This window comes from Centropristis striata, chromosome 18 (genome assembly GCF_030273125.1).
Source record: "Centropristis striata isolate RG_2023a ecotype Rhode Island chromosome 18, C.striata_1.0, whole genome shotgun sequence".
In the NCBI taxonomy this organism is placed as follows: domain Eukaryota; kingdom Metazoa; phylum Chordata; class Actinopteri; order Perciformes; family Serranidae; genus Centropristis; species Centropristis striata.
The window spans coordinates 32,874,053-32,946,141 of NC_081534.1; the positions used below are offsets into that span (position 1 = coordinate 32,874,053).

A 72,089-nucleotide genomic window follows, 5' to 3' on the forward strand; every position below is an offset into this window, starting at 1 on the left:
TGTATTTCTTTTATTGTGAAGCCTTAGCTTCGGCGGTTGGTCGGTGCTCCCGGTAAACTTTCCCCTTAATTATTATTATTATCATCATCATTGTTATTATTATTATAACAAGTATTATAAATATAATTGTTGTTATTATTATTTAAAATACTATTGTTTTTATAAATATTATCATTATGATTATTATCATTATGTTCATGTTTTCTTGAATTTTCTTGAATATTAAAGAGAAAAGCTGCATTTAACTATTATTATTATTTATAAATTCATTTAAAGTTTCCCTTTATTTCTATGACTTAATTTTTCTAAATTATCTCCAATAAAAAAAACATAAATACATAAATAAAAACCTTTTTTTTTTTTGTATGTACGGTATGTATTTCTTTTATTGTGAAGCCTTAGCTTCGGCGGTTGGTCGGTGCTCCCGGTAAACTTTCCCCTTAATTATTATTATTATCATCATCATTGTTATTATTATTATAATCAGTATTATTAATATAATAGTTGTTATTATTATTTAAAATATTATTGTTATTATAAATATTATGATTATTATCATTATGTTCATGTTTTCTTGAATGTTCTTTAATATTAAAGAGAAAAGCTGCATTTAACTATTATTATTATTATTTATAAATTCATTTAAAGTTTCCCTTTATTTCTATGACTTCATTTTTCTAAATTATCTTCAATGAAAAAAAATCTAAATACATAAATAAAAAGCTTTTTTTTTTGGTTGATTTCTTTTATTGTGAAGCTGTGGGACTGCTCCCGGTAAACTTTCCCCTTAATTATTATTATTATTATTATTATTATTATCATCATCATCATCATCATCATCATCATTAGTAGTATGGTTATTATTATTATAATGTTCTAATTTTCTTTAATATTAAAGAGAAAAGCCGCATTTAACTATTATTATTATTGTTATTATTATTTTTATTATTGGCATTATTATTATTATTTATAAATTAACTCTATTTCTATGACTTCATTTTTCTAAATTATCTCCAAAAAAAACCCATAAATACATAAATAAAAACCTTTTTTTTTTTTGTATGTACGGTATGTATTTGTTTTATTGTGAAGCCTGAGCTGTGGGACTTCCGGCCGTTGGTCGGTGCTCCCGCTAATCCTTCCCCTCCTGTTGGACCGGATCAGTCCGCTCCGTAGAGCCGCTCCGCTGCTGCTGGTCCCCGCTGAGCTCCCGACCGCCTCCCGGAGGATCATGGAGTAAAATGGCCCACAACCACCGCAGCTTGTTCTTTGAAGGTAAGCCGTGACAGGCCGCCGCTCCTCCGGCTGCCATCTTACCCGCTCACGGTGCTCCGGGTCCCCGGCAGGTTTTCGGCCCCTCCTCGGGCCTTGTAGCGGGTCAGACGGACCCTGGTGTCCCGGTCCGGTCCGGAGCTCCATAAACCGGATCTGGGGGATTTTTTTTTTTTTTTTTTTAAAGCTGAGTGTGCAGGGTGAGGGCTGGATGTAGCGGGCCTTCAGCCTCTGCTAGGCTGTTAGCCTCCACACAACCTTTATACAGCACAACAACATGCACGAGCGCTTTAATAACAAACATTAGAACACTACAGAGGAACCCAAAGGTTCTCTAAACCAGCATGGTAGCCTGTTAGCTCCAGATGTTAGCATGCTAACATGAGAAGATGAATTGTAAACACAAGTGTGTGTGTGTCATTACTCATGGTGCAGACAACTTTACAGGCTGGAGCCTTTTAAACCAAATATATACAATTAATAACCTTTTATTAAGGCCCACAGACAGAAAAAGAGCTCAATAACTGGGTTAAAATGTCATTAGTGTCTGATAAACCTAAGAAAACAGTGAGAAATAACAACTATACTGTCCCAGACTTAAACTAAACCTAAAGTTTTGTATGTTATACAATATGTCCATATTTTGGACAACGATACCACAATAAAAACAGCATTAAAAACGTTTTATTAAGGCCCACAGACAGAAAAAGAGCTCAATAACTGGGTTAAAATGTCATTAGTGTCTGATAAACCTAAGAAAACCATGAGAAAAAACAATTATACTGTCCCAGGCTTAAACTAAACCTAAAGTTTTGTATGTTATACAATTTATCCATATTTTGGACAACGATACGATAATTAAAAGAACATTCAAAATGTTTTATTAAGGTCCACAGATAGAAAAAGAGCTCAATAACTGGGTTAAAATGTCATTAGTGTCTGATAAACATTAGAAAATAGTGAGAAAAAACACTTATACTGCCCCAGACTTAAACTAAACCTAAAGTTTTGTATGTATAAATTGTATGTACAATTTATCCATATTTTGGACAACTATACCACAATTAAAACAGCATTAAAAACGTTTTATTGAGGCCCACAGACAGGAGGTAAAGATGTTAAAATATGCTTTAATATTTAACTTTTGCATAAGGAATCAAAACAATCAGGTGTCGGGCTGCAACCAAGTTAACTATTATATCATGTTCCTTCTAGAATATTCTAATTTGGTCTGCTAAACATCAGAAAACCATGAGAAAAAACACTTATACTGTCCCAGACTTAAACTAAACCTAAAGTTTTGTATGTTATACCATATATCCATATTTTGGACAACGATAAAACAATTAAAACAGCATTAAAATGTTTTATTAAGGTCCACAGACAGAAAAAGAGCTCAATAACTGGGTTAAAATGTCATTAGTGTCTGATAAACATAAGAAAACTGTAAGAAAATAACCACTACACTGTCCCAGACTTTAACTAAACCTAAAGTTTTGTATGTTATACCATATATCCATATTTTGGACAACGATAAAACAATTAAAACAGCATTAAAAATGTTTTATTAAGGTCCACAGACAGAAGAAGAGCTCAATAACTGGGTTAAAATGTCATTAGTGTCTGATAAACATTAGAAAATAGTGAGAAAAAACACTTATACTGCCCCAGACTTAAACTAAACCTAAAGTTTTGTATGTATAAATTGTATGTACAATTTATCCATATTTTGGACAACTATACCACAATTAAAACAGCATTAAAAACGTTTTATTGAGGCCCACAGACAGGAGGTAAAGATGTTAAAATATGCTTTAATATTTAACTTTTGCATAAGGAATCAAAACAATCAGGTGTCGGGCTGCAACCAAGTTAACTATTATATCATGTTCCTTCTAGAATATTCTAATTTGGTCTGCTAAACATCAGAAAACGATGAGAGGCTGGAGCCTTTTAAACTAAATATATACAATTAATAACGTTTTATTAAGGCCCACAGACAGAAAAAGAGCTCAATAACTGGGTTAAAATGTCATTAGTGTCTGATAAACATAAGAAAACTGTAAGAAATAACAACTACACTGCCCTAGACTTAAACTAAACCTAAAGTTTTGTATGTTATACAATTTATCCATATTTTGGACAATGATACGACAATTAAAACAGCATTAAAAACGTTTTATTAAGGCCAATAAACAGGAGGTTAAGATGTAAAAATATGCTTTAATATTTAACTTTTGCATAAGGAATCAAAACAATCAGGTGTCGGGCTGCAACTAACTATCATGTTCCTTCTAGAATATTCTAATTTGGTCTGCTAAACATCAGAAAACCATGAGTAAAAACACTTATACTGTCCCCGACTTAAACTAAACCTAAAGTTTTGTATGTTATACCATTTATCCATATTTTGGACAACGATACAACAGTTAAAACAACATTAAAAAAGTTTTATTAAGGCCCACAGACAGGAGGTAAATATGTAACAATATGCTTTAATATTTAACTTTTACTGAAGTTATTAAACAAACAGGTGTCGGGCTGCAACCAACTATCATGTTTCTTTTAGATTAATGTAATTTGGTTTTGCTAAACTTTAGAAATCAGTGAGTTTAATTCAAAATTAAGCTCAAATCAACTAAGTTAACTACTATATCATTTTCCTTCTAGATTAATCTATTTTCTTCCTGCTTAAACATAAGAAAACAGTGAGAAAAAACAAATACAGTGTCCTAGACCTTTCTCCACATCCAGCAGTTGTAGGGGTCTAAATCAAAAGCTTAATTCCTATATGATATATCCATATTTTGGACAACGATACGACAATTAAAACAGCATTAAAAACGTTTTATTAAGGCCCACAGACAGGAGGTAAAGATGTAACAATATGCTTTAATATTTAACTTTTGCATATGGAATTAAAACAATCAGGTGTTGGGCTGCAACTATGTTAACTTTTATATCATGTTGCTTCTAATTTGGTCTGCTAAATGTAAGAAAACAGTGAGAAAATACATTTGTAGTGTCCTAGACTTTTCTCAACATCCAGCAGTTGTAGGCGTCTAAGTTAAAAGTTGAATTCTCTGTACGATATGTTCATATTTTATACGATACAACAATTAAAACAGCATTAAAAACGTTTTATTGAGGCCCAAACACAGAAGAAGAGCTCAATACCTGGTTAACATGTCATTAGTGTGTTCAGCTGCAGAGGACAGCAGGTAAAGATGTAACAATATGACTTAATATTTAAATTTTGCATAAGGAATGAAAACAATCAGGTGTTGGGCTGAAACTAAGCTAACTATTATATCATCTTGCTTCTATATTAACCTAATTTGGTCTGCTAAATGTAAGAAAACAGTGTGGAAATAAAACAAATACAGTGCCCTAGACTTTTCTCCACATCCAGCAGTTCTGGCGTCTAAATCGAAAGTTTTATTCACTATATGGTTTATCCATATTTTGGACAATGATGCAACATTTTTCTGATATGATGGTGTCTGCCACGATGTGATTTCAATTCAATTCAATCTCAGTATCGTCTCATATCGTATCAGATTTCTCACACTGTCTGTTACTTTTAAATCAACTCACAAAAGGCAACTACAATCTGATTTGACTATTTTAAAACTGTGTTTTTCTGACATTTGAACAAAAAAACAATCTATTCTTTTTAACTAGAGTATAAAAGTGTAAAAGAGAATAATTATAAAGTGGGAGTTTCAATCTGGAGGCGTATCATAAAAGATAAAGATCTGTATCGAGGACTTTGCATCGAGCAGATTGGATTATTTGTCACTGAACTGACAGCAGAACTGATTTGACTCCTCACAGGTTAAAGACTTGTGCATCAACAACATTTTTGCTATTACTTGGTGCATTGGTGTAAATATAAATGATGATAAAACCTTTATTTTCCTGTAGTATTCTGTGGTAATAGTGTAGATTGATCGGAAATAAATAAACAATAAACAATATTATCGTCATTTTAAGACCGCACTATGCCATCGAAATACCCTTTCAAAGTGAACTTCTCATTCTTAATATACAGACTTTGGTATTGAAATATGAAAACAACATCCTAAAATAAGAAAACAAACAAAATCGGTAAATAAAATTGACTCTGTAACAAAAAAAATGCACTTTAATCATAAAAATAAGGGCAGAAGTCTTAACAGCCATTATACAGGTGCATCTCAATAAATTAGAATATGATAGAAAAGTTTATTCATGTCAGTAATTCAATTCAAAAAGGTGAAATAACACATTATATATGGATCCATTACACACAGAATGAAACATTTCATGTCTTCATTTATTTAATTTCTTCTAATTATAATGATTTTAGCTTACATTTAGACCTAGAAATTCAGTGTCTCAAAACATTTGAATATCACAAAAGACCAATTTTAAAAAGTATGTTTAATATGTAAACTGAAATGTGTCCAAATTACAAAAAATGTAGGAAAAAATTGGCCAAAAGAAGAAATTTTTTTAAAGTTTCTGTGGGAACGGCATACAGTTTATAACAACATACATTTAATTAATTTTAAAAAGTCTGTTTAATATGTAAATGTCCTCTGAAAAGTCTGTTTGACTTCTGGAAATTTACTTTTATATCATATTCTAATTTATTGAGATTCATCTGTACATTTTAGCATATTTTTAGTCTTTGATCAGATTTTTATTAGTCATTTAAAAGCACAACAACTCCAAATATCCTCCTGTTATAAATCCCAGAGGATATTCAGATAATAAAACCACTTGTTTCCAAAGTGGTCCTTGTAGTTCATTTCCCTGAGCTTCCTGTCTGCTCTGCTGTTTATTTCTGCCTTCTCTGTGGTTAAACATTGGTCTAAATGTAAATGTGTCTGTAAACACCACAGAGACACGACCTTCATATTGTTGTTGTTGTGACAGGTTGAGTCTTATCTCACAATGTCAACAACACACAGAAATACTGTGTGTTTCCACGGCGATAATCAGATCGGCTCCAAAATTCACTGGTTTCTTCTCAGCCTGTCACCTAAAAAACACATTTTATAGGACGATATATTCTCCCAGAAACTATCACGATAAACGATAGTTGTTTTAACTTTATAACCATATTAGAGCATAATAAGTTCATCCTTTTCCACAGCAATGAGTTTTTAAATCTCCAGAATATTTAACATTGGAATTGAAATGTGTTTTTGTGTCTTTTTTAGTAATTTTGTGTCTTTTTTTTGGGTCATTTTGTGTCTTTTTTTAAAGTAATTTAGTGTTTTTTCAGTAATTTTGTGTCTTTTTTTTTTAGTAATTTTGTGTCTTTTTTGGTCATTTTGTGTCTTTTTAAGTAATTTAGTGTTTTTTCAAAAATTTTAACAACAAGCACCGGACACTAAAAACTGTTCCTACTGTTTGTTTAAAAGTAGTGCAGTAAAAATACAGATGTTTTCCCTGATTATCATTTTGGCCATAACTGTGCAGCTCTAGCTCCTTGTAGAGGAAATCACGTGTTTGATTAACTCAGCTATTCTCAACCTTGGGGTCGGGACCCCAATTGGGGTCTTGAGATGATTTCTGGGGGTCGCCAAATAATTTTGGAAGTCAGCTCTGTCTCCACTGTGTTAAAGTGTTCGTGTGTTTTAGTCTTTATGGTCATTTTGTGTCTTTTTAGGTCATTTTGTTTCCTTTTGTTGGTCATTTTGTGTTTTTTCTGGTCATTTTGTGTCTTTTTTTGTCATTTTGTGTCTTTTTTTGGTCATTTTGTGTCTTTTTTAGTCATTTTGTGTTTTTTCTGGTCATTTTGTGTCTTTTTTTTAGTCATTTTGTGTCTTTTATGGTCTTTTTGTGTCTTTTTTGGTCAATTTGTGTCTTTTTTGGTCAATTTGTTTCCTTTTTTGGTCATTTTGTTTCCTTTTTTGGTCATTTTGTGTATTTTTTTGGTCATTTTGTGTCTTTTTTTGGTCATTTTGTTTCGTTTTTTGGTCATTTTGTGTCTTTTCTGGTCAATTTGTGTCTTTTTTGGTCAATTTGTGTCTTTCCTGGTCATTTTGTGTCTTTTTTGGTCATTTTGTGTCTTTTCTGGTCATTTTGTGTTTTTTCTGGTCATTTTGTGTCTTTTTTTGGGTCATTTTGTTTCTTTTTTGGGTGATCTGAATTGAGATTGTGTTCAGTGAGCGGGGGTCGCAGACAACATGCATGTTAAATTGGGGGCCGTGACTCAAAAAGGTTGAGAACTACTGGATTAACTGCATGTTTCTGACTCCCTGACTGAAGGTTCAGAGCTGCTAGGTGACGTCACGTTAGAGTCAAAGTTCTCTCTCCTCTCGTCTGGGTTCAGTCTGTTTGGATAAATCTAGTGTGTATCATCAGATCCTCCATCATTGATTTCATCCTGCAGGAGAATCTCCTGTTGGTACTATAAATGAGTAGCTGCAGCTCAGCAGGGATCTAAACGTCCCCTCACTAACAGTCTGTTGTGATTTATGGAAGCTGGAAAGTGGAGCATGAATCTTCAGCAGACTTTGACTGTGTGTGTGTGTGTGTGTGTGTGTGTGTGTGTGTGTGTGTGTGTGTGTGTGTGTGTGTGTGTGTGTGTGTGTGTGTGTGTGTGTGTGTGTGTGTGTGTGTGTGTGTGTGTGTGTGTGTGTGTGTGTGAGCTGCAGGAGATTAGAAGCAGCTTTATTTGGCTGGTGCAGGATTGAACGGGGCAGAAAATCGCTCTGGGATCATAATCTGATGTTTGATTCTCAAACTTCTGAAGATTAGTCGTCTCGTCGTTTAAAAAGCCCTTTAAAGGATCATTTTCTAAAAACAGGCAGCAGGTTTTTTTCTTTATTTATAGTCTCATCTCTTCAGTTTTTCTGCTAATCCTCTAAACCAGCTATTCTCAACCTTGGGGTCGGGACCCCAATTGGGGTCACGAGATGATTTCTGGGGGTCGCCAAATCATTTTGGAAGTCAGCTCTGTCTCCACTGTGTTAAAGTGTTCATGTGTTCATGTGTTTTAGTCACTTAAAGTCTTTTTTTGGTCATTTTGTGTGTGTTTTTTGTCATTTCGTGTTTTTTTGATCATTGTGTGGTCAATTTGTGTCTTTTTTTTTGCCATTTTGTGTCTTTTTTTGGTCATTTTGTGTCTTTTATGGGCATTTTTTGTCTTTTTTGGTCATTTTGTGTCTTTTTTTTTGCCATTTTGTGTCTTTTTTTGTCATTTTGTGTCTTTTTTTGGTCATTTTGTGTCTTTTTGGTCATTTTGTGTCTTTTATGGGCATTTTTTGTCTTTTGGTAATTTTGTGTCTTTTTGATCTGAACTGCGTGTGAGATTGTGTTCAGTGAGCGGGGGTCGCGGTCAACATGCATGTTAAATTGGGGGTCGCGACTCAAAAAGGTTGAGAACTACTGGGCTAAACTATGTCTGTGAAGATTATAAGGACATACTTTATTAAACTACATATATTTCACTTTTATATGAATGAACAATATAGCCATAATGAGGCACAATTCATTGTTTTGTGTTAAAATTATATTTTTAAACATATTTTTGATTCACAAACTCATCACCGTAATGCGTCCAGATAAAAAAATGTCATGGTTTCCCTACACTTGTATACATTAAATATTGAATAACCTTAATAAAAATAAATACACATTTGTTTAAAAATGTATAATTTAACAGAACATAATGGTTTTTAACCCTTTATTGGACGTAAAATTACCAAAAAAAGATACAAAATTACCAAAAAAAAAGACGTAAAAATGACCAAAAATATGTAAAATTACCAAAAAAAAGGTGTAAAAATTACCCAAAAAAGACGTAAAAATTACTTAAAAAAGACGTAAAAATAACCAAAAAAAGACGTTAAATTACCAAAAAAAGACATAAAAATTACCACAAAAAGATACAAAATTACCCAAAAAAGACGCAGAATTACCAAAAACACGTTAAATTACCAAAAAAAGACGTAAAATTACCAAAAAAAGATATAAAATTTTCATAAAAAGACGTAAAATTACCAAAAAAGATACAAAATTAGAAAAAAGAAACAAAATAACCATAAAAAGATGTAAAATTACCATAAAAAGATGTAAAATTACCCAAAAAATATACAAAATTACCCGAAAAAGACGTAAAATTACCAAAAAATACAGCTGCAGTGCTTGCCAAGGAAAAAAACAACAAAAAAAGTTTTTATTTTTTATATAAAAATGTGTTACGGTAATGAATTTTGCTCACAGTGTCTCTAAAAATGTCAGAAAAAATGTAAATAGATTATACATTCATATTAAACGGTGACTTTAGATTGTATATGTTATAAAGGGTCAAAGAAAATATGTATTCAGTGCTCTTGGATGTTTGCTCTGAGCTGCACCATGTTGATGAGAATCAGCAGGAGAGACAGAAACGTTGAAATGTGAATCAGGCTTGTAGAGCAGAAAGAGCTGCAGCTTTAAGGCCTGTACGTTCCCCTCGTGTCTGTGAGAAATGACTGTTGGAGATGTTTACCTGCTGGGCTGGCAGCCAGATGGATAACAAGCATTAGCATGATGATGCAGCTGGAGTTTGTGAGGTCACTGGGTTTACAGCAGCAGAATATAAACCAGAATAGACCCAGTTACTGACTCTGTGGAGGAAGTTTCACTTTTCAGATGTGCCACATGTCAATTTATAAAAGCTAAACAATTACATTCATAGAAGAACTAATTAAATAGAAAAAAAACTAACAAAAATAAGCCTTTTAAATAGTTCTGTAAGACAAAACTGCATTCTAGTGTTGAATTTAAACACTTTTGACTCTTTGCATTGTTTGTAGTATTAAATATACAAATTTAATAAACTTTCAGTAGGAAACGATAACTGGATATTTAACTCTACTGCTCCTCCGCTGGTAGAAATGTGTTGTTAGTCTGATTCAGTCTCTTTAAACGCTCCTGCAGTCTGAACTGAGGGTTTGTTTACACTGCACGGGGGCGGAGCCTCATCAGCTGGGGGAGAGATGGACTTTATTCCTGCACTGTGATTGGCTGTTTTGTACCACTGAACATAGAAAGTCTTGGTGTATTTCTGCTTCAGACTTCCCTGCAGAATGAAGGAGGTTATTATTATTATTATTATTATTATTATTATTATTATTATTATTATTATTATTATTATTCAGCAGATTACAGATGTTTTATCATCAGTCGTTACTCCAAAACTGCTGCACATGAACGCACCGTCAGGCTTCAGTCAGTCCACATGTCAACTCTACACACTCCTTAGAGCAGGGGTCTCAAACTCGTGGCCCGCGGGCCAATTGTGGCCCTCGTGATGATATTTTGTGGCCCCCACCTTGATATGAAAGTTTAATGTGAGTTTTATATGAATGGCACTTTACTGTGTTGTGTGAGGAAGGTCCCTTTAATTACTTTTTTTGGTCATTTTGTGTCTTTTTCAAGTAATTTTGTGTCTCTTTTTGGTCATTTTGTGTATTTCTTTGATCATTTTGTGTCTTTTTTTGGTCATTTTGTGTCTTTTTTTAGTCATTTTGTGTATTTTTTTGGTCATTTTGTGTCTTTGTTTTAAGTAATTTAGTTTTTTTCTGTCATTTTGTGTCTTTTTTGGTCATTTTGTGTCTTTTTTGGTCATTTTGTGTCATTTTTTAGTGATTTTGTTTTTTTTTTGGTCATTTTGTGTTTTTTTTAAAGTGATTTAGTTTTTTTTTTGGTCATTTTTATTCTGCCTCCAGCGGCCCCCAGGTAATTAGAGTTTGAGAGCCCTGCCTTGGAGGAATAAATGAACACATGAATTAAAAAGTCTTATTGTAAAGCAGCTCTGGATGCTCTGGAATCCAACTTCTGCTCTTATAAATGTCGGTTGTGAGTCTGCTGAGCAGCGTGTCCTGCATGCTGCTGAACAGATGAAAACAGGTAAACAGAGAGTTCCTCTGTGACCCTGAACACTTTTAGCTCCAGAGGCTGTCGGGGGTTTGACCTTTGACCCTCCATGTTTCTGTTTGTACTGGCTGGCTGTTGGTTCCAGCCCACAGAGGCGTTTTCTGTCTCCTCTCCAGTCTGAACTCACAGTAGACGCTGGTTAAAGTGTCTGACATGCTGTCCTCTAATCAGCAGCGCTGAAGTCCAGTCACACTCTACCAGGTCTGTGTTTTGTTATTTCTAGTCTCCAAACTGTGTTTTTGAGATGAAAACATACGTGAGAAGTAAGACAAGCAGGAAACAAACGCTCCAAGTGTTTTTTTGTGCTGATTTGCAGCAATAAAACAAAGAATAAAAGTAAAATAAGGGTTGGAGGTGCTGTCGTTTCCACACATCTTGACTTTTTAGATGGTGCAACAACAGCTTTGGTGCTATAGAAAATGCAACTCAAACAGTAAAGTTCTTATAAGTTCCCGACTCCTGAACAATGTGGCATTTTTGAGACGGATAATGATTATAGAAGGAAATTATTTTTGAGCTGGAAACGTTAAAAAAACGTATTTTGCACCGATATGACAATGCAGAGCTACTCAGAATGATGCTTTCGTAAACAAATACTGTACTTCTTAAGGAATATTTAACATAATTATTATTATTATACATTGTACTTACATTGACATTCAGTCACCACATATATAATCATACGTTTAGTAGAAACAGTTTTCATATATGTGCAAATCAGACAAACGTATATACTGATACAGATAGTTACCAACCTTTCTATAGACCCTTTCATGGTGCCGTTTCATGCCGGGACATAACAAAACAAGCCACATGCTAACTGTCCACATGGTGTCCGCCGCTGATCGTAAACAAACCGGCATCACTTACTGTGCCAAGTGTCCGGTGCTTGTTGTGAACAAATCGATTAGTTGTTTGGTCAATAAAATGTATAAAAATATCAATGAGTGTTTCCCAAACCACAAGATGACGTCCTCAAATCTCTTGTTTTGTCCACAAACCAAAGAGATATTCAGTTTATTGTCATAAAGGAACAAAGAAACCAGAAATATTCACAGTGAAGAAGCTGAAATCAGAGAATTTAGACTTATTGTCTTAAAAAAAAACAACTGCTCAAACCAATTATTTGATTATCAAAATAGTCGACGATTAATATAATAATTGATTATTGTTCGATTAATCAAATAATTTTTGCAGCTCTAACATACACACTGTACTGGCTAACTGTTAGCCTATTAGCACTGAGCTACTGCGCAGTTCAAGTTTTCGGACAACATAAATACTGATACTGATAAATATCAATATGTCTCTAATGGGACACTTTCAGCTGATAATATATTCCTCTTCCTCTAGTCTCTTGTTCCATCTAGGGATGCAACAATATATCAATCAGTGATCCACAATCTAATATTATCCATGCAAAGTAAACATATCCACGCCCTTATTTTGAAATTCCCACTATATATACAGTTCTGTGCAAAAGTCTCATGCAGGTGTGAAAAAGTCTCTGGAAGAATTGATGCTGTAATGAAAGAAACAAGTTTTATTAAACCCAGCAGGGATTTTTCTATGGTTTGGACCATTTTAATCATTTCTAAAACAATCAAAATGTTAATATTAAGCAGCAGATCTGTGTAATAACACATGGTAGTAATTGTTTTCGATCAATTTATTATGCACAATTCCCAAAGTAGTAAAACTGTCCATAATAACCGATGAGTCCTATGCATTACTTTAGAAATAAATCCTATTTTATAACAATCTAATATTATCGATGCAAAGTAAACATATCCACGCTCTTATTTTGAAATTCCCACTTTATATACAGTACTGTGCAAAAGTCTCAGGCAGGTGTGAAAACGTGTCCAGAAGAATTGATGCTGCTTTGATTTGATTTAGATTTTTATTCTGTTCACTCACTTTGCATTTTGTTAATTGAAATAAAAATAAAAATAAACTTAACAGTTGTATTTTTGAACAATAACTCTTATTTTACAGCTTTTCACAGCTGCCTAAGACTTTTTCACAGTGCTGTATTAATTGTTTTTATTGAACAGGGACTTTATTTAAACCTTGCATTAGTTCAGGAGCTCATTAGTGGATGATGATTTGCAGCATTCATACAAAAATACTTTTTTTGGATTGTTTTAATGAGCAAAAAGATCCATAAAGGTCCATTTTTCATTGATGCACAGTGGATTTTTTCACTTTTTTGACATATTTAGACACTGATGGGAGACTAACACTCACCTTTAACCCCAAAATAATAGAGAAGGTGTTTGTGTTTGTGGGAGAAATTGTCACCAGTGATCTGTTTTTCATGCAGGACTCTTAAAGTTTGGTGAATTCTGTATTCTCACAGAGACTTAATGCCGTTTTTTAACACCCTGAAGTTCAGATTTAATTGTGAAAACATCTTTATTCTTACTCTCATGTCACAAAGCATAGCACAAATCACTGGTGCTGTAATAATAATCTGTATATCTACAGAGTGATATCTGTATTATCTAACTGAGCTATTCTCAACCTTGGGGTCGGGACCCCAATTGGGGTCACGAGATGATTTCTGGGGGTCGCTAAATTATTTTGGAAGTCAGCTCTGTCTCCACTGTGTTAAAGTGTTCATGTGTTTGTCTTTTTGGTCACTTAATGTCTTTTTTTGGTCATTTTGTGTGTTTTTTAGTCAATTTGTGTGTTTTTTGGTCCTTTTGTGTCTTTTTTTGATCATTTTGTGGTCAAGTTGTGTCTTTTTTGGTCATTTTGTTTCCTTTCTTTAGTCATTTTGTGTCTTTTTTTTAGTCATTTTGTGTCGTTTTTTGGTGATTTTGTTTCTTTTTTGGGTAATTTTGTGTCTTTTTTAGTAATTTTGTGTCTTTTTGCTGATTTTGTTTCTTTTTTGGGTAATTTTGTGTCTTTTTTGGTAATTTTGAGTCTTTTTGGTCATTTTGTTTCCTTTTTTTGGTCATTTTGTTTCTTTTTTGGGTAATTTTGTGTCTTTTTGCTGATTTTGTTTCTTTTTTGGGTAATTTTGTGTCTTTTTTGGTAATTTTGAGTCTTTTTGGTCATTTTGTTTCCTTTTTTTGGTCATTTTGTTTCTTTTTTGGGTAATTTTGTGTCTTTTTGTTGATTTTGTTTCTTTTTTGGGTAATTTTGTTTCTTTTTTGGGTGATCTGAACTGTGCGTGTGAGATTGTGTTCAGTGAGCAGGGGTCGCGGACAACATGCATGTTAAATTTGGGGTCACGACTCAAAAAGGTTGAGAACTACTGGTCTAACTGACATCATGCAAACTGACTAAAAGAATCCGTTAAATAACTCTGCAATCAGACACTTCCCTGCAGTGACATGAGAGTACGGTGTCGTTAATAGAAAGATGCTTTATGCAGATGAATATTTTCAGAACCAGCAGGAAGGTAGAGTTCTCCTGCTGGTTTTTCTGCCCGTGTGCTGTGTGTTGACGGTGTTTTATCCGCTGCAGCCCTGGATAGATCAGACACCAGGCCAGATGGAGGCTACAAGCACAACTGGAGCTTTTCTCTGTCTGGTGACAGTGAAGAGGAGAGGAGTCATGAGTAAGCACTTCAGAGCTGCACTGCATCACCACACACACACACACACACACACACACACACACACACACACACACACACACACACACACACACACACACACACACACACACACACACAGGAAAACACCTCAGAGCAGCTGCTCCCGTCTGGTTAAATACGCTCCGGCCCTTTAAGAGCAGCAGGACAATAAATCACCTCCGTTAGTTAGTTTACCTGGATTATAGAAATCCATCATCAGGACAGAAAACAGACAGAAACATGCAGGGGAATTACTTTTGATGCACCTTTTTTGAAGTGTTTCAATGCTTTTTTGCACATTTAATCAACTTTTTCATATAGTAAGCCTGCAATTGATTATTATTCTCTTTTATTTATCTGTTTTCAATCACTTTTTTAGTATATACAATTTAGAAAACTGTCAAAAAGTCCATAATAACCTAAAAAAAAGTCCATAATAACATTCGTATTGTCTATTTATAGACAATATGAATGCCAGAGTTTTTATTTCTTTGCACTTTTCAAATGATTTAAAATGCTTTTTTTACACATTTAATCTAAGTTTTAATATATTAAAGCTGCAACTTACGAATATTCTCTTTTATTATTCTTTTTTTCAATCATTTTTTTTGGATATAGTAATTTAGAAAACAGTAATAATGTCCGTAATAACTGGCGGGTGCTATGGATAATCATCTAATCATCTTTATCATCTTAAATCAATTATATGTTGTATATATTATTTAAAAAAGTGTTATTTTCAGAGAATATTCTAATGGAAAAAGAAGTTTAATGTCCAAAACCCCAGAAAAACATCCAGAAACATGCAGGGAAATTAGTTTTGATGCACCTTTTTTACGTGTTTAAATGCTTTTCTGCACATTTAATCTAAGTTTTAATATAGTCAATCTGCAATTAATGATTATTCTCTTTGTTAATCTATTTTCAATCATTTTTTTTATTATATACAATTTAGAAAACTGTCAAAAATGTCCATTATAACCAGCGGGTGCTGTGGATAATCATCTGTTTATAGACAATATGAATCTTTGCATCCGTAAACCAATTATATGTTGTGTCTTATGCATGTCTTATAAGGAAGTATTATGTTTAAAAAAAGTTTGGTTTTTTTCAAAGAAAATTGGAATGAAAAATGTTATTCTCCTTATATTGATCTGTTTTCAATAATTTGTTTTCAAGGAAGTTTCTCATGCAAAAGAGTTTAAATGTCTTGTTTTCTTTGATCAATATTCCAAAACCCCAAAATATTCAGTTTATAATGATATCAAACTGAAAAGCAGCAATCTTTTATTTGTTAGTTTCTCCTGATAAATTAATAAAACAAGTAATTTCTGACCACAATCTGTGTTCATATAACTTCATTGCGGGCATCTTCGTTTCTTTGCACTTTAAAAAAAAAATGAAGTTTTTTTTTTACAGATTTAATCTAAATTTAAAATAGCAGGACTAATTCAACTAATGATTATTATTATTTTATTAATATTCACAAACATGAGTGTGACCATAATGTGTGTGTGTGTTTCAGTGCGAGCGTGGTGAGCGTGGAGGAGATGGAGCGCCAGCAGAACTCCTCCCCGGAGGACAAGAAGGTACAACTCTCTCTCTCTCTCTTTATTCTCTCTCTCTCTCTCTCTCTCTCTCTCTCTCTCTCTCTCTCTCTCTCTCTCTCTCTCTCTCTCTCTCTCTCTCTCTCTTTATTCTCTCTCTCTCTCTCTCTTTATTCTCTCTCTCTCTCTCTCTCTCTCTCTCTCTCTCTCTCTCTCTCTCTCTCTCTCTTTATTCTCTCTCTCTCTCTCTCTCTCTCTCTTTATTCTCTCTCTCTCTCTCTCTCTCTCTCTCTCTCTGTTGTCTCCCAGTGGGCCCTCGGGGCCCCTGGCGGCCCTCAGACAGCTCTGGGGTCTGGGTGGCGCCTGAGGAGCTGGAGGCTGCAGACTGACTGTCTGGAACCGGCTGCAGGGAGTTCTAGTTCAAAGATGAAGCTTCATAAGAAGCTTTAACACAGGAAGCTATTATCTCATCATATCTTCTTACTAAAGGGTGAAAAAAGCTCCAAAATCAGGCTGAATTATGACATCTTCACAGGGCTCACTTGATCTGTGACCTCTAGATATCTGAATGAAAATGCTCACAATCCTGTCGTTAAAATTGTATAATTATTATTATTATCATTATTAGGGCCTCGGGGCAATTGCACCGAGCACTGGTCCCATACAGCAATATCTGTAGGGACCAGTGCTGCACTACTGTTATACTGTGGATTTCTTCTTCTTCCTCTTGCGGACGCAATTTCGTCCTGCTACTAGTCCTACAACTTGAAGAGTTGCAGGACAAATTATACATCAGAACGTGCGGTTTGATCAGGATCGGTGTGCTATTACTTTTCTCTACAGAATACGAATTTTTCGCGACGTAAATCCCTGTTCAATGACCATGATCATTTTTGGAGAAATTCTGAGATTATAATGGGTGTGTATTGCACGGAATGTTGGTGTCACAGTGTGTGACATCATCACCAGAGTGTAGAGGGAGAGAAAAAACTGTCAAAAAATAAGTTTGAAAACTGCGCTCCAGGCCGCAAATTCCACTCTACAGAAATAATTTATACATAGAAACGTAGGAAAATTAGTCTTCTCACTCACAATCCAAGGAATCTTCTGATTAAAAAGAGATTAAATGTCTTGTTTTCTCTGATCAACAGTCCAAAAATATTCAGTTTATGAAATAGAACAGAAAAAAAGCAGTAGCTCACTTTTTATTTGGCAGTTTTTCTTGATGAATCAATTAATGAAACAAGTTTTATTAAATCCAGCAGGGATTTTTGTATTGTGATCTTCAATGTCTTACTGTGATATTTTTGAGAGATTTCTGACCATTTTTTATCAATTCTAACGTGGTAAAAATGTTCAAATTAAGCACCAAATCTGTGTAATAAATGGTAGCAGTCGTTGTTTTTAATCAGTCTATTATTATTATTATTATTATTATACACAATTTCCAAAATAGTAAAAAAAAATTCCAAGGAATTTTCTTGTGAAAAAGAGACTAAATGTCTTGTTTTCTTTGACCAACAGTCCAAAAATATTTAATTTCCAATTATATAAAACAGAGGAAAGCTGCAAGACCTCACTTTTTATTTGGTCATTTTTTCTGATAAATAAATAAAACAAGTTTTATTAAATCCAGCATGGATTTTTCTATGGGTTTGACCATTTTTATCAATTTCAAAATTGTCAAAATGATTAAATTAAGCTCTTAATCTGTGTAAAAAATGGCAGCAATTGTTTTAATCAATTTATTATTAGACACTATTTCTCTTGGGCTTTTTTTTTTTGGCAATTTTCTTGCAAAAAAATAGTTTAAATGTCTATTTTCTTTGATCAGCAGTCCAAAAATATTTGGTGTATAATGATAGAAAACAGAGAAAAACAGCAAGAACTCACTATTTATTTGGTCGTTTTTCCTGATAAATGTATAAAACGTTTTTAAAAAGTTTTTGAAACAAATCACAGCACAGATTGTTCTGTTGGTGTCTTAATGTGGTATTTTGGAAGGATTTGCACCATTTTTATAATTTCCAAAATAGTATAAATAAGCACCAAATCTGTGTTAAAAAAAAGAAATAAAAAAAAAAAAGAATCGTAGCAATTGAAAAAATTCTGCAGCAACTCATAAGACATCATTAAGCATAGGGGATTAGGGACTTAATATAGTCATATCATAATGTTTTAAGGGTTTGTAACTCTAAATTTTTTAAAATGTGAAGCAAAACACAGTGTTTATTACAGATTTATGAGCAGAACAACTGGAGCTGTGTCTCTGAAATCAACAGTTTAACATTCCCCAATAATAAAATCTCCTGTAATAGATGATGTGAAGCGTTTGATCTTGTCCTGATGATCTGATGATGATATTTATTATTAATATTGTGTGTTTTGTCTCCAGTCTCCAACTCTTCGACACTTCACCTCCTCCGACCCTTTGAGAACGTATGAAAACCGGCCAAATAATCACATGAGGCCTCTCAACAAGCTGGCCCCCAAAAGGCTCACGTACGTTTCTCTCTCTTATATTTATATTTATATTTATATTTATATTTATATTTATATTTATATTTATATGAGTTCTGCTGCTGCAGACGTCTGGATGTGACAATGTTCAGGTGGTTTGGAAACATAAACAGACGAGATTTCAGTCAGAAATGTGGAAAAAGTGTTTCAGGCCAAAACCTTCTGTCCTGTTAGAGGTGATTTCATGTCTCTATAAGGACATTCATCCTTAATATATCATAATAAAACGTGTTCTCTGGTAACTAATATAACCACATAAACAATTTAAAAAACCTAAACAGAGCCTCTTTGGTTTGATCCAAAGTGTAAATGTTATAAAAACACAGTTCAGCTGCTGCTTTTTACACGTTTCAACAGAAGGGATATTAAAAATGATTGATATGATGTATGTTTTTATATTGTTTTGATGACATCATGTTATCACCCAGCCTTACTGCAAGTAATTTATTAGCTCACAAATTTATTTTTTTGTGAGAATATACATTTTCTCACATTCTCTTTTATACATTTATAAAAAAATGGAAATTGATTTTTTAAAAATAGTTGGTTTTTTTTCACACAATATTTAAGCAATTTTTATTTGTTCATCATGTAGCTCCGTTTGAATCCAGTGATGGGAATATTTATAGAAACAGACACATAAATAACAACAATAATACCTTTATTTATAGAACACTTGATTGAAAAAAAAAACCCCACTTCAACTAGCTTTACAGGCAGTTCTAAGTCTTATAAAGTCCACAAATAAATGAAGCACTTGCTTAACAAAGTGGAAAATGAAGATAAATAAATGAATAAATAATAATAAATAAAATAAAATAATAACCAGACTTAATAAAACGGCAGCAACATTTTTAATTTGAAGGTAAAATATTTTAGATATTGTTCTGGATGCCTCACTCAGAGATTATTTGAGCACTTTAAGTTAGATATAGATAATGTTTGACTACCCTGTTAAGTGTTCTTTACTGTGATTAATTATAATAACACTGTAACCTGACAGTGTCTGTGTTTCTGACTGTTTTCTCTGTGTTTGTGGTGCAGCGAGGTCCCTCTCACAGTAGCAACGTCCTCCCCGATCCCCAACAGAACCAACTATTTCATCATCAGTCCGGCTCCTTCGCAAGGAATCGTCTTACAGGGACGACACTTCCAGCACGCACAGATGCCCTCCGCAATAAGGAAACCAGTCCAAAGGTACAGGGGACACAGTCTGGTCTGGGCTCTCTCACCTCTCATCTTTACTATGCATCAGGATACATGTGGGAATGTCGCAATGCATCATGGGACTTTTCCAGAACTTTGAAATCATCACCAAAAAAAAAGACACAAAATGACAAAAAAAAAGACACAAAATGACAAAAAAAAAGACACAAAATTACTAAAAATGACCAAAAAAAGACACAAAATGACCAAAAAAAGACACAAAATGACCAAAAAAAGACACTAAATGACTTAAAAAAGAAACAAAATGACCAAAAAAGACAGAAAATGACCAAAAATGATTAAAAAGACACAAAATGACTAAAAATTACAAAAAAAAGACACTAAATGACTAAAAAAAGACACAAAATGACCAAAAAAGACACAAAATGACCAAAAATGATTAAAAAGACACAAAATGACCCAAAAAAAGACACGAAATGACTAAAAAAAATGACCAAAAAAAGACACAAAACGACTAAAAAAAGACACAAAATGACTAAAAAAAGACAAAAAATGACCAAAAATGATTATAAAGACACAAAATGACCAAAAAAAAAGACACAAAATGACTAAAAAATGACCAAAAAAGACACAAAATGGTCAAAAAAAGACACAATATTTGAATTTCATTTCTATCTGCTACAGAGGCTGAAAAATCAATTACAGAAAAACTTATTTTAAAATCACCAATCAGAGGTTTTTCCCGCCGTTTTAGTCCTAAATGGGTTAAAGGAGCGAGACGGAGTTCATCACCTGGACTTGGATCAGACTCAGCTTGTATTAGATGCACAGCAGATATTCTTTAGTGCAGATAAAAGACATTTAAACCTGGAGATAAACTCTGCCTCATTACATTCATCCTCCTGAAAGATGAAAAAAACCTTTAATTGAAGTTCAGGCTGTAAAAAACCCTGAATTCCTTAGTTCCTTAGTGAGACGTTTCTCTCTCTTGGTTTTTATCTCCCAGCAGCCTTGATTTGAAGGAAAGGTAAGAATCACAGTGGATCTCATTTCTCATTTCATGCTTCTTGTCCCATCAGCAGCGTCTCTTGTTGTGTCACTGTGGGTTTCCTTTCTGCTCATAAATATGTTGTTTGTTGTGTAAAATGCAGCTGGTGCGTGACAGAAAGCGTCTGCGTGAGGAACAGTGATGCTGATTAAATGCTCCATGAACAGTAGAAGCAGGTGTTTCTCTTCTCTAAATCACACGTTGAGACTTTAACTCCCCGTGGACTCAGGATCAACACACCGTCACTGTTTGTGCAGCAACAACAGCTGGAATTAGGCTCTGCTGAGATGCAATTTTTCATACTTTCCTGATGTTTCATCAGATAATACAGCAAATGACACTTTACACCACCTAAATACAATATACAGAGGCAAGAAAAAGCATGTAAACCAGAGGTCTCAAATTACCTGGGGGCTGCTGGAGGCAGTATCAAAATGACCAAAAAAAAACACAAAATGACTTAAAAAAAAGACACAAAATGACAGAAAAAAGACTAAATTACTTAAAAAAGACACAAAATGACAAAAAAAAGACACAAAATTACTAAAAAAGACACAAAATGACCAAAAAAAGACACAAAATCACTGAAAAAAACCACTAAATTACGTATAAAAGTCACAAAATGACCAAAAAAAGACACAATTACTAAAAAAGACACAAACTGACAGAAAAAAAACACAGAATGACCAAAAAAGACACAAAATTACCAAAAAAAGACACAAAATGACCAAAAAAGACACAAAATTACCAAAAAAAGACACAAAATGACTGAAAAAAACACTAAATTACGTATAAAAGTCACAAAAATGACCAAAAAAAGACACAATTACTAAAAAAGACACAAAATTATTAGAAAAAGATACAAAATGACCAAAAAAAGACACAAAATGACAAAAAAAGACACAAAATGACAGAAAAAAACTAAATTACTTAAAAAAGACACAATAACCAAAAAGACACAAAATTACCCCAAAAAAAGATACAAAATGACCCAAAAAAATACACAAAATTACTAAAAAAAAGACAGAAAATTACTATAAAAAGACAGAAAATTACTATAAAAAAGGACACAAAATTGTTTTAAAAAAAGACACAAATGACAAATGAATGCAGAAAACTAGGAAATCACTTGTGTTTAACGAGGCCCTAAAGTTTTATCTCCAACCCCAAAAGAAGAATCCACCTTTATTTCACTGAAGTTAAACTCCAGTTGTTCTTTAGTCCAGCAGAGTTTCTGCCTGCAGCCACTAATGTGAGATCATTTCTTTCTTGCAACATTATCCCCAAGACAAATCAACTTTTGTTCCACATATTTTCATTATTGTCTTTGCAACTTCTAGCCAAAAAAAAGTGCCAATAATTCCGGTCCGAGGCCAGAGAATAGTCAGCCAGACGGTGTTTTTATACCTCCAGCCTGGTCGGTTGTGTCCCGGAGAATACTTACTGTAATATTTGTATTAAGTTCTTCCAACCAGAAGTCTTTCCAGGACCTCCGGAGATGATGATTCAGCATTAAAAGCGCTCCAGCAGCTCATAACTGATTCATATCTCAGTGGAGCTGCAGCTAGCCGTCACTTCTAATCATTAAAGATCCATTCAGAGGTTTATTTCCTCAGACGAAATGTTGCACCGGACAATTAGATTCTAGTCTGCTGTCGTCTTTAATCGTCATCAGGAGGAAAATACTTTTAAATGTGAGTAAAAGAATCCAAGGCGTGTTTATATTTAACTTGTCTCTGGCTGATTATTAGCTTCTCTGTTGCCGTGGTGAAATATCTGTTATCTCCACTGACCTTTGACCCCCATCTGTTCAGCATGTTTACACTAAAACCCCAAACTTATTTCTCTCCGTGCCACAGAGCTAAATTGTTGTCCGAACTATTACTTAACGAGAAATACATAACTGATATTTCATATCAGTATATGACATCATACTGATACCAAATACAGTATACAGTGGCAAGAAAAAGCATGTAAACACTTTGAAATCTCCTTTTTTTTTTTGCATTAATTTGTCATTAAATCTGATCTGATCAATAAAAAGACACAAAATTACAAAAAAAAGACACAAAATGACTGAAAAAACACTAAATTACTTTAAAAAAGCAAAAAATTACCTAAAAAGACACAAAATTATTAGAAAAAGACACAAAATTACCAAAAAAAGACACAAAATTATTAGAAAAAAGACACAAAATTATTAGAAAAAGACACAAAATTACCAAAAAAAGACACAAAATTATTAGAAAAAGACACAAAATTACTAAAAAAAACACAAAATTATTAGAAAAAGACACAAAATTACCAAAAAAAGACACAAAATGACAAGAAAGGCACAAAATGGCTGAAAAAACACTGAATTACTTTAAAAAGACACAAAATGACCAAAAAAATACACAAAATTACTAAAAAAAGACACAAAATTACTTAAAAAAGACACAAAATGACCAAAAAATATATGTATATATACATCGTCTAAATACAATATTCAGTGGCAAGTAAAAGCATGTAAACCCTTTGAAATCTCCTTGTTTTCTGCATTAATTTGTCATTAAAGGTTCAGGTTATTGCTGCCAAACCAGTTATTAAATTCAAGGGTTCCCTTACTTTTTCCAGAGGCTTTGAGTTAAACTTAATCATTAGAAAAACGTCTCATTGAAGCCTTGAAAGTCAATAAAAGGTTCTTGAAGTTCCACTTTTATCAGCAAAAACCTTCCTCCTCATCTGCTGTGTGATGCATGTTTAATAATAATTTCACTGACTACATTGTTGTTGTTCTTTCTGCAGAAACGACTTCTCCACCACGCAGCAAGCTGTAGAAGTGGACAGCATCGTCCTCACCTGTCCAGAGATCTCAGGTGGAGTCTCCAAACACACTCAAACACATTCAGGGTGTTTTCTTTAAAGCAGTAGTTGACAAATAATGAAGCAGACAACAACTAAAACATCTCTCTGTCTGTGCATTTATATATATTTTTATATTTTATTGTTACTTTTAATCTAAGTCCTTTGCTATCAGTTTAAAGGTCCATTCTGACCTCCTGAGTGTGTAACAGTCAGCTTCAAGCCAGAGACTCCTTGGAAAGTAACAACTTGATACTTTGGGATTTGTCAGAAAAGACACAAAAAAATTACACAAAAAATAATCAAATTGACCACAAAATGACAAAAAATTACCACAAAAAGACACAAATTGACCACAAAATAATAAAAAAGACACAAAATTACCAGAAAAGACACAAAATGACCAAAAAGACACAACATGACCAAAACAAGACACAAAATGACCAAAAAAGGAAACAAAATGATCAAAAAAAGACACAAAATGACCAAAAAAGACACAAATTGACCACAAAATGGCCCAAAAAAGACACAAATTGACCACAAAATGGCCCAAAATGACCAGAAAAGACACTAAATGACCAGAAAAGACACAAAATGACCAAAAAGACACAAAATGACCAAAACAAGACACAAAATGACAAGTAAAGACACAAATTGACCACAAAATGGCCCAAAAAAGACACAAAATGACCAGAAAAGACACAAAATGACCAAAAAAAGACACAAAATGACCAGAAAAGACACTAAATGACCAAAAAAGACACAAAATGACCAGAAAAGACACAAAATTACCAAAAAAGACACAAAATGACCAAAAAAGGACACAAAATGACTTACAAAGGCTGCAGCTACACAGTGAGGAACACTGATGAAACAACTCCACCAAACGGTTTTGGCAACACAAAAAGAAAAAAAGAAAAGAAAAGGAAAATGTGGGTGACCTTGAAGGCAAACGGTTCCCAAAATATTTTTATTTAATCATCAGCTGTTTATTTTTTATGTGGGAATGTACAAAATGTGAGTAAAAGGAGTCTCAGAGAGAGTTTTGGACAAAGAGTGGCCTTGTGCTGAGCTAACAGAGCGTTTTATTTCACTTTTAGTTTGATGTGCTCACTAAAATCAGTCCAATCCTCTCAGAGTCCAGCTGTTAGATAGATGAGAGAGAATCTGAAGAAATATTGACAAAGTCTTGGGATTCAGTTATCAGCGTGCACCTGTCAGGTGACGTTTGCTTCACTTCAGCCGTGGCACAGATCTGCAGCAGTCTGCAGCAGGTTGGAGCCAGTGTAAACCTTTTCAAGATTCAAGAGTTTTTATTGTCATTATACAAGATAACGACAACGATAATGTTATGGGAATAGGATTTTCGCCAGCATGTATGACAAGACAACACATGTGTGCATGCTCTGCATGCTCCGCCCCCACGCTGGAGTATGACCCCGGATCAAAAACATCCAAGAAAGCCGCTTGTGCATTAGCCGCTGGCGCATTAGCCGCTCGTACATTAGCCGCTCGTACATTAGCCGCTAGTACATTAGCCACTCGCATTAGCCGGTCCCATTAGCCGCTCGCATATTTGCCGGTCACATTAGCCGGTTGCATATTAGCCAGTCACATTAGCCGGTCGCATATTAGCCGGTCGCATTAGGCGGTCACATTAACCGGTCGCACTAGCCACTCGCACATTAGCTGATCGCACATTAGCCACTCGCATTAGCCGCTCGCATATTAGCCAGTCACATTAACCGGTCGCACATTAGGCGGTCACATTAGACGGTCGCATTAGCCACTCGCACATTAGCTGATCGCACATTAGCCGCTCGCATATTTGCCGGTCACATTAGCCGGTCGCATATTAGCCGGTCGCATATTAGCCGGTCGCATTAGCCGGTCACATTAACCGGTCGCACATTAGACGGTCGCATTAGCCACTCGCACATTAGCCGATCGCACATTAGCCACTCGCATATTTGCCGGTCACATTAGCGGTTGCATATTAGCCGGTTGCATTAGCCAGTCACATTAGGCGGTCACATTAGCCGGTCGCATATTAGGCGGTCACATTAGGCGGTCGCATTAGGCGGTCGCATTAGCCGGTCGCACATTAGCCAGTCGCATTAGCCGGTTGCATATTAGGCGGTCGCATCAGCCGGTGGCACATTAGCCGCTCGCATTAAACTGCATGTAAACGCACTGAGTGGTACAAACAGTCTGTTTCCAATCTGGTTTGAAATTAAGCCAAATATAGGACACGTTTACCAGGTTTTACTTTGAGGTGTCACACTTGAAAACCAGAAAATTTACACAACTTAAGCCTGGGACACACGACACAGATTTCAAAAAGACTTTGAGTTCACACTACATGAAGGTTTCAGCAGATTTTTGTATGATGACAGTTTAAAACAGGCATCACCAAATGGCGAAACTCGGTCCGGACCCGGACCAATCTTTGATAAAATCATGAACGTAGATGATTTTCATGGAGCATATTTTCTGATGGTGCAGCTATAACTGGGGGCGCTGCTCCTCCAGTTGATACAACAATAAATCACTCAGTTCAGCCAATCAAACTTGTCTTGACCGTGTTGTTGTTGTTGTTGTTTCACCTTTCAGAAGAGGAAAACTTGAACATAAAGCGCCGCGCCCAGCCGAAGAGGAAACTGCTGGAGGGATGCTGCTCTTTCCCCACGCAGGTCAAAGCAGCCGAGGTAAGAACAGACACAGCAGCAGCACAGAGGACAGGACTACATTACCCAGAATGCACCTGTCCCTCCTCTCAGTCTGAGCTTGAAGCACTTTTGTTGCAACTGATGATGTAAATGTTTGGTGCAGCCGGGCTGCTGTGATCCCTCATCAGTCTACACACACACACACACACACACACACACACACACACACACACACACACACACACACAGACACCATAGTGCAGACAGTAATGTTTCATATTCAGCTGTTCTCTGGGACAGAACGTGCTGTGACCTTTACAGACACACAGTCTGAGTGGTTTTATCACTGTTAGGGACAGAAATAAAGTCCTGTGTGTCATCAAAAGGCAGATTACAAACCAGCTTTTCAATCTGAAAGCGTCCATCATCAGTAACATTTTAGCCTTTTAATTTTCCAATCATTTGGTGTAAATTTCAACCTCAGCTCCTATAATAAGCCCTTAATAAACTTTGAAACTTAAAGGGTTAACTCAGTGAGAGTGGATATCACTATTAATATATATAGTGTTTTTATAGCAGTTTGAGGAAGGACTAAAAGGCTAAAATGCAGAAAATAAAAAGTTTTTCCACCGTCTAACAGAGCAAAAACATAAAAACGGAAGCAGTTGATATGTTAAATTTAATAATATCTGTTTTTATAAGGATGGATTTAAATAGGTGGTTCCTCTTTTATTGTGAAATGTGTCTCTAGTTGTGAGCATCAAATTCAAACGGTTGTATTGGACCGACCATAACACCAAAACATTAATTTACAATATATTCAGAACATTGTCACAGGAAAGACAAAGAGATAAAAAGAAGATATTTTTGTGTGTAATAATAATAATAATAATAATAATAATAATAATAATAATAATAATCAAAAGAAGACAAAATTATAAAAAAACGACACAAAATGACAGAAAAAACACTTAATTACTTAAAAAAAGTCACAAAATTACTAAAAAAGACACAAAATGACCAAAAAAAGACACAAAATGACCAAAAAAAGACACAAAATTACTAAAAAAAGACACAAAATGACAGAAAAAAACTTAAATTACTTTAAAAAAAAAAAAAAGACACAAAATGACCAAAAAAAGACACAAAATTACTAAAAAAAGACACAAAATGACAGAAAAAAACTTAAATTACTTTAAAAAAAAAAAAGACACAAAATGACCAAAAAAAGACACAAAATTACTAAAAAAAGACACAAAATGAAAGAAAAAAACTTAAATTACTTAAAAAAAAAAAAAAAAAAAGACGCAAAATGACCAAAAAAAGACACAAAATTACATAAAAAAGACACAAAAAGAGGGGAAAAAATGTTTATTTTGTGTGTGCATTTTGTGTGTGCAAATAATGATATGAATGATATGGATAGAAGCAATAAACATATTTATGTTTTTCCCCTCTCAGCCCCTGCGGCCGGCCGTCTACCAGCCTGTGTGTGTGAAGTGCAGCCAGCCTTGTGAGGACGGCAGCAGGTGTGTGAGCTGTGGCTCGGGCCCCGTGCTGCTGCCCTGCCAGCAGGCCACGCTGTCGTCCCCGACCCCCCGGCCCCCCATCCGCTCCCAGCCCTCCCCCGGACCAAACGGCCCCCAGCAGAGCTTCTACAAACCGGCCACCACCATGAGGGGGCCCCGCGGGGAGACCCTGCCCATCAGGATCACCACCACCACCACCAGGACCACTCTGGTCCCTCTGAGCAACGGCCGGGCCCCGCTGCTAGCCGGCACCTCGGCCGGCTGCTGCGGGGCCCGAAACCCCCCCAAAGGGAAGAGGACGGCAGCACAGCACGAGCTCAACGACCCCAGTGAGTAAAAACTGAGGCTGAATGATTTGGGAAAACAATCTAATTGCGATTTTTCTTTTCATCAATATCGCGATTGCGATTTAATCTGCGCTTATTTTTAAAAAATTCCTAATCTTCTTTTCCGTTCATAAGCAATAAATCCTTCTATAGTTTAACCCAGTAGTTCTCAACCTTTTTGAGTCGCGACCCCCAATTTAACATGCATGTTGTCCGCGACCCCCGCTAACTGAACACAATCTCACACGCACAGTTCAGATCACCCAAAAAAGAAACAAAATGACCAAAAAAAGGAAAGAAAATGACCAAAAAAGACACGAATGGACCACAAAATGATCAAAAAAGACACAAAATGATCAAAAAAGACACAAAATGATCAGAAAAGACACAAAATGACCAAAGAAAAGACACAAAATGACCAAAGAAAAGACACAAAATGACCAAAAAAGACAAAATGACTAAAAAAGACACAAATTGACCACAAAATGATCAAAAAAAGACACAAAATGTCCAAAAAAAGAAACAAAATGACCAAAAAAAGGAAAGAAAATGACCAAAAAAGACACGAATGGACCACAAAATGATAAAAAAAGACACAAAATGACCAGAAAAGACACAAAATGACCAAAGACAAGATACAAAATGACCAAAGGAAAGACACAAATTGACCAAAAAAGACACAAATTGACCAAAAAAGACACAAAATGACTAAAAAAGACACAAATTGACCACAAAATGATCAAAAAAAGACACAAAATGTCCAAAAAAAGACACAAATTGACCACAAAATGATCAAAAAAAGACACAAAATGACCTAAAAAAAAACCAGAATGACCAAAAAAAGAAACAAGATGACCAAAAAGACTAAAACACATGAACACATGAACACTTTAACACAGTGGAGACAGAGCTGACTTCCAAAATGATTTGGCGACCCCCAGAAATCATCTCGAGACCCCAATTGGGGTCCCGACCCCAAGGTTGAGAATAGCTGGTTTAACCAACACAACACTATAGACCCAACATATAAACTCTTATTTATAGTCTATAGGTTATAATGAAATGAGATAAACATACATGAATTTATATGCCATCTTTATTTAACTACTTTACAGTACTGACTAATTTGACTTCCAGCCTTGTAAGTGTCTAATAATTACATGACAAATGCTGCACAATAGGCCTATTCAGTGTAAACAATATGGGAATCTTACTGATTTCATCTTTAATTGGCAACAAATCACACAAAATGAAGTGCAAAAATATAAAAAATAACAAATCTGTGTCTCAACCACTAAAAAATATTTAGAAAACGTTATCGTAATGAACATGAGAGTTGCACTTTAACACTGTCTGTGAATTTTAATAGACTTGGTTTTACTTTTTGCTGCTGTTGAAACACAGTAATTTCCCATTTTGGGACCAATGGAGTATTTCTATATATCTATGGATACATATATATATATATATATATATATATATATATATATATATATATATATAGGGATCTGATCACTGACTACAGCCTCTCTACACCTCCACCTGACTGACTCATGTTAGCATCAACTGGGATGTTAGTTTTGGCAAAAAACAAAAACAAAATGTTGGTTACTGACCTCAGAAAACTGAGCAGCGACTCCTTGGAGTGTCTGTTAGTCCAACCAAACACTGAACAAGACATTTAATGAACAAAACGTTCAAATAAACTGTCATTAAGTTAAAATACAGTGAAAGGGTCAAAGTTATGAGACCAAACCGCTAAACATCCTTTTTTATATCTATATGACATTATATATAACTTTATTGAGGCGTTGCCATGGATACGCACTGTTCTGCTTCTCTCCTGGTGACAGCTCTCCTTGTTAGTGACCTGTCAATCAAAGGTAGCCCCGCCCCCAAATCATACAATTCTTTATCTTCTATTTTCTTCTAAATGGGGCCATTATTTACTCTATTAACATCAGATTGTCTTGAGGAAGATTTTTTAATAGCGATTGAGACCATAGTGTTGTCCTACAAACATTTCTGAGGTAATAAATCAAGTGGAGGAGTTTTCTCATTTTGCATTGAAATGAATGGACCCAAATGCTTCTGCAGCCAAACTTAGTGCCTCCTGCTGGAATTTTCAGTAGAATGCAGCTTAAGGCACCTCCTGGTTTGCCTCCCTGCTCAGACCAGGAGGTTGCCGCCTGGTTGAATAACGCCATCTACTGTCCCACTGCTCTGCTCCCGCTCACATTTGCGATTAGGAAATCGTGTTCTATCACATTGCGATATAATTGCAAATGCAATTAATCGTTCAGCCCTAGTAAATACACAGGAAGCAGGAGCTAAATAAATAAAGTCGTATGTTGTATGTGATGTCAAATTTTTTTCTTAATCGTATCGTAAGTGTTTGTATATGTATTTTGTATATTGTACGTATTTTTATTTTTTGTTTGTTTTTGTTTTTTGTTTGTTCGTTTTTTGTTTCGTTTTTTTCGTAATTCTCTGCTTTTTTACATCATGGCCAGGGACTACAGATGAAAACTAGCCTTCTGGCTAACTCTGGCTTTTTTAACCATGTATAATCATGTGTTTTATGAAATTGCACTGTCCCCTTTTAAATAAACTAATAAAAAATAAATAAATAAATAAATAAATAAAGTCCCGGGGACGTCAGACCCCCCAGATTAACCCGCTCTGTCTGTCTGTTCGTCCTCAGTCGTCCTGTCCAGTGACGACGAGGAGGACGCCGACAACGCCAGCACAGGAAGCGTCAACAGGCTGGACAGCGTCTCCCCCCGGCCCGCTGACTCCGCCCACTCCTCGCCGGCGCCCTCCGGAGGCCGGGTGGAGGCGGCGGTGAAGAGCGCCGGGGAGCAGGAGGAGCCCAACACCGACTTCTTCGACGACGTCAACATGAAGATCACGATACCGAGGAGAGCCCGGATGAAGGATCAGGTCAGACTCTACTGCAACACTTCCTAAAGATGTTTCACAATAAAAGCCTTTCACAACCTGTCAGAGGGCTTTTAAACCTCTGAACTCCAACAAGCTGAATCAGTAATCGCATAAAGTTACCTGTCTGTCTGTCTGTCTGTCTGTCTGTCTGTCTGTCTGTCTGTCTGTCTGTCTGTCTGTGTGTCTGTCTGTCTGTCTGGTTCTTTCTTTCTGTGAGAGATGGATGAAAGGATCAAAGGCTTTGGGGTCGGCCAACAAGAACTCAGAAAATTATTTTTTAAAAATAAATAAATTAAAAACTCAGAAAATTATTTAAAAAATAATAAATTAAGAACTCAGAAAATTATTTAAAAAATTATAAATTAAAAACTCAGAAAATTATTTAAAAAATTATAAATTAAGAACTCAGAAAATGATTTAAAAAATATTAAAATAAGAACTCAGAAATTATTTTAAAAAATAAATAAATGAAGAACTCCAACAAGCTGTTTCAGGGTGGGTTTTTTGCTCCAGTGGCTTTTAAGTACCGTCACAAATCTGGTTAAAATCTAAATCTGGTCCCTAAATATTTGGTGAAATGTTACATTAGATATAGAATAAAGCGATTATGAGGAAATATCACTATTTCAACCTGAGGTTTGACTATTTTTCAGATGGAAACAACACATTTTTCATTCAAGAACTGTTACAAATTGGAAAAATCTGCCAATAATTTTTATTTTTACAGTTTCTGGTGATGATAAAAGGTGTAATTTTTATTAATAAAACATGCCTTTTTCAACCTGTTGGGATTCAGAGAGTTGATGTGAAACTGATTTTGAAGTTTTTAACTTGACAGCAAACAAAGAGTAAACTTTCAAATATAAACTCAACAGCTGCTGGGCTTTTATCTGGTTGGCTTCAAACTGTCTGATCAGTCTGAGAAACATGTGGTGTTATGAATAAGTTATAATAAGAATTTATTTGCAGACATAGCTGCTCTTCTTCTAACTGACTCTGTGGTTTGGACTTTAGTTCCTCTTTCAGATATCGGCTCCATTTCTCTCTTTACTGATCTTTAAGTCTATCTGAGCCGTTTAATTATTGTTGCTGCTATTTTCAGTGTATAAATCTAAAAGTAACTGCACATAATACATTAAGAACTTCGAAATTAGAAAAAAATATCAAGTTAAGAACTCTTTAAACTCGCAAAAAACAAATTGAGAACTCAAAAAATTATAAGAAAAATAAATAAATTAAGAACTCAGAAAAAAAACAAAAAACGATAAATTAAGAACTCAGAAAATTATTAGAAAAATAAATCAATTAAGAACTCAGAAAAAAATCTAAAACAGTCTTTTTTGCTAATTTTGTGGATTTTTTGTGTCATTTGTTGATTATTTTGTCTTTTTTTTTTGTTATTTTGTGTCTTTTTGGGTAACTTTGTGTCGTTTTTGGCGATTTTGTGTCTTTTTGGGTCATTTCTTTGTTTTTTTATATAACATTTTTAACAGTTGTGGGCACATGGAAAAGTGTTTTCATATCAATTCTATTTTATTTAATTTTTTAAAAATATATCAGAAACAAGAAGTGATCCGAGGCTTTTATTTTTATCCAGAGTTCCTCCAGCTTTTAGTGAAACTCAGACTCACTCATCCATCATTAACGTCTGTTTTCTGACCCTCCAGTTTGGGAACCAGCCCCCCGAGCAGTTCTCCCCCAGGACCAAGAAGCCCAAGTTCATGTCTGGTAAATGTGACAGCATCATCCTGGAGTGTCGGAGCGTCCGGGTGGGAACGCTGCGCAGGATGGTCACCAAGCCCGTCGTGGTGAGAGCTGCAGGCTGTCAATCAGCCTTTTTAAATCTGAGTCTGCAGAGTTTATTTCTGCAGGAGCTGCATGAAAACAATAACACACAACTCAGTCCTGCAGACAAGTTACCGCTTCTAAAACATTGCAAAGTGTGGAGAAAAGTATGAAAAATGTTGTGCACAAATGCAATTGTTTACCACGTGTTCTCTGATATATTTCAGTGCTTTAATGATCACTAAGTCTGAAATATCACCTGTTTGATCATAATAATGGCTGTTTTGGTAACTTCAGCATAATATACAGTCACAAATATAAAGACAACAACAAAAATAGCTGATAAGAGTTTAGTTTAGGAGCTGATATCTAGACATTTAACATGGTTTTATTGATAATGATTTTGGTTATTATGAAGAAAACCATGGAAAATGGAAAAACAAAATATTTAAAATCCAGCTGAGTGAATAGTGAAGTGAGAAAACAGTCATTCTGAAAATATGAAAGGAAATAATGATTGCATTTCTTTGTTCTTTGTGTTTTCAGTTTTCCATCGACCACATCCAGCTGGAGACTGAAGGTAAGAAGGACTTCTGTCAGGAAAACACACCAGCTGCAGAGATTCAGAGCTGCAGAGATTCAGAGCTGCAGAGATTCAGAGCTACATAGCTGCAGAGATTCAGAGCTACATAGCTGCAGAGATTCAGAGCTACATAGCTGCAGAGATTCAGAGCTACATAGCTGCAGAGATACAGAGCTGCATCTAGTCAGCACAGATCAGTTCAGACTCACCTGAAGCAGCTGCATGACTTTAATATGTGCAAAAACACCAGAAAGAAATATGAATCACTGGAAGCAGCAACATGTGACTCCTAATCTCTCATTTTAAACCTAATTTTATTAATTTATTACAGCCAAAATTACATTTTTGTGGTGTTTTTTCTGACTGGAACATAAAATTGTGCATCACAAATATGCTCAGGATGATAAAACTTCATGTTGAGGCTACATCATGTTTTTAGTCTTTGTGTCGTGTTTAATGTTAATATGCGTCCGTAATGTTAATGTGTAATGACCTGGTTGTGTGTGTGCGTGTGTGTGTGTTTAATGACGTGTGTGTGTGTGTGTGTGTGTGTGTGTGTGTGTTTAATGACCTGGTTGTGTGTGTGTGTGTGTGTGTGTGTGTGTGTGTGTGTGTGTGTGTGTGTGTGTGTGTGTGTGTGTAGGGGCGGAGGTGAACACGGTGGAGAAGGTGTGTCTGCAGGCCTCGGGGCTGCTGGGCTGTGAGTGGTGCAGCGTCAGGAAGCTTCCCGTCTTGTTCTTCCAGACGACTCCGGAGGAATGTGTCCGTCTGAGGACGCAGCTCAACATGTCCAAGGAGGACGGGGCGCAGTGGTACGACTGCACCGGGGACCGTGAGTACACCACCATATTAATACTATAATAATAATAATAATAAAACTAATAATATTAATGCACCTCTGTCCCTCTGGGGCCTGCAGACACAGAGTGTTTTTATTTCTCTTAATAAATGCAAAGAAACACTTTTACACCATGTGAACAACAGACAGGAGTTTATTTTTTCTTCTGTTAAGAAAACAGGAATTCAACTTAGAATTTTTAACATGCAAACTTTGATTCAGTGTTCATTCAATAATTCAATAATATATATCTTAATAATCTTAGAAAACCTGAGTGGGGAAAAAATGGATCAAAGAACTACATATGATAACAAAGGCAAAATAAATAAAAAAGATAAAATAATGATTAGGAAAAAAAAGGATGCAAAAGCTATGATAACAATTAAACAATTAAAAATATTTAGATAAATGCTAGACTAAAAACTAGACTGAATAGATTAAAAATGCAAAATAATAATAATGTTAAAAAAGATTTAAAAGGTATAATAATAATTATAATACTTAACCAAAAATGCAAGACTAAGAATAAGATTAAATAGATTCAAAATGCTAAGAAAAGTATAAATATATATATATTTTTTAATTATGTCATTAAAGTAGAGAGAGGCTGTTTACACAGAGCTGAGAGGAGAGGACAGGAGAGGCTGGAAACAATATGGCCAATATGTGGACAAAAGCTGTTTTTATCGTCAGTTTTTGTCTTTTTTTGTGTCTTTTTCTGGTTATTTTGTCATTTTTTGGGTTCTTTTGTGTCTTTTTGTTGGAACTTTTCTCTTTTTTGTGTGATTTTGTGTCTTTTTTGCTAATTTTGTGGAGTTTTTTTGTCATTTGTTGATTATTTTGTCTATTTTTTTGGTAACTTTGTGTTGTTTTTGGTGATTTTGTGTCTTTGGGTAATTTCTTTTTTTTCTTTTTCTTTTTAACACTCGTGGGCACTTGGGAAAAGTGTTTTTATATAAATTATATTTTATTTACATTTTTAAAATATAACATATTAGATAAAATCTACTCACAATATATTATTTTTGTCTGATTTCTATCATTCTAACTGTTGTTGTGATTGAGCTGCAGGACTTATAGATTGATAGAGGGTTTATTATATTCCAGAGATGGATGAGAAGTTCATCGTGCTGATCTTTGAGAACGGCCTGGCGATGAAGGAGCAGATGATCCTGGAGGACATCCTGGGAGAGATCGGACGCACCAACAACCTCAGCAACTTCCCCGCCAAGCTGACCTTCGAGGAGGCCAACATCCGCCTGGTCAACTACAACAAGGCCTCCAAGCAGAAGGAGGAGAAGGTGGGAGGAGGAGCATAAAAATAAAAAGATAAAATAAAGAGCATTAGAATCATCTATTCATCTAAATATGATGTTACAGCACCTTTTTTTACTCTAAAATGTCTTGTTTTGTTGACCAACAGTCCAAAACCAGAACATGGTGCTTTTATATTATTTATATTATATGAAACAGAAAAATATTAAAATACTGATACTGGAAAAATGATAAAATCCAGACAATTATTATTTTCTTTAAATAGAAATATATATATATATATTAATAATAATAATAATAATAATAATAATAATAATGATGTAAAATATTAAAAATTAACAAAACTCCAAATAAAAACTAGCATAAGAGACAGAAAGAAGATCAAAAAAAGATGAAAAGAAAGAAAGAAATAATAGAAAAAAATAAGAAAGATGATAGAAAAATAAAGAGAGAAAAAAGATTGACTGGAAGACTGGAAATTATTTTAAAAAATTAATGAAAATAAAATAGAAACAGGATCAAAAAGGAGATGGAAGTAATGAAGGAAAACAACAACAGTAATATAATAATATCATAATAATAATTTGATGGTAATTAATCATGCAAGTCAGTTATTAAGCAGAAAACATTTTTCAGATGATTATTGTTTACAAATTAATATTCTGCCTCTCTTGAAAACAGATTTTTGCTTTGAATTTTTTTGTTCTTTTACAATAAAAAAATGATTATATTTAAAAAACAATATAAAACTAATGTTGTATTTATTTAAAAACTTAAAGTGTAAAGAGTTTAAGGATTTCTCTTTAATGTTTATAATTTAAGTTAAACATTTCCAGTTTCACTGTGCAGCTCTGAACCAGACTCCAGTCAAAAAATAATTGTTTTTACGTTTAACTGTAACTTTTGTTGTTTAAATTGTTGTCAGAACAGAAAGTTATTTTGCCGAAGCTACAACAAAGTTTGTTTATGAACATTCTGGAATGTTTTAATCTGAATTTATTTACTTTTAAATCCAAACCTGCTGATTAATCAGATCTGCAGGAATTTGTAAAGAAAGCTAAAACGAAGATGAAACGTGTTTCTCCTGGTGTCTCCCTGCAGGAGAAGCCGGTCCAGACTCCTCCCAGACTGGCCTCCACGGTTACCAGGGTTACCCCGATGACGCCGGTTACCCCGGTGACGCCCGGCGCCGTCCCCGCCCGCACACGGATGGCGACGCGCCAACACACCAGCACCGCCTACTTCGAAGAGGACGACGAGGACATGACGGACCTGCAGCCCACCTTCTCCGGACCAATCGTCAAGTCAGTCGCTCTCTTTCTCCTGGTCAAACGTTTTATATGTTTCCATGTTGGTGCTGATAATGAACCAGAGCTTCAAAGTGTTTCTACCTTATTATATTTTTAGGTATTTTTTAGGCGAAGTAACTCAGTCCAGCGTATCACATTGGTCATTTTAAGTGTATTTTGCAGTTTACACATGTTATTTAGCAGTTTGCATGTGTAATTTTGCAGTTTACGCGTGTTATTTTGCAGTTTACGCGTGTTATTTTGCAGTTTACATGTGTCATTTTGCAGTTTACGCGTGTTATTTTGCAGTTTACAGGTGTTATTTTGCAGTTTACGCGTGTTATTTTGCAGTTTGCGCGTGTTATTTTGCAGTTTGCGCGTGTTATTTTGCAGTTTGCGCGTGTTATTTTGCAGTTTGCGCGTGTTATTTTGCAGTTTGCACGTGTTATTTTGCAGTTTCTGCGTGTTATTTTGCAGTTTGTGCGTGTTATTTTGCAGTTTGCACGTGTTATTTTGCAGTTTACGCGTTATTTTGCAGTTTATGCGTGTTATTTAGCAGTTTACAGGTGTTATTTAGCAGTTTACAGGTGTTATTTTGCAGTTTGCACGTGTTATTTTGCAGTTTACAGGTGTTATTTTGCAGTTTGCACATGTTATTTTGCAGTTTATGCGTGTTATTTTGCAGTTTACAGGTGTTATTTTGCAGTTTGCAGAGGACAGGAGAGGCTGTAAACATGGCAATATTTCAACATGTCCAATATGTCGACAAAAGCTGTTTTTATCGTCAGTTTGTCTTTTTTGTGTCTTTTTTGTCTTTTTCTGGTTATTTTGTCATTTTTGTTCATTTTTTGTGTCTGTTTGTTGGAACTTTGTGTCTTTTTTGCTAATTTTGTGGAGTTTTTTGTGTCATTTGTTGATTATTTTGTCTATTTTTTTGACACATACTCTGATTGTCTCCAGTAGGAAACAGTGACACCTGGTGGACATCAGCAGTAATGCAGCTGTTGTTGTGTTTTAGGTTTATTTATTTGGAGAGTTATAATAATATAAAATGAGAAAGATAACAAATAATGTAAAGTGCAGGAAGAGGCAGAAAACCCAGATGGGATTATTTAAATCATATTATCAAATATCTGAAGGTCCAGATGAGGCTCCCATCCTAACAAAACATGTTGTTGTTGTTGTGTTGTGTTGTTTGTGTTGTTCCAGACTGATGGTGTACCCTCCTCCTCCAGCCAAAGGAGGGATCTCGGTGACTAATGAAGACCTCCACTGCCTTAACGATGGAGAGTTCCTCAACGACGTTATCATAGACTTCTATTTAAAGTCAGTCTTCCCTCACACACCCTCCACAAAATACACATTATTAATGCTTTATATGTTGTAACGAGCTCCTCCTGTGTCTCTGTGTGTGTCAGATATTTAGTATTAGAGAAATTAAAAAAAGAAGATGCACAAAGAATCCACGTGTTCAGCTCCTTCTTCTACAAGAGGCTGAACCAGAGAGAGAGGAGGAACGCCCCCGACACCACCAACCTGCCGTCAGTCAACACCACTATACACTATATTATATTATATACATATAGTATAACACTATAATACACTATATTATATATATATATAGTATAACACTATAATACACTATATTATATATACATATATATATAGTATGACACTATAATACACTATATTATATATACATATATATAGTATGACACTATAATACACTATATTATATATATATATATAGTATAACACTATAATACACTATATTATATATACATATAGTATAACACTATAATACTATAAGAACATCTCACTTTACTGGAGTATTGGGACTTTTAGCTTTAACAGATTATGTTTGATTTACTCAGAAAAAATCACCGAAACGAAGCTGAATTTAGTGATGTTTCTGTCAGAATTTATTTATCCTGCAGTGGAGGAATTTAGTCGTTACAGCAGCTCAAAATACAGACACAGAGATATAAAAAAAACCCAGAATAAATAACATTTAAAAAATAAGACGTATACTGTAAATACATTCTATACACCATATATGTGTGTATATATTTAGATAATTGATGAATAAATTAATAATGCAATAAAAATATAAATAAGGTAAAAAAAATTGAAATGAAATAAATAATGAATAAATGAATAAAATAATAAATAAACTTAAATATAAATTAGTCTTTAAATAGGTTTTTATTTTACCCGATGGCATTTACATAAATATTTTAATTAAATGGCTTTTTTGTGTGTAAGAAATTCCATTTAAGTCAAAAATAAATAAATTGATCAATATATTTTTTAATTGGCTTCGAAATACTTAAATATGGATATATATATATATATATATATATATATATATATATATATATATATATATATATATATATATATATATATTTGTGTTTGTTTTCATTTTACAGATACTGCACATTAGAGAAAATATATTTTAGCATGTTAAATAGGTTAAATAGGTTGTTGCATGTAGTGGTATGAAAGTATAAAGTAAAGTATAAGCTGTATAAGACACACACATATATATATATATATATATATATATATATATATATATATATATATATTTTTGTTTTTTTGTTTTTTTTGTTTTGGTTTGTTTTGTTAGTATCATTACAATTGTGTAAGTATGATAATATTACAGTATAAAAATTAAAAATACAGTATAATATAATACAAATAATAATAATACTATATCACTGAAGATACATTCAGGGGTTTTTTCCTGCTGTAAACTTGAACTTTGTGTATTTTTTTCCTCCAGAATCCAGAAGCGGAAGCACAACAGAGTGAAGACGTGGACTCGGCACGTGGACTTGTTCCAGAAGGATTTCATCTTCGTCCCCATCAACGAGTCGTGAGTCTCTAAAGTCAGATCAAAGAATCAACGACGTGTTTCTGTCTCTTCTCGTCTCTTCTGACCTTTGACCTCTCGGTCCTCAGAGCTCACTGGTACCTGGCCGTCATCTGTTTCCCGGGTCTGAGCGGTCCGCTCTTCGAGCCCAACCCGCTCTACCAGAGCCAGCTGTCGGGCCCCGAGCCGTCGGAGGAGGGGCCCCCGGACCACTGCCGGCCCCTGTCCCCCGACAGAGACGGGCTGGACGACAGCACGCCGTCCCCTGGGGGCCTGGAGGCGTCCGGGGGGGGACAGACGGACGGCGAGCTGCTGAAGGAGAGCGGGACCCTCACAGAGGGACCCGAGTCCTCCAAGACCCCCGCAGCCTCGGGAACAGGGGACCCGGAGCAGCAGTACACCAGTGAGGCCCCCAGTCCACTTTAGGACCCTTAATGACAACAATTTAGTCCTGAAAGAGAAATATCAGAACCTATTTTAACCCTCTGGACTCCACAAACTGCCAGACGCGTTTTATTTTGAAAAATTTACAGGAAATACACCCTTGATAAGCCAAATATGGTACAATTAGAAGGGAAAAAACATACAAAAATGTGTTATTATTTATGAACCCCAGAACCTGCTGGTGGGTTTGAAAAGTGTGTTTTATTTTAAAAAATTGCCAGAAAATGACATCATTAATCACAGCCAGAAACTGTAGAAACAGAAATTATCGTCAGATTTTCAACCTTCTTGTGACGCTTGAACGAATCGTTTCACAAAAGTTTCAATCAGGAAAAAATAAACATCTATATGTGTATAAAAGACGTGTTTTATTTTGAAAAATTGCCAGAAAATACACCATTTATGCCAGCCAGAAACTGTAAAAATGGAAATTATCGTCACATTTTAAACCTTCTTGTGACGCTATAACGAATCATTTCACAAAAGTTTCCATCAGAAAAAATTAGATAAATATATTTTTATCAAAATCACTCTGTTCTACATGTCTCATTTAAAATGTCTAAACAAATACAAAGATGAAGTATAACTTAATATATATAATTAATTTAATATGTAAATTGAAAATATATTTAAAATATAAAGTAATTAAATATATAATCAAAATCAAGCAGCTGAGAGAGAAATCTCAATACTTATTTTAACCCCAAAACCTGCTGATGGGTTAGTAAGTTTGTTTTTTAAGAAGAAAAATTAACAAAAATACAGTTTATTATAGAAATAATTTTTTTTAATAAAGTCATTATTGTGACTTTGAACTTGAATGCATCATGTGTGATTTCCTCAGAAAAAAAATGAACCTAAAATGTTGATATTTCTGTCAGAAATCCAACAATGATTTCTGTTTTTACAGTTTCTGGCTGAGATAAATGGTGTTATTTTAATGTTTTTTCTCTATAATATTCACTATTTCATGACTCAGACTTGCTGGTGGGTTGTTGAGATTCAGAGAGTTCAAAGGTTTTTATTTCATGCATCAGAATAATGTTTTCCTCTGTTTGTTATTTTCAGGCGAGCTGCACAGAATCAGTGTTTGTTACGGTTCGGGGAAAGGAGAAGACGACACGTTCACCTTCTCTGACGACCAGAGCTCCTGTCAGGTACCCACACGTCTACACTTCCTGTTTCCTGTCTGTCAGAGAAGGAGGGAGGATTCTTTAACTTGTTGTTGTTGTTGTTGTTGTTGTTTGTGTGCAGGACGAGTGCAGTGAGGACGGGACTCTGGCTGAAGACACTCTGAGCTCTGACGCTGCTGCTCTCGCCTCCAAACTCAACATCTGCAGACAGTGAGTTGGTGCACTTCTGCTGTTGCTCCTGCAGGAGGCGCAGCTGGAGCACACAGTGAAGAGATGATGAATATGATGATGAAGATGATGATGAAGATGAGATGTGTAGTAACTTTAACTTTGTATCTTCCTCCTTCAGGCCTTGTATCCTGATCATGGACTCACTGAGAGGACCGGCCCGCTCCACCGTCGTAAAAACCCTCAGAGAGTCAGTGTCTCAATTGCCTATTATTATTATTATTATTATTATTATTATTATTATTATTTCTTTATTATTATTCCTTTATTATTATTATTTACAAATTTTATTTTAGAGATTTGTATTTATTATTATTATTATTATTATTATTTTTTTTTTTAAATTAGATTTATATTTTTTTAAATTATTAATATTGTTGTTATTATTTACAAATGTTATTTTTGAGATTTTTTAAATTATTATTTACAAATGTTATTTTTGAGATTTTTTAAATTATTATTTACAAATGTTATTTTTGAGATTTTTTATTTATTATTATTATTTAAAATATATATTTTAGAGATTTTTTAAATTATTATTATTATTATTATTATTATTTACAAATTATATTTTAGAGATTTTTTAAATATTATAATTATTATCATTATTTACAAACTAGAGTTTATATTTTATTATTATTTTTTATGTTATGTCTGATATATATGAAATGCCATTTGTGTCCATATTAAGATATTAATTTAATAATTTGATACATAAAAAATTATTGTAAAATAAAAAATATGAAATAAAAAATAAAAATAAATAAGACGATAAAAATATAAATGAACATATATAAATAATTCTTTAAATAGGTTTTCCTTTTTTCCGATGGCATTTTCATAAATATTTTAATTCATAGATATTTTTTCTGTGAAAGAAACTCTATTTAAGTAAGTAAGTAAATAAATAAATAGATACAATTATTTTTTCCATTCCCTTTGAAATAAAAAATATATGGCTAGTTCCTGGGGAAAAAAAAAAATATTTATATATATATATATATATATATATATATATATATAGATATATAAAAATATATATATATATATAATTTTTACTTATTTCATACTTTTTTTTTTTTTTTTACTAAATCGCATATTAAAGCATTAACCAATGAGTGATAATAGAACAGAAAGCCCACCGTGCTGCTGCTGACTAATGTGTGTGTGTGTGTGTGTGTGTGTGTGTCCCTGTGTGTGTGTGTGTGTGTGTGTGTGTGTGTGTGTGTGTGTGTGTCCCTGTGTGTGTCCCTGTGTGTGTCCGTGTGTGTGTGTGTGTGTGTGTGTGTGTGTGTGTGTGTGTGTGTGTGTGTGTGTGTGTGTGTGTGTGTGTGTGTGTGTGTGTAGGTACCTGGAGGTGGAGTGGGAGGTGCGTAAAGGGAGCGTGAGGAGCTTTGGGAAGGATGTGATGAAGGGCTCCAGCCCCCGAGTGCCTCAGCAGGACAACTTCAGCGACTGTGGAGTTTACGTCCTGCAGTACGTCGAGAGCTTCTTCGAGGTAAACAACAACAACAACAACAACAACAACAACACAGTTTTCTCTTGTTGAAGTCTGGGTTCTTGTTTCTCAGCTCAGTTCGCTGCTTTAGTCATCAGGGTCCGTCTTAATTATGGGAATAAAACTAATTCTGGGACGTTTTAACCCTCTGAGCCCCGAAGACGTTGGTCTCAGCAGAATCAATCATGTCTTCAGTGTCTCTGAGGAGCAGAATTTAATGTTTTTAACATGGTTTTATTGATAAAAACCAAAATCATTATCAATAAAACCATGTTAAATGTCTAGATATCAGCTCTTAAATTAAACTCTTATCAGCTATTATTGTTATTATTATATTTGTCCGAACAAATGAACCTTTAGTTGTAGCAGACATTAAAATGTAAATTATTTCCACAACTGTAAATATACTTTTCTATGATATTCAAATTTATTGAGATACACCTGGAGTTCAATAAATGTTTTTTACGTTTTTCCTCTTTGATACAAACACTAGTTGTTCCTACTGTGGGTAGGTATTGTTCTATAGGTTTTGGTCTTTGTTTAGAATAATAAATATATCTTAGGATCTTAGATTTATCCTTTAATCGGAGTTATTTGGTCTCAGCAGAATCAATCATGTCTTCAGTGTCTCTGAGGAGAATTTAATGTTTTTAACAGGATCTGGTTAATTTTAAATGACACATGAGAATAAAGACATTCTGACACTAATATCAACATTTAACACAAGTTTTGGTCACTTTTTATAACATAATTTATGATCAAACTTCAAATGTTGACAATGATGCCTGTTTTTGTAGGTTCTTTCTACACATAATAGATTAATTTACGGTTAAAAAACATTTTTGGGCAAATTAATTCTTAATATTTAGACTTTTTGCCTCCTGTTTGCTTTGATTTTCCTTGAGTTATTTCTATAATATCTCAACATTTTAAGTTTTGGTTATTTTTTATGACAAAATCTTTCGTCACACACAATCCGTTCACGTTAAAACTCACAATAATGCCTGTTTTTATAGTTTGTTTTTATGACTCTTTTAGGAAGAAAAAAATGTCAAAAATACACTGTTTATCATAGAAAGAAACTATTTTTAACACAGAGCTGAGAGGAGAGGACAGGAGAGGCTGTTTACACAGAGCTGAGAGGAGAGGACAGGAGAGGCTGAAACATGACAATACTGAGAATATGTGGAGAAAACTGTTTTTATCGTCATTTTGTGTCTTATTTTAGAAATTTTGTGTATTTTTTTGGTCATTTTGTTTCTTTTTTGTGTCTTTTTAATAATTTTGTGTCTTTTTTAGTAATTGTATGTATTTTTTTAGTCATTTTGTGTCTTTTTTGGTAAATTTGCGTCTCTTTTTGTAAATTTGTGTCTTTCTAGCATTTCTGTTTACACAGAGCAGAGAGGAGAGGACACTTTTTGAATTGAGTTACTGACTAAACTAAACTTTTCTATAATATTCTAATTTATGCACCTGTAGTTCAATAAATGTTTAAAATTTTTTTAGGTATTCTATAAGTTTTGGTCTTTGTTTAGAATAATAAATACATCTTACGACCAAATTTATCCTTTAATTTGAGTTATTTGTTCTTCTGTGCCCAATCTTAGTTTGATAAATAAAACCCAGAAATCCTCCTAAAACCCTCATTTTCCTTGCGTTCCTCCCCAGAATCCGATCCCCAGCTTCCACCTGCCGGTCAACCTGTCCGAGTGGTTTCCTCAGCCGCGGATGAAGACGAAGCGCGAGGAGATCAAGGAGCTGATCCTCAAGCTGCAGGAGCTCCAAGAACTGGACCGCAAGGAGGCGGAGCAGGCGGAGGCCCCGCCCCCCGCCTCCCCCGGCGGGGAGCCCGAGATCGAAGAGACTTCTGGGTCCACGGGCCCCCCGCCAAACCTCCCCATCGGCCCCTGAGCCTCCTCCTCCTCCTCCTCCTCCTCCTCCTGACGTTACGCTGCTGGTGTCTGAAACGATCCTTAACTCCCTCCATTCAAACACACACACACACACACACACACACACACACACACACACCTTTAAATTTGTATTAAATAAAAACATGAAGTGTAAATACGTTGGAGTTTTTCCGCTGCCTTTGTAATTTACTGTTTTCTGACTCCTGAGTCATGAAGCCCATTGTTATTATTATTAAGTTATGTTTTCATAGATGTTCTTCTCTCCGGGAGGATCTGTGCAGAAGATACTGTTGCTGGTCTCTTGCATCGTTATTTTTTATGCTTTTTAGTTGTGTAGAAGAAGAAAAAAGAGAAAGAGAGAAGAAGAAGAAGTGGTGGAGGAAGTTGCTGTTGTTTGTGTGAGTGAACAATCCAGAAGCTGACGAGTCACATACGTAGTTCTGTGCTTGTTGTGTCTCTTCATGTCGACTGGATGAATTTTCAGCATTAAAAGCAACTCTGGATGCAAGAGCACGTCCTCTCTGCAGCTGTGTCTTATTAACACAACACGATTATTATTTCTGTGTGTGTGTGTTGGTTCTTCATCACAAATCTGCAAAAGTCTGAAAAATGCATTTAAAAGAGTTCATGCAAAGTGTTAATTTTAACTGTTTCTACCTTCTGTTAGCTTTCTGTTACGTTCTTTTGTTAGCAGGTCGGTTTTGACCCTTAAATGATCCATAAAATACCCTTAAAATAATTATTTATCATCCAATTTGTTTCTCGGTAGGCTTCCTTATAGGGCTGCACGATTATGGCAAAAAAAATGATAATCACGATTATTTTTATCAATATTGTAATCCAATCCACTTTATTTATACAGCACAATTTTAGCAAACAAGGTTTCCAAAGTGCTGCACAACAATAAATAGATAACACAATGCAAAGAGATGTAGAAAACAATAGAACAGTAAAATACAATAAGGAAATTAAAAATAGAATAAAATGTAAAATGTACTGCCCGCACAAATAAAATACGGATGTATACAAAAAAAACAGAATCAACACTTTTATCATCACGATTATTAATCAGGATTATTCATCATGTTTGGGGAAACATCTGTATTTTTATTGCACTACTTTTAAACAAACAATAGCAACAGTTTTTAGTGTCTGTTGCTTGTTGTAAACAAACAGAGATCGCTAAGTGAACACCTCCTGCAGCAGCAGCACATACACACTGTACTGCTACAGAGCTAACTGTTAGCCTGTTAGCACATACACACTGTACTGCTACAGAGCTAACTGTTAGCCTGTTAGCACATACACACTGTACTGCTACAGAGCTAACTGTTAGCCTGTTAGCACATACACACTGTACTGCTACAGAGCTAACTGTTAGCCTGTTAGCACATACACACTGTACTGCTACAGAGCTAGCTGTTAGCCTGTTAGCACATACACACTGTACTGCTACAGAGCTAGCTGTTAGCCTGTTAGCACATACACACTGTACTGCTACAGAGCTAACTGTTAGCCTGTTAGCACATACACACTGTACTGCTACAGAGCTAACTGTTAGCACATACACACGGCACTGCTACAGAGCTAACTGTTAGCCTGTTAGCACATACACACGGCACTGCTACAGAGCTAACTGTTAGCCTGTTAGCACATACACACTGTACTGCTACAGAGCTAACTGTTAGCCTGTTAGCACATACACACTGTACTGCTACAGAGCTAGCTGTTAGCCTGTTAGCACATACACACTGTACTGCTACAGAGCTAACTGTTAGCCTGTTAGCACATGCACACTGTACTGCTACAGAGCTAACTGTTAGCCTGTTAGCACATACACACTGTACTGCTACAGAGCTAGCTGTTAGCCTGTTAGCACATACACACTGTACTGCTACAGAGCTAACTGTTAGCCTGTTAGCACATACAAACTGTACTGCTGCAGAGCTAACTGTTAGCCTGTTAGCACATACACACTGTACTGCTGCAGAGCTAACTGATAGCCTGTTAGCACATACACACTGTACTGCTACAGAGCTAGCTGTTCGCCTGTTAGCACATACACACTGTGCTGCTGCAGAGTTAACTGTTAGCCTGTTAGCACATACACACTGTACTGCTGCAGAGCTAACTGATAGCCTGTTAGCACATACACACTACTGCTGCAGAGCTAACTGTTAGCCTTATATATATATATATATATATATATATATATATATATATATTATAAAAGCAGTTTTAGGTATTAAAACAATCCAATGAAATATGCAGTTCACTCAGTATGTCCTCAATTTCTCCTCAGCTGTTTTTGTTCTAGCTTTAAAAACTATAATGAGTCAGAATGTGAAGGCAGAGAGCTGCAGACAGGTTCTGCAGGTGCTTTTATTGTGAAAAGCGTCTCTCAGTTTGGCCGTGCTGTGAGCGACCTGGTGTTTTGTTTCAGCACACTGAAATATTCATGACTCTTTAATCGTGTTTTGTCGTCCCACTTATGAGCTCATTCAGTGGATCCTTTTTATTATTAATATATAAAATATAAATGAAGTGCTCGGGGTGTTTATGGAAACATGTTGCTGCTCTCAGTGAGACTGAGACGACACTGATTCTCTGTTTAACCTCTGAGAGACGTTTTCTACACAAACATTTCATAACTTTTCAACTGTTTATGCTGGAGACGAGCTTTAAAGTGTCTCTGAACTGTCAGATTCTCTGTTTTAACTCTCTGGAGTCCACGAAAGCGCCGGAGCACGACACCTCATGACGTTGCAACGTAGAAACGAAGCAGCATGTTTCCTGCTGTCAGCTGAACTCTAAAGTTTTGGCTTTTCCACAAGTTTCCATGTCCAATTAAACACATCAACTCTTTCAGCAAAGGTAAAAACCACCTCGACCAAGTGTAACATGATATTACTGAAGTTTTTGCAGAGCTTTTATTGAATTTTGCAGTATGCATGTTTTGTGTATTTTTTGTGTTTTTTATGTATGTTTTTTGTGTTTTATGTTTTTTTGTGTGTGGTTTTTGTATGTTTTGTGTGGTTTTTTTTCTGTGCCATTTTTTGTGTTCTTAGTGTGTTTTGTGTATTTTTTGTGTTTTATGGTTTTTTGTGTTTGTGTGTTCAAAATGTTGATCCACAAAATAATAATCAGGTGAGGTTGTGTTGAAAAAAATGATACCAACATTTTTTAAAGTCGTTTATACAGGCAGAATGAAAAATAGTCAAAACCCTTCAAAATAGCCCCAAACTCCAAAGGGTTAATAAAGTGATAAAGTGGGTTAAAGTGAAAAAATATAATTGTAAGATCATGTTGAAGTTGTGCTCAGAAAATACCATATACCAAACATGAGTATAGTAAATATTATGTGGTATATCAGACCCCAAAGGGTTAAGAAGTAATTTAAATGGTTCATCATAGAAAAAAAGAAACAAAAATCAGTTCTACAATAACAGCCCAACACACAGAATACAGTAAATATAAAAAAAGATAGACAAAATTTAAAAAAAATACATTTAAAAGCTATATATATAAAAAACATATATTTTAAATAAATTATGAATAATAATAATACATTTAAACACCACCTCGCTGGCGGGGAAGGAGCCCGAGCTTGCGCAGTAGGTGGAGCATTACCAGTTAGAAATAGTTGGGCGGATCTAGTTACTAGTTACGTCCGATTTGACATTTACGAGCGCAAGTTTCCAATGTCCGACTGCAGTGAATGCAGCACGAGTTAACGTCAGAGCGGCCGACAAGAGACTGATTTGTTTTGAAAAATGAGTGGCGCGAAGGGAGGCAGCCAGGAGTCGCGAGGAGAGAAGAGACGGCGGGAAAGAGGTAAAAACTGATTAACTATCTATCAAGAAATTAGATTATAATGAAAGCACAGTGCTAGCATAGCTGCGATGCTGGTTTTGAGATGATAAAAATCTGGTTGAAGAAAGTTATTTCGTTAACTATACAGGCTACAAATGCTAAATTCTGCTCAATATTAATTTAACCACATTATAAAATACACTAAATTATGGTTTTGAGCTGCTACTGATGAGAACACATGTTATGATAAGACTGTTAATGTGGAGTAAATCAAATAAAGCAGTAAAAAGTAGTAAATACTCCAATCACTATATCACTTTAACATTTATTTTAAACACAACTGTAAATTACCTTTAGCAAGGTTCCTATTGGTGTTTTTTTTTTCTTTTCATTTTTGTAAATTTTCTAGGTGTTTTACAATGTTGTGATGCTTTTCTTTTTGAAAAGGTGCCGTCCAGTGTGAAACGGGTGCTTTAATTTTGAAAGGTAGTGACAGGAAATAACAGGTGGAACGGTAAAATTAAAAACGAACGGTAAATAATAACGAGTGCGTCATAATTCATAATTCAAGTTGTTATAAAGTAAACAAAGGCTTCTATAGTGGCTGGCTGACAGGCCACAATGTTTGTTAAAGTTTATTTTCTTCTGTCATATATATTAGTGGCTATATTTGTTGTCTTAACTATCGTAAAAGTGCTTGTTAGCTCAAGTGCTAATGCTAATGTTTGTTATTGTTTTGCCATTGTTTCATGGAGCTACGATTTTAAATTAATCTTGCGAACTATCAGTTAAAGAGTCGACCGTCATTCAGCCAGAAATGCCACTAAACATACATTCAAACCACAAAAACAATATAGAGCATGTATGTTATGCAGTAAACCAGTAATTTATTAACTTTATGCAAAAAGCAATACATGTTTTTGACAAGGTACCGAGGTAACTCGGGTAGCTCAGATATACGTAGATCGCCTTCAAAATAAAAGCACTGCAGTTGCATTGATTTCTAATTTCTGGGTAACCTCACATGGGCCGGACAAGGACAGCCAACGGACCGGATGTGGCCCGCGGGCCGCCCAATGCCCAGGTCTGGATTAAAAGTTACTTTTACAGAAATGAAGAGGAAAGGTAGCATACGTAGTTTTTTCTCACCAAAGAGAAAGACGACAGAAAATAGAAAATGAACAACTGAGCAAGGTAGACGGAGAAGATGAGGTGGAAGGAGAGAGAGAAGAGGAAGATGAGGTGGAAGGAGAGAGAGAAGAGGAAGATGAGGTGGAAGGAGAGAGAGAAGAGGAAGATGAGGTGGAAGGAGAGAGAGAAGAGGAAGATGAGGTGGAAGGAGAGAGAGAAGAGGAAGATGAGGTGGAAGGAGAGAGAAAAGAGGAAGATGAGGTAAAAGGAGAGAGAAGAGGAAGATGAGGTGGAAGGAGAGAGAAAAGAGGAAGATGAAGTGGAAGGAGAGAGGAAAGAGGAAGATGAGGTGGAAGGAGAGAGAAGAGGAAGATGAGGTGGATGGAGAGAGAAAAGAGGAAGATGAGGTGGAAGGAGAGAGGAAAGAGGAAGATGAGGTGGAAGGAGAGATATTTAAGAGACATTGCTTAGACTTCTTCAAATAAATATAAATATTCATGTTTGCTTATATATGAATAATATATACTGTTGCTGCCATTACTATCATTACTATATACTGTGATATACTACTATTATTAATATACCGGCCTTGTTATTATTATTATTATTATATTATATATCATATTATTTTATTTATTACATTATTTTATTTTATTTTAATTATTTATAATTATTTTATTTATTTTTATTTTATCATATTGTTTGACATATCCAAGTCCAGGTGTGAGGTGCCAGTGCGAGAGAGTTTCCCTAAGACCCTCCAGGGAGGAGCCAGGAGAAGCTTCAGCAGCGACTGGTGCAAATCTCGTCCCTGGTTAGAATACTCGCACTCGAAAGGTGCAATTTATTGTTTTGGTTCTAGGCATTTTTCACTCCCCGATGCTCCAAGGACTGTTTTCATCTCATTCGAGGGTTATCATAACTGGAAAAAGGCTACAGTGAAAGACAGTGGTTTCTGTTCTCATGCCAGATCTGAAGGTCATGTAAAAAGACTGAGGGACAAATTGGGAGAATGTTTTCTGAGTGAACAATAAAAGCAATGTCCAGAACCTTGTTTGAGTGCCTTGACCCATATATTTCCAGTGTATTTATGCACACCTAAGTACAGCTCAGTTCATAGGTCATCATGGGTACGTTTTTCTTTTGATAGTGTCTTCTTGTCAAAAACTGTTTGCTTCCCCTCTCACATATCTGCCACTCAACACCTGTGTCTTACCTTGATGCCTTTCCTGTGATAATGCCCCACCTACAGTAGTGTTACCATACTTCTATCTCATATTAAGTGAGATCACATTGTATGGTCACGTATTCCTAATATGAACTGTTTCACATGAAACCTCCAATGCAAGACATTGATTACATGAGATTAAGCTTGTCTGTATGAGTTTGTAAATGGCTTTTGTAGTGTGTACATACTATTTGTCATCAAACTGTAATAACTGATTAAATTCCGTATATATACGTTGCCATATGTTGCCACCCTTCAAAAATTCCTGCCTGCCCCTTGCCACCCCATAAATATTTTTCTAGATCCGTCCTGGCTCACCTCCACGCATAGCGTGGGCTCTGGAAACAAACTCCTGGAGAGAGGCTGGACTCTCTCCTTTTCCGGAGTTGCCCAGGGTGAGAGGCGCCGGGCCGGTGTGGGGATACTCACAAGCCCCCGGCTGAGCGCCGCTGTGTTGGAGTTCTCCCCGAACAGGAGGGGTTCTTGCAGTCGCAAGGAGAAGGTCTCTGACTGTTGTCTGTGCTTATGCACCGAACAGCAGTTCGGAGTACCCGGCCTTCTTGGAGTCTCTGGGTGGTGTCCTGGAAGGGGAACCACCTGGGGAGTCTTCTGGGAGACTTCAACGCTCACGTGGGTAACGATGATGGTACCTGGAGGAGGTGATTGGGGGGAACGGCCTGCCCGATCTGAACCCGAGTGGTGTTTTGTTATTGGATTTCTGTGCTAGTCACGGATTGTCCATAACGAACACCATGTTCGAACATAGAGTTGTTCATAAGTGTACTTGATACCAGAGCACTCTAGGCCAAAGATCGATGATCGATTTTATTATTGTTTCGTCAGATCTGCGGGCGCATGTTCTGGACACGCATGAGCTGTCAACTGATCACCACCTGGTGGTGAGTTGGACCAGGTGGCGGGGGAGGCTGCTGAACAGACCTGGCAAACCCAAACGTGTAGTGAGGGTGAACTGGGAACGTCTAGCGGAGGCCCCTGTCTGCAGGGTCTTCAACTCACACCTCCAGAAGAATTTCTCCAGCATCCCGAGTGAGGTTGGGGACATGGAGTCCGAATGGGCCATGTTCAAAGCCTCAATTGTTGACGCGGCTGGTAGGAGCTGTGGTCTGAAGGCCGTCGGTGCTTGCTAGGCGGCAACCCAAGAACCCGCTGGTGGACACCAGCTGTGAGGGAGGCCATCAATCTGAAGAAGGAGGTCTTTCGGTCTTGGTTGGCCGAGGGGTCTCCGGAAGCAGCAGACAGGTGGCGGCTGTGGCTCTGTTGGTAGAGCGGGTTGCTCACTGATCGGATGGTTGTTGGTTCGATCCCTGACCATGGCAGCCTACATGTAGAAGTGTCCTTGAGCAAGATACTAAACCCCAAATTGCTCCCGATGCTGCGTTCATCGGTGTGAGAATGCACTGTTTAGGGTAGCCTCTGCCACTAGTATGAATGTGTGTGCGCAGTCTGTAGTGTAAAGCACTTTGAGTGGTCGCAAAGCGAAAGTATATTGGTCTTGTTTGTCCATGAGTGAGGGTAGAACGTGAGATGGACAGGCGGTTTGGTGCAGCGTCAGCAGTGATACAGGCGTTGTACCGAACCGTCGTGGTGAAGAAGGAGCTGAGCCGGAAGGCAAAGCTCTCGATTTACCTAACATCTACGTTCCAACCCTCACCTATGGTCATGTGCTTTGGGTATTGACCCAAAGAAAGAACAAGACCGGCCCCGGATAAGCGGAGGAAAAGGGATGGAATAATACATTTAATTAATGAATAAAATAATATAATATGTTTTAAAAGAAATGAAAAAAGCTAGACTAAAAGCTGGACAGTATTTATAAAATTCCAAAAATGACAAATAAATAAAATTGACGATAATAATAATTAAAAATAACATAAAAAGCAATCAAACAGTATACAATAAAATAAGGAAAATATATATAACAAGAATTAATCACAAATACAACAGTGTGTTTCAATATCCTTGATTTTTAAGAGTAAAAAAATATATAATAACATTTAAAAAATGCTTAAATTCCAGGGCTGTGATATCAATGAAAATATAAACATATAAAAATATAAAACATTATGTTCTGCAAATATTTTCTATATATTTCAATATCAATACCAAATTTTGTTTTGAATGTGCTTTAAGCAGTTTTGACAAATGTGCTGCAGATATATATATATATATATATATATATATATATATACATATATATAGTTTTTCAGGTGGTAAGTATGAGTATATAGTCTCAGACTGTTATTGTTTTAATATGATAATGAATCATTAATATTTAGTGTTTTCTGTGACGTGTTGGTGTGCAGTAACGCTGTGTGGCTGCAGCAGCAGACAGAGATTAGCACCATTGTTGTTGACTTTGACATTATCCCCGTTAATCCCCGACCTCCTGAAGGTATTACTGCTTAAAGAGCCGGCAGAGTGAAATGTGTGAATCAGGAGAAGAAGTTACAGAGCCGCTTCACAGAACCAGCAAACATCCATCCTCTGAATGCTCCAGGTCTCTAGTTTGTGGTTGTAAAGTTTCATGAGGCTGTGATCATCCTAGAGGTCACAGCAGCTCATTTTATACACTGAGCTCAAGTTTCACTCACTAACATCATCACACATGAAGAACATTGGGCTCATTGAATCCACAGCTCAGAGTCTCAGCTTTACACTCAGACCCCATTTATGCAGCTCACAGACTGTTTAGGGACCCCAGGATGCACAAATATTCACAAACAAGAGGACAAAATAACACATTTTACTGCAGGTTACAGCATGTCAGTAAAGAGACTTGTGGGGAAACACAGAACTTGTTTTCATTCAGAGATCTGCAGCTCAGAGTTATTCACCAGTTTGGAATGTTCAAGTTCCGCCCCTCAGCTGACTCACCTGAGACAAACCAGGTAACAGGTTGTTATTCACACATGCACACACTCTGAGAGACGGAGAATAAGATTCAGCTTCTGACTAAAACCTCCACTTCGACTGAAAGAGGACAACTTCAGGAGATTACTGGGAATACTGGAACAGCTCCACTTCACCCAGCTGCTGAATCCACAAACTGAACGACAGTTTTACAGGAAAGTAAAGTAACTTTCAGAGAACAGGAAGTGGCTGAGCTGCTTGTCTGCTGTGTTTTCAGCTTCACTCAGAGACTAAATGGCTTCCAGATCAGAGGACGATCTCTGCTGTTCTGTCTGCCACGACATCTTTAAAGATCCTGTCGTCCTGTCATGCAGCCACAGCTTCTGTAAAGACTGTCTGCAGAGCTGGTGGACGGAGAAACCAACCAAAGAGTGTCCACTTTGTAAGAAATCTTCGAGGAGTGAACCACCTTGTAACCTGGTGTTAAAGAAGCTGTGTGAGAGTTTCTTACAGGAGAGAGATCAGAGAGCTTCAGAGGCTCTCTGCAGTCTGCACTCTGAGAAACTCAAACTCTTCTGTCTGGACCATCAGCAGCCAGTGTGTCTCGTCTGCATAGACTCAGAAGAACACACCAACCACACATTCAGATCCATCAATGAAGCTGCACAACAACACAAGAAGGAACTTCACGAAACTCTGGAGCCTTTAAAGGAGAAGATAAAGTTTTTTAAAGAAGTTAAAGTGAAGTTTGATCAAACAGCAGAACACATTCAGGTCCAGGCCCGACGCACAGAGACGCAGATTAAGGAGCAGTTTAAGAGGCTTCACCAGTTCCTAGAAGAGGAAGAGGAGGCCAGGATGGCTGCACTGAGGGAGGAAGAGGAACAGAAGAGTCAGATGATGAAGGAGAAGATGGAGGCTCTGAGCAGAAAGATATCAGCTCTTTCAGACACTATCAGAGCCACAGAGGACGAGCTGAGAGCTGAACACGTCTCATTCCTGCACAACTACAAGGCTGCAGTGGAAAGAGTCCAGCAGCGCCTCCTGCTGGAGGATCCACAGCTGCCCTCAGGAGCTCTGATAGACCAGGCCAAACACCTGGGCAACCTGGCCTTCAACATCTGGAACAAGATGATGGACATGGTCTCCTACAGTCCTGTTGTTCTGGACCCAAACACTGCTGGTCCATATCTCATCCTGTCTGAAGATCTGACCAGAGTGAGACAAGGAGAGGTCCAACTGCTTCCTGATAATCCAGAGAGGATTGATTATTATTCCTGCTCTGTTCTGGGCTCCGAGGGCTTTAACTCAGGGACTCACAGCTGGGAGGTCGAGGTTGGAGACAATACATTCTGGGAACTGGGTGTGTTAGCAGAGTCTGTCCAGGGGAGAGGAGACATACGGTATGGATTATGGAGAATATACCACTGTGGAGATAAATACTCATCACGGTCACCATCAGATGAATATACTGCTCTCGTAGTGCAGAAGAAGTTCCAGAGGATCAGAGTGAATCTGGACTGGAACAGTGGAAAGCTTTTTTTTTCTGATGCTGACACTAACAAAGACATACACACCTTCACACACACTTTCACTGAGAGGATGTTTCCATATTTTTACAATGGGGATGATGATCACCCACTGCAGGTTTTACCAGTGAAGGTCTCTGTGGCTGCAGGATCCCTCAAACGCTCCTCGTCCTATCCTACCTTAGCAACCGTTACTAAGAGAAGAAGGTCTGTCAAGCCTTGAAGTGAATTCTCTGTAAAACTTCATTCTCATTGATTGTTTTTTTTTTTATTGTTGTTTGAGAGTGTTGCCGGGGGTGAAGGAAGGTGTGTGGAGAGGAGTCCTGGTCTCTGGGGGACCAAGAGCTGTGCCCCTCTCGCTGGTCGATGGAGAAAGAAGAATGAAGATAAGGAGTATTGGCTCCACATGAGGAGAGGGGAGCAACATGAGCACATACACAGTACACTTTACAAAATTAAAAACTCATGACTTGCATCAGGGGAGGGAAGTGGGGGAGTGGAGGTAGCCAGAGCAGGCAAGCAGCCATGGTGGCGCAGGTGACAGACGCGCTTGTCATACTGGGGGTACAAAGCAGTCAAGGCGTGGGATGGGGGGGTAGTGGGGTGGGTGATTGCATATCTGTATATGTGTCTTTGTGTATGTATGTATGTAGAAGTTTGTGTGTGTAAGCCTGGTGAGTCGCCTCGCCTAAGATCCCAATCAGTCAGTGCCACAGTTCACAGGAATGTCATAGGGATACCACAGCAAGTTGCCATGGAGACAGCCTTGGTCAGGTTCCAGACAGAGTCAACAATCAGCAGGTGTCTGTGGGGCATGGGAGGTGCAAGAGCGTCTCGCTGCACTGTTCTTCCATGGGAGTTGTTGTTCCAGCAACGGCCTTGAGGCCAAAGCTGGTTGAGGGGGCCAAAAGCAGATAAGATTGGGATTGTTTGGGCTTAGGGCGAGTGGTCGCATTCAAATTTACACGACTACTCTCCTTGTCCATTCTGGTCTCCAAATCGATCCATTTGCCTCTGCAAAGTCGTCAGCTTCTCCATGATGTTATCCATATTGCAGTTTATAGACACAGTCTGAGTGGCAACAGCTCTGCCCACCGCTTCAATCAAGTCGGACAGCCTTATGGGGCTTTGGACAGCTGTCACTGTTTTCTGTATTCCTCGATCCAATCAGCAAAAGACCTGTAATCATGGTTCCGAATAGGTAGATGTCTTCAATGTCCTCCACGGAAAGGAGGCAGCCACCTACAACCATCACATCAACATCCAGGAGTATTCAGACACTCTTACTGGCCAAAGATCCCTCTACAAGACATCTTCAACACCTCCCTGAGCCAAGCTGTTGTCCCCACCTGCTTTAAGAACACCACCATCATCCCGGTTCCAAAGAAGGCCTCTCCATCCTGCTTCAATGACTACCACCCTGTGGCACTGACCCCTATAATCATGAAGTGCTTTGAGTGGTTAGTCATACAGCACATCAAATCCATCCTTCCCCTCCCTGGACCCCTACCAGTTTGCATATCGGGCCAACCAGTCCACTGATGATGCAATCTCCAACACCCTCCACTCAGCTCTCACTCACCTGGACATTAAGGACTCACACGTGAAGATGCTGTTCTTAGATTTTAGTTCAGCTTTTAACACAATCATCCCCCAGCAGCTGATACAGAAACTGGACTGTCTAGGACTAAACACCTCACTCTGCAACTGGTTGCTGGACTTCCTGACCGGAAGACCACAGGCAGTCCAGGTTGGCAGCAACGCATCTGGCACCATCACATTGAACACAGGGCCCCCCCAAGGATGCATGCTCAGCCCCCTACTGTTTACTCTGCTGACCCACGGCTGCACACCAACACACAACAGCAACCTCCTCATCAAGTGTGCAGACGATACGACTTTTGGGGGGCTCATCAACCACAACCATGAGTCAAATTACAGGGATGAGGTGAGCAGAATGGCCGAGTGGTACAGAGACAACAATCTCTCTCTGAACGTGGAGAAGACCAAAGAGATTGTCGACTTCCGGAGAGCCTCCACGCAGCACCCCCCACTGACCATCAACGGTGCTGCTGTGGAGAGGGTGAGCAGCACCAAGTTCCTGGGTGTGCACCTAGATGAGGACTTCTCCTGGAGCTGCAACACCACATCACTGGCCAGGAAAGCTCAGCAGCGCCTCTACTTCCTCCGCAGACTGAGAAGAGCCGGAGCACCAGTCCACATCATGCACACGTTCTAACGTGGAACCACCGAGAGCATCCTGACCAGCTGCATCACTATGTGGTACGGAGGCTGCACTAGAACCTAGAGCCTGCCGTAGAACCCTGCAGCGCACAGTGAGAGCAGCTGAAAAGATCCTCGATGCCCCTCCAGGACATTTAGTGCACACGCCTGGCCCGCAAAGCACTCATGGCATATTTTTAATGAATTACTGTAAAGGAGATCTGAAGAGAAAAGAAATCTGTTATTTCAAGGCTTTCCCAAGGCATAGCAAAGAGCAGAGATAATACCACAACATACATCAAAGAGAGATGGGAGAGAGAATTAAATGACAAAATAACCTGTAAACAATGGGATAATATGTGTGGTGATGCTTTTTCCACGTCTTGTTCTATGTATTGGTGTAAATTCTGTTGGAAGAACCTTGTTCATTTCTTTGTAACACCTAAAATGAAAACATATTCAATAACAACGGTTCACACATGCTGGAGGAAGTGTGGAAATGACGAGGCAAACCACTACCACATCTTTTGGAGTTGCCCAGGACTACGACCCTTTTGGGACGATATTGTGGAAACCATACGAAGGATACTGGGACAACAGGTTCCTCTGCCATTTACAACTCTTTTTCTAAGTGATTTACCAGACGGGATGGCAGAAAATGATAGATACCTCTTGAGGATTATGTCTGCAGCAGCAAAAAAAGCTATCACCCGTAAGTGGCTGCAGTCAGACCCACCCACAACCTCTGACTGGTTAGAGGTCATTAAAGAAATTCACCAGATGGAGAAACTAACCTTCCTGCTCAGACTAAAAAAAGGCCTGTATTATGCAAGACGGAAAAAATGGACGGCGTTCTTGACAAACGAGGAGGGTCATTCATGACCCCCCCCCCCCCCTCTACTTTTATTTTATTGTCTTGATAATGCTCTGTTTAACGTGGTGTATAACGGCCAGATACATTCCAAGGGACATATATTGTTTGGACTGAGTAGTGCAAAATTTTATTTGTTGATCGTCCTCACGTGATACAATTGCCTGGCTATTTTATTTTTTATTTGAATGTACTGTGATGTTGTCATGTTTGACTATTCCTGACATAAAAACTAATAAAAATATAAGTATAAAAAAAAAGAATTACTGTAAAGGAGAATAAGAGTTCTGTTTTATTTAAGGCCTCATATTTTTACAGTCTTTTTTAAATTATATGGTGGACTCTGCTAACACATCCATGTGCTCTTATTTTGAAAGCTACATGTGTTTGATTTATTTTTCAGGCGGGTCTAACATGTTCTTACCGTAACGTCTTGTGGTGTATTTAATTTACACTGAAAGTCTGAACTTGGAGCTCGTAACAATGTTGAAAATTCTGACATTCGTGTAGACTTTGAAAGCACCATTAGCCGCGGGACTCTATGTGCTGCAATATAAATAGTCTAACTAAGGGAACATTAATCCTTTGTTTTACCGGCAATGCTTGTCGCTGAAAGTGGGGGGGGGGGGGGGACATATCCCCTCCATCCCTAGTGGCATCTACGTGCATGCTATGCTTATTAGCACCTGAATAGCAAATGGCTGATTGCCAGGTAATCAACAGCTCAGCTTCACCAGTCAAAACATTCATATAACAGAAGATCCGACCGGTAAATGCATCCGCCCCACATAACACACCGAGGGTACTGCTACCACGAGAGGTCGCTATGATCTCTAAAAATGTGGGCGAACTTTACACAAATATGATGTGTATTTTTGTATTTTAACATAGAATTAACTGCCAGTCAACATTCAAGACCATTAAGACATTTTATAATACTGTAAAAAAAAAAAGCTTTAATTAACAAATTTCAAACTTCCATGTTCTGTTTAATATTTGTAATTAAAGTAATTAACCTTATGACATTTGCACTCTTCATGCATTATTGGGCTTTTATTGTGAAGGGAGGGGCAGGTTTGTGGCAGTGGGTGTGGCTTCATGTACGCCGGCTGACAGTAACCAGTAATCCCACATTCAGACTCCAAGAGAGAAAAACCCAGGCTGTGATTTGGTTTCATAAACTTTTAACATTTGGTAGATTTGTGTATTTTGTGTGATTGTATGGCAGCACTTGTGTTGTGTTTCCTGCTGAGAAAGCCTCTTATTGTGAATATAGTGTGTCAGCCATCCATCCTCTGAATGCTCCAGGTCTCTAGTCTGGATGCTCCAGGTCTCTAGTCTGAATGCTCCAAGTCTCTAGTCTGAATGCTCCAGGTCTCTCGTCTGAATGCTCCAGGTCTCTAGTTTGTGGTTGTAAAGTTTCATGAGGCTGTGATTATTCTAGAGGTCACAGCAGCTCATTTTATACACTGAGCTCAAGTTTCCCTCACTAACATCATCACACATGAAGAACATTGGGCTCATTGGATCCACAAGAGTCTCAGCTTTACACTCAGACCCCATTTATGCAGCTCACAGACTGTTTAGGGACCCCAGGATGCACAAAGATTCACATACAAGAGGACAAAATAACACATTTTACTGCATGTTACAGCATGTCTGTAAAGAGACTTGTGGGGAAACACAGAAGTTACGCCCCTCAGCTGACTCACCCGAGACAAACCAGGAAACAGGATGTTATTCACACACACACAAACACACACTCTGAGAGACGGACGATAAGATTCAGCTTCAGACTAAAACCTCCACTTTGACTGAAAGAGGACAACTTCAGGAGATTACTGGGAATACTGGAACAGCTCCACTTCACCCCGCTGCTGAATCTACAAACTGAACGACAGTTTTACAGGAAAGTAAAGTAACTTTGAGAGAACAGGGAGTGGCTGAGCTGTTTGTCTGCTGTGTTTTCAGCTTCACTCAGAGACTAAATGGCTTCCAGATTAGAGGACGATCTCTGCTGTTCTGTCTGCCGCGACATCTTTAAAGATCCTGTCGTCCTGTCATGCAGCCACAGCTTCTGTAAAGACTGTCTGCAGAGCTGGTGGAGGGAGAGACAAACCAGAGACTGTCCGCTTTGTAAGAAATCTTCGATGAGTGAACCACCTTGTAACCTGGTGTTAAAGAACCTGTGTGAGAGTTTCTTACAGGAGAGAGATCAGAGAGCTTCAGAGCCTCTTTGCAGTCTGCACTCTGAGAAACTCAAACTCTTCTGTCTGGACCATCAGCAGCCAGTGTGTCACATCTGCAGAGACTCAGAAAAACACACCAACCACAGATTCAGACCCATCTATGAAGTTGTACAACAACACAAGAAGGAACTTCAGGAAACTCTGAAACCTTTAAAGAAGAAGTTAAAGGTTTTTAAAGGAGTTAAAGTGAAGTTTGATCAAACAGCAGAACACATTCAGGTCCAGGCCCGACGCACAGAGACGCAGATTAAGGAGCAGTTTAAGAAGCTTCACCAGTTTCTAGAAGAGGAAGAGGAGGCCAGGATGGCTGCACTGAGGGAGGAAGAGGAGCAGAAGAGTCAGATGATGAAGGAGAAGATGGAGGCTCTGAGCAGAGAGATAGCAGCGCTTTCAGACACAGTCAGAGCCACAGAGGACGAGCTGAGAGCTGAACACGTCTCATTCCTGCACAACTACAAGGCTGCAGTGGAAAGAGTCCAGCAGCGCCCCCTGCTGGAGGATCCACAGCTGCCCTCAGGAGCTCTGATAGACCAGGCCAAACACCTGGGCAACCTGGCCTTCAACATCTGGAACAAGATGAAGGACATGGTCTCCTACAGTCCTGTTGTTCTGGACCCAAACACTGCTGGTACAAAACTCATCCTGTCTGAAGATCTGACCAGTCTGAGAGCAGGAGATAAACAGCAGCTTCCTGATAATCCTGAGAGGATTGGTTATTATTCCTGGTCTGTTGTGGCCTCTGACGGCTTTAACTCAGGGACTCACAGCTGGGAGGTCGAGGTTGGAGACAATACAGACTGGGAACTGGGTGTGTTAGCAGAGTCTGTCCAGGGGAAAGGAGACATACGGTATGGATTATGGAGAATATACCACTGTGGAGATAAATACTCATCACGGTCACCATCAGATGAATATACTGCTCTCGTAGTGCAGAAGAAGCTCCAGAGGATCAGAGTGAATCTGGACTGGGACAGAGGAAAGCTGTCGTTTTCTGATGCTGACACTAACACACACATACACACCTTCACACACACTTTCACTGAGAGGATGTTTCCATATTTTTACAATGGGGATGATGATCATCCACTGCAGGTTTTACCAGTGAAGGTCCCTGTGGCTGAAGGATCCCTCAAACGTTCCTCGTCCAATCCTACCTTAGCAACCGTTACTAAGAGAAGAATGTCCGTCAAGCCTTGAAGTGAATTCTCTGTAAAGCTTAATTCCCATTGATTGTTTTTTTTTTAATTGTTGTTTGAGAGTGTTTATATATATCTGTATGTAGCCCAGTGGCTGAAATATGAAGTTAAAACCATTCATTAGCCAACATGCTGTTGTGAAATGTCTGTTTAATATGTACAAAAGTTTAATGAGATGAAATATGAAACTGAAATGCTTTTTTGTAATACATTTATTCTGTGTGTGGTACCACAGGTAAACTCATTGATATCTATATAAAAGGTATTGACGATTTTGGTTTGGGATTAAATTCAATATTATTTTGAGTGTATTTGCTGAAGCCAATTTAAACGGTATAAATGTATTTGTGAACTGAAAGGTAACTAAATTGAATTTGGAAACTGAATGAAATTTGGAAATTGAATGTTTGATTTAAAGGTTATTGGGCTGAACTGAAGGTATTTCTAAAGGAAATCTGTATCTGTGAAATCAAATTCATTAACTGTAACCAAAAGAAAATATTTTCTTTATTTTTACATTATTAACAAATTATTTTGTAAATAAAATCCTGATTTAAAGTACAGTGGTTTGTGTCCTTTGATTTTATATACATTTTGTGAAAGTGTTGTGGTAAAGAACGCAGTTATAAAACAGAAATATTAATTACTGAGAATCATATGAACTCAGGCCCCTTCTATTGAAAAGCTTGACAGTAAGATAGGTGTTGGAGAATCAGTCAGTTTTAATACATAGAATAGGGGTTACATGTAGAAAAACTAAAGTGTTTTTACTCTAATTCCACAGTATGTTTGACAAACGTACTGTTTTTTCTGATTTCTTACTTTTTTTATTCAATGTTGTTGGGAATTAAGGATGCATCTTTTATGAATAAACGATGACCGTGCACAGGGTGTCAAATATGTAAATAAAAGGGCGTTATCATAAATGCTATCCCTCCCATAAGGATATCAAATATGTAGGGATGAACCTGAGTAACGCTTGTGTTGATCTCACGGTTCAAAAGTGTGGTTAGATGGCTATAAGAATTATTAATAATTATCATGAATGATTATTAATTATAATAAAAGAAGGAAGTGGAAAGAAGGAAGTTTGATCTCAGGCTGAGTTTCAATAATTTGCCATCTTGCAAATTAAGTTGCTGGTTCATCCTTGTTGTTGAGGTGAAGCTTTCTCTGGCAGTTGCAATTAATTCTGCGTTCATGAATGCAACTTTTGATGGACTAGTGATTGAGACCATAGTGTTGTCCTAAAAAACATTTCTGAGATAGTAAATCAAGTGAGAAGTTTTCTCATTTTGCATTGAAATTAGTTGACAGAAATGTTTTTGCAGCCAAACTGAGCGCCCCCTACTGGAATTTTTGGTAAAATGCAGCTTAAGGCACTTCCTGGTTTGCCTCCTTGCTCAGACCCGGAAGTTGCCGCCTGGTTTCATTATTGGGCTTTTATTGTGAAGGGAGGGGCAGGTTTGTGGCAGTGGGCGTGGCTTCATGTACGGCGGCTGACAGTAACCAGTAATCCCACATTCAGACTCCAAGAGAGAAAAACCCATGCTGTGATTTTGTTTCATAAAACTTTTAACATTTGGTAGATTTGTGTATTTTGTGTGATTGTATGGCAGCACCTGTGTTGTGTTGCCTGCTGTGAAAGCCTCTTATTGTGAATCTAGTGTGTCAGCCATCCATCCTCTGAATGCTCCAGGTCTCTAGTTTGTGGTTGTAAAGTTTCATGAGGCTGTGATTATCCTAGAGGTCACAGCAGCTCATTTCATACACTGAGCTCAAATTTCACTCACTAACTCAGTCTCAGCTTTACAGTCAGACCCCATTTAGGCAGCTCACAGACTGTTTAGGGACCACAGGATGCACAAAGATTCACACACAAGAGGACACAATAACACATTTTACTGCATGTTATCAGCATGTCAGTAAAGAGACTCATGGAAAAAAACCAGAACTTATTTTCATTCAGAGATCTGCAGCTCAGAGTTATTCACCATTTTGGAGCGAGACTCAACCTGAAACTGTTTTGTTAAAGTAACGCCCCTCAGCTGACTCACCTAAGACAAACCAGAAAAACAGGATGTTATTCACACACACACTCTCTCTCTCTCTCTCTCTCTCTCTCTCTCTCTCTCTGTCTCTCTCTCTCTCTCTCTACGACGATAAGATTCAACTTCAGACTAAAACCTCCACTTTGACTGAAAGAGGACGACTTCAGGAGATTACTGGGAATACTGGAACAGCTCCACTTCACCCAGCTGCTGAATCCACAAACTGAACGACAGTTTTACAGGAAAGTAAAGTAACTTTGAGAGAACAGGGAGTGGCTGAGCTGTTTGTCTGCTGTGTTTTCAGCTTCACTCAGAGACTAAATGGCTTCCAGATTAGAGGACGATCTCTGCTGTTCTGTCTGCCATGACATCTTTAAAGATCCTGTCGTCCTGTCATGCAGCCACAGCTTCTGTAAAGACTGTCTGCAGAGCTGCTGGACGGGGAAACAAACCAGAGAGTGTCCACTTTGTAAGAAATCTTCGATGAGTGAACCACCTTGTAACCTGGTGTTAAAGAACCTGTGTGAGAGCTTCTTACAGGAGAGAGATCAGAGAGCTTCAGAGCCTCTCTGCAGTCTGCACTCTGAGAAACTCAAACTCTTCTGTCTGGACCATCAGCAGCCAGTGTGTCTCGTCTGCAGAGACTCAGAAAAACACACCAACCACAGATTCAGACCCATCGATGAAGCTGCACAACAACACAAGAAGGAACTTCAGGAAACTCTGGAGCCTTTAAAGGAGAAGTTAAAGGTTTTTAAAGGAGTTAAAGTGAAGTTTGATCAAACAGCAGAACACATTCAGGTCCAGGCCCGACGCACAGAGACGCAGATTAAGGAGCAGTTTAAGAAGCTTCACCAGTTTCTAGAAGAAGAAGAGGAGGCCAGGATGGCTGCACTGAGGGAGGAAGAGGAGCAGAAGAGTCAGATGATGAAGGAGAAGATGGAGGCTCTGAGCAGAGAGATAGCAGCTCTTTCAGACACAGTCAGAGCCACAGAGGACGAGCTGAGAGCTGAACACGTCTCATTCCTGCACAACTACAAGGCTTCAGTGGAAAGAGTCCAGCAGTGCCCCCTGCTGGAGGATCCACAGCTGCCCTCAGGAGCTCTGATAGACCAGGCCAAACACCTGGGCAACCTGGCCTTCAACATCTGGAACAAGATGAAGGACATGGTCTCCTACAGTCCTGTCATCCTGGACCCAAACACTGCTGGTACATTACTCATCCTGTCTGAAGATCTGACCAGTCTGAGAGCAGGAGAGATCCAGCAGCGTCCTGATAATCCAGAGAGGTTTGGTGGTTGTTCTTTCTTTTCTGTTCTGGGCTCTGAGGGCTTTAACTCAGGGACTCACAGCTGGGAGGTCGAGGTTGGAGACAGTGAACACTGGATACTGGGTGTGTTAGAAGAGTCTGTCCAAAGGAAAGAAGCCATACGGTCTGGATTTTGGAGCATACAGTTCTATGGAGGTAAATACTCAGCACAGTCACGTTCATATAAAGAAACTTATCTCGTAGTGCAGAAGAAGCTCCAGAGGATCAGAGTGAATCTGGACTGGAACAGAGGAAAGCTGTCGTTCTCTGATGCTGACACTAACACACTCATACACACCTTCACAAACACTTTCACTGAGAGGATGTTTCCATATGTTACCAGTTATGATTGGAATCACCCACTGCAGGTTTTACCAGTGAAGGTCTCTGTGGCTGCAGGAAAACAGAAATAGACGATCAGCATCGTTCTGTTTAAGACGTCCTGAAGTCTTTGAGGAACATGTGACCACGTTGTCCTTTTAATGTTTTTTTCTCCGTCAGTGTGAGGAAATGATGTCATGATGATGTAACATCAGCAGAATCAACAACTCAATTCAAAGAGCTCTGAGTGGAATTTTTGATCAAATCCTTGAAGTGAATTCTATGTAAAATTAAATTCTCATTGATTGTTTTTTTTTCTTTTATTGGTGTTTAGAATGTTATATTTTAAAAAATACTGTCAAATAAGAGAAAACAAGTCATTGTACACATCATTTATTTAAAAATACAGATAATAAACAGTTAATATCTGTATTCATAATAAATATATATCTGTAGAAAAACTAAAGTGCTTTTACTTTAATTCAACGTTAAGTGTTTGACAAACTTACTGTTTTTTATGATTTCTTATTTTTTTCTAGTTACTGTTACTGTAAGAAAACAAAAAGTTTCCTTAATCATATATTTGGTGTTGCGAGAGGAGACAGAAGCGAGGGAAGCGAGGGGGGTATCTGGGCAAGGCTAGTGGCTAATCTGCACAAGCCGGCTATACCGTCCATTGTACTGGCCAATGTACGCTCCTTGGACAACAAACTGGACTGTATTCACCTTCTGAGATCGACCCAGCAGACTGTGAGGGATTGCTGTGTTTTTGTGTTCACGGACACACGGCTAAATAACAGAATACCGGACTCTGCCATCCAGCTCGATGGCTAACATGCCACCAAGCAGACAGAGCCCTCATTAAAGGAGGTAAGACCCGCGGCGGTTGGGTCTGTTTGTACATTAAGGATGCTTGGTGTCAGGACGCTGTGGTGGTTTGCAGACACTCTTCAACCCTTGTGGAGTTTATGATCATCAAGTCCTGGCCTTTTTATCTACCGAGGGAGATTTCTGCCATCCTGTTTGTTGCAGTTTACATCTGTTAGAATAATCTGTGTCTCTGTCTCTGTGTGTGTGAGTTACTATCTGTGTGTATACCCTCTCTGTGCATTGATAGATTAATCATGCAAGCTGCTTTGCTACAATGCTCATGTGCTAATATTGTTGTTAAACTATTGGTAAACTAAATACATTTACTCCATCTGCTTAAACTTTCTCTGCCCTATTTAGAGTAAGATTATATCATCACAAAAAGATATATTTTATATGGATATTGCAAAATCTGTGTCTCCAGTAAAATCTCTACAGGTTGTTTATATCAAGGCAGGAGTTTGTGATTTGAAAGTTATTTGGGGCGTGGCTACCTTTGATTGACAGGTTACTAACAAGGCGAGTCGTCATCAGGAGAGAAGCAGAACAATGCGTATCCACGGCAACGTGTCAATAAAGTTATATATAAAGTTATATAGATAAAAAAAGAAGGTTTAGCAGTTTGGTGTCATAACTTTGAACCTTTCACTGTATTTATTTATATATTTATATATATATATATATATATATATAGTTTATTTGAACGTTTTGTTCATTAAATGTCTTGTTCAGCATTTGGTTGGACAAACAGACACTCCAAGGAGTCGCTGCTCAGTTTTCTGAGGTCAGTAACGAACATTTAGTTTTTGTTTGCTCCATTAATGCTCCAGTTAATGCTAACATGACGAGTGTAATGTTGAACTCGATGCTTCCAACGGGCCACAAACCAACGGGTGACATCACGGTCACTACGTCCATTACTTATATACAGTCTATGGTCTTAACTGACGAAACAGTGTCTCACTCAAGCTCGGAGAGCCGGTTACTGTCTTTCAAAACTTTATTTTTGGATAAGCATTCAACAATTTTCACATGCTATGCTTATTAGCACCTGAATAGCAATCGTGCTGATTGCCAGGTAATCAACAGGTCAGCTTCACCAGTCAAAACAAGGGCATTTTTCTGATTAAAACAACTTTAATTGTTAGCTAATGTTAGTTTGGATCTCTGACGGCCCAGACAGGTTGATAGTATTTAGTTTGGCTCGTGCACATGCATAAGGAGCATTTTATATTATGAAACATGTAAATATACTTCCAGTAGCTTGAAATGTGACGTTAGCGCAGCACACGAGAGTTGCGACCCGCCAGACTCTAGGTAATTCATGGGAAACCTTGCAATTAAATTCTCTTATGGGGACTAACATCATCACACATGAAGAACATTGGGCTCATTGAATCCACAAGAGTCTCAGCTTTCCAATCATACCCGATTTATGCAGCTCACAGACTGTTTAGGGACCCCAGGATGCACAAAGATTCACATACAAGAGGACACAATAACACATTTTACTGCATGTTACAGCATTTCAGTAAAGAGACTCGTGGGGAAACATAGAACTTGTTTTCATTCAGAGATCTGCAGCTCAGAGTTATCAACCAGTTTGGAATGAGACTCAATTTGTTAAACAAATGTGTTAAAGCTCCGCCCCTCAGCTGAATCACCTGAGACAAACGAGGAAACAGGCTGTTATTCTGCCTCACTGAGACGAAAAAACACACACACACTCTCTGAGAGACGGACGATAAGATTCAGCTTCAGACTAAAACCTCCACTTTGACTGAAAGAGGACAACTTCAGGAGATTACTGGGAATACTGGAACAGCTCCACTTCACCCAGCTGCTGAATCCACAAACTGAACGACAGTTTTACAGGAAAGTAAAGTAACTTTGAGAGAACAGGGAGTGGCTGAGCTGTTTGTCTGCTGTGTTTTCAGCTTCACTCAGAGACTAAATGGCTTCCAGATTACAGGACGATCTCCGCTGTTCTGTCTGCCACGACATCTTTAAAGATCCTGTCGTCCTGTCATGCAGCCACAGCTTCTGTAAAGACTGTCTGCAGAGCTGCTGGACGGGGAAACCAACCAGAGAGTGTCCGGTCTGTAAGAAATCTTCGAGGAGCGAACCACCTTGTAACCTGGCGTTAAAGAACCTGTGTGAGAGTTTCTTACAGGAGAGAGATCAGAGAGCTTCAGAGTCTCTCTGCAGTCTGCACTCTGAGAAACTCAAACTCTTCTGTCTGGACCATCAGCAGCCAGTGTGTGTTGTCTGCAGAGACTCAGAAAAACACACCAACCACAGATTCAGACCCATCGATGAAGCTGCACAACAACACAAGAAGGAACTTCAGGAAACTCTGGAGCCTTTAAAGAAGAAGTTAAAGGTTTTTAAAGAAGTTAAAGTGAAGTTTGATCGAACAGCAGAACACATTCAGGTCCAGGCCCGACGCACAGAGACGCAGATTAAGGAGCAGTTTAAGAAGCTTCACCAGTTTCTAGAAGAGGAAGAGGAGGCCAGGATGGCTGCACTGAGGGAGGAAGAGGAGCAGAAGAGTCAGATGATGAAGGAGAAGATGGAGGCTCTGAGCAGAGAGATAGCAGCTCTTTCAGACACAGTCAGAGCCACAGAGGACCAGCTGAGAGCTGAACACGTCTCATTCCTGCACAACTACAAGGCTGCAGTGGAAAGAGTCCAGCAGCGCCTCCTGCTGGAGGATCCACAGCTGCCCTCAGGAGCTCTGATAGACCAGGCCAAACACCTGGGCAACCTGGCCTTCAACATCTGGAACAAGATGAAGGACATGGTCTCCTACAGTCCTGTTGTTCTGGACTCAAACACTGCTGGTACATATCTCATCCTGTCTGAAGATCTGACCAGTCTGATACGAGGAGAGATCCAGCAGCATCCTGATCATCCAGAGAGGATTGTTTATTCCTACTCTGTTCTGGGCTCTGAGGGCTTTAACTCAGGGACTCACAGCTGGGAGGTCGAGGTTGGAGACAATACAAACTGGTATCTGGGTGTGTTAGCAGAGTCTGTCCAGAGGAAAGGAAACATAGAGTCTGGATTATGGAGTATACTGTTCAATGATGATAAATACTCATCATGGTCACCATCAGATGGACGAACTGTTCTCGTAGTGCAGAAGAAGCCTCAGAGGATCAGAGTGAATCTGGACTGGAACAGAGGAAAGCTGTCGTTCTCTGATGCTGACACTAACACATACATACACACTTTCACACACACTTTCACTGAGAGGATGTTTCCATATTTTTACAATGGGGATTGGAACAATCTCCCACTGCAGGTTTTACCAGTGAAGGTCTCTGTGGTTGCAGGATCCCTCAAACGCTCCTCGTCCAATCCTACCGTAGCAACCGTTACTAAGAAGGCCCGTCAAGCCTTGAAGTGAATTCTCTGTAAAACTTCATTCTCATTGATTGATTGATTGTTTTTTTTCTTTTATTGGTGTTTGAGAGTGTTCTATATATAGAGTGTTATATATATATATATATATATATATATATATATATATATATATATAAATACTGTCAAAATAAGAGGAAACAACAGGTTATTATACACATAATTTCATTAAAAATACAGAAAAGAAACAGTTAATATCTGTATTCATAATACATATATATCTGTATGTAGCCCAGTTGGTGAAATTTGAAGTTAAAGCCATTCATTAGCCAACATGCTATTGTGAAATGTCTGTTTAATATGTGCAAAAGTTTAATGAGATCAAACTGAAATGCTTTTTTGTTTATACATGTATTCTGTGTGTGGTACCACAGGAAAACTCATTGATATCTATATAAAAGGTATTGACAATTTTGGTTTGGGATTAAATTCAAGGTTATTTTTTGGGTGTATTTGCTGAAGCCAATTTAAAAGGTGTAAATGTTTTTGTGAACTGAAAGGTAACTAAATTGAATTTGAAAACTGAATGAAATTTGGAAATTGAATGTTTGATTTAAAGGTTATTGGGCTGAACTGAAGGTGTTTCTAAAGGAAATCTGTATCTGTGAAATCAAATTTATAAACTGTAACCAAAAGAAAATATTTTCTTTATTTTTACATTATTAACAAATTATTTTGTAAATAAAATCCTGATTTTAAGTACAGTGGTTTGTGTCCTGATTTCATATACATTTTGTGAAAGTGTTGTGGTAAAGAACGCAGTTATAAAATATAAATATTAATTACTGAGAATCATATGATCTCAGGCTCCTTCTATTGAAAAGCAGATAGTGAGATAGGTGTTGGAGAATCAGTCAGTTTTAATACATAGAATAGGGGTTACATGTAGAAAAACTAAAGTGTTTTTACTTTAATTCCACAGTATGTTTGACAAACGTACTGTTTTTTATGGATCTTACTTTTTTTAGTTACTGTTGTTGTGGGCAAACTTTACACAAATACGATGTGTATTTTTGTATTTTAACAGAGAATGAACTGCCATTTAACATTCAAGGCCATTAAGCAATCTAATAATGCTGTAAAAAAAATGTCCCATTGCTTTAAATTATATATTTTTTGTCACACTAATTAATTTAATGCTGACTCATCTATATTTAACACATTAGATTTATTACACCCTATAAAATCAACCCCGTGTTGGTTGAGCTGGAGTTTATTTTGAGCTATTTTGTATCAGACGGCCAAATAAATAAATAAATAAATAAATTATAAGCAGCACATCATTATATTTTTGAATCTGGAAGAATTAAAGTCTTTGACATGAAAAATAAGTTAAACAATTATTTTAAAGAAAAATCACATATTTCACTAAATTTGAATTAAATTTGAAATAGAAAAACAACAAAATTATAAAATTAATTCATATATAAAATAAATATCTGTTGAAAAAGTGATGATTCATTGTTTATTTATTCCAAATGGTTGTATTATTTTTGAATGAGGATTTAATCAACATGCTTTAAAAAAAAATTAAATATTGTGTGTAATGTGTTTTTAAAAAAACTAAATAAACTAAATGTCCCTTTTTTCCACTTTAATGCTAAATTGTTATTCACCGTAAATAAAATATATTATGATATAAATATAATAATAATGATAGTATAATCCTCAGTTGAATTTATTATTCATTTGTTTTAAAGGAAAATAACCTATGTCACTAACTTTAAATAAAAAAAAAAAACTAATATTAAATTATATATAA

The 72,089-nt window shown here is 37.1% G+C and overlaps 5 protein-coding genes across 6 annotated transcripts; all 5 read left to right on the forward strand.

Moving 5' to 3' along the window:
- The first annotated feature begins 1,151 nt into the window (after positions 1 to 1,151).
- Positions 1,152 to 45,752, forward strand: senp6a (SUMO specific peptidase 6a). 2 transcript variants are annotated; one of them, XM_059355819.1, is made up of 24 exons: positions 1,152 to 1,275; positions 14,671 to 14,764; positions 16,308 to 16,371; positions 18,725 to 18,831; positions 19,894 to 20,046; positions 21,023 to 21,043; positions 23,852 to 23,922; positions 26,522 to 26,616; positions 28,039 to 28,435; positions 31,137 to 31,375; positions 33,043 to 33,183; positions 33,707 to 33,740; positions 34,387 to 34,575; positions 35,689 to 35,882; positions 36,958 to 37,160; positions 38,355 to 38,471; positions 38,564 to 38,686; positions 39,934 to 40,026; positions 40,113 to 40,426; positions 41,536 to 41,624; positions 41,722 to 41,810; positions 41,950 to 42,018; positions 43,176 to 43,326; positions 44,995 to 45,752. In XM_059355819.1, exons 1-24 carry the CDS (start codon positions 1,242 to 1,244, stop codon positions 45,235 to 45,237), a joined length of 3,324 nt encoding a protein of 1,107 aa, XP_059211802.1. In that variant the 5' UTR covers positions 1,152 to 1,241; the 3' UTR covers positions 45,238 to 45,752. The 2 variants fall into 2 exon arrangements, with proteins under 2 accessions (XP_059211802.1, XP_059211803.1); XM_059355820.1 differs by lacking the exon at positions 21,023 to 21,043.
- An 8,824-nt stretch (positions 45,753 to 54,576) lies between these two features.
- On the forward strand, positions 54,577 to 58,050 carry LOC131990745 (E3 ubiquitin-protein ligase TRIM39-like). The gene is made up of 4 exons (XM_059355859.1): positions 54,577 to 56,018; positions 56,097 to 56,251; positions 57,043 to 57,233; positions 57,325 to 58,050. Exons 1-4 carry the CDS (start codon positions 54,577 to 54,579, stop codon positions 58,048 to 58,050), a joined length of 2,514 nt encoding a protein of 837 aa, XP_059211842.1.
- A 2,843-nt stretch (positions 58,051 to 60,893) lies between these two features.
- LOC131990708 (nuclear factor 7, ovary-like) lies at positions 60,894 to 62,899 on the forward strand. Its single transcript, XM_059355823.1, has one exon. The coding sequence runs from the start codon at positions 60,894 to 60,896 to the stop codon at positions 62,349 to 62,351; it is 1,458 nt and encodes a 485-aa protein (XP_059211806.1). The 3' UTR covers positions 62,352 to 62,899.
- A 1,823-nt stretch (positions 62,900 to 64,722) lies between these two features.
- LOC131990746 (E3 ubiquitin-protein ligase TRIM35-like) lies at positions 64,723 to 66,123 on the forward strand. Its single transcript, XM_059355860.1, has one exon. The coding sequence runs from the start codon at positions 64,723 to 64,725 to the stop codon at positions 66,121 to 66,123; it is 1,401 nt and encodes a 466-aa protein (XP_059211843.1).
- A 2,732-nt stretch (positions 66,124 to 68,855) lies between these two features.
- Positions 68,856 to 70,313, forward strand: LOC131990747 (E3 ubiquitin-protein ligase TRIM35-like). Its single transcript, XM_059355861.1, has one exon. It carries the CDS (start codon positions 68,856 to 68,858, stop codon positions 70,311 to 70,313), a length of 1,458 nt encoding a protein of 485 aa, XP_059211844.1.
- The last annotated feature ends 1,776 nt before the right edge of the window (positions 70,314 to 72,089 follow it).

Bases quoted from the DNA above. Each gene is read 5' to 3' on its own strand.
- LOC131990745 (XM_059355859.1), top strand. From the start codon at position 54,577: ATGGCTTCCAGATCAGAGGACGATCTCTGCTGTTCTGTCTGCCACGAC. The intron at 56,252-57,042 runs GTACACTTTACA...CTCCACGGAAAG, and splicing joins GCAACATGAGCACATACACA to GAGGCAGCCACCTACAACCA. The intron at 57,234-57,324 runs GTGGCACTGACC...GACCCCTACCAG, and splicing joins GCTTCAATGACTACCACCCT to TTTGCATATCGGGCCAACCA.
- senp6a (XM_059355819.1), top strand. From the start codon at position 1,242: ATGGCCCACAACCACCGCAGCTTGTTCTTTGAAG. The intron at 23,923-26,521 runs GTGGAGTCTCCA...TTCACCTTTCAG, and splicing joins CACCTGTCCAGAGATCTCAG to AAGAGGAAAACTTGAACATA. The intron at 38,687-39,933 runs GTCAGTCAACAC...TTTTTCCTCCAG, and splicing joins CCCGACACCACCAACCTGCC to AATCCAGAAGCGGAAGCACA.
- LOC131990746 (XM_059355860.1), top strand. From the start codon at position 64,723: ATGGCTTCCAGATTAGAGGACGATCTCTGCTGTTCTGTCTGCCATGAC.
- LOC131990708 (XM_059355823.1), top strand. From the start codon at position 60,894: ATGGCTTCCAGATTAGAGGACGATCTCTGCTGTTCTGTCTGCCGCGAC.
- LOC131990747 (XM_059355861.1), top strand. From the start codon at position 68,856: ATGGCTTCCAGATTACAGGACGATCTCCGCTGTTCTGTCTGCCACGAC.